The sequence below is a fragment of the Ylistrum balloti genome, unplaced genomic scaffold (genome assembly GCF_031769215.1).
Source record: "Ylistrum balloti isolate Yb309-2 unplaced genomic scaffold, AGI_CSIRO_Ybal_v1 Utg370328, whole genome shotgun sequence".
NCBI classification, from domain to species: Eukaryota; Metazoa; Mollusca; class Bivalvia; order Pectinida; family Pectinidae; genus Ylistrum; species Ylistrum balloti.
In genome coordinates, this window is record NW_026782239.1 from 486,237 (window position 1) to 551,949 (window position 65,713).

At 33.4% G+C, this 65,713-nt stretch overlaps 3 protein-coding genes across 3 annotated transcripts; 2 read left to right on the forward strand and 1 right to left on the reverse strand.

Annotated features, from left to right (window-relative positions):
- Window positions 1-2,229: 2,229 nt before the first annotated feature.
- Window positions 2,230-21,464, forward strand: LOC132553442 ((E3-independent) E2 ubiquitin-conjugating enzyme-like). Its single transcript, XM_060217686.1, has 19 exons — window positions 2,230-2,430; window positions 4,190-4,363; window positions 5,226-5,387; window positions 5,850-6,008; window positions 6,573-6,688; window positions 8,393-8,975; window positions 9,589-9,691; window positions 10,006-10,117; window positions 10,949-11,057; window positions 11,385-11,516; window positions 12,049-12,191; window positions 12,926-14,220; window positions 14,570-14,667; window positions 15,177-15,239; window positions 16,564-16,767; window positions 17,302-17,359; window positions 17,894-18,015; window positions 18,259-18,338; window positions 18,640-21,464. Exons 1-19 carry the CDS (start codon window positions 2,230-2,232, stop codon window positions 18,953-18,955), a joined length of 4,230 nt encoding a protein of 1,409 aa, XP_060073669.1. The 3' UTR covers window positions 18,956-21,464.
- A 343-nt stretch (window positions 21,465-21,807) lies between these two features.
- On the reverse strand, window positions 21,808-37,953 carry LOC132553439 (uncharacterized). The gene is made up of 18 exons (XM_060217682.1): window positions 37,838-37,953; window positions 37,231-37,397; window positions 36,338-36,477; window positions 36,014-36,079; window positions 35,277-35,440; window positions 34,705-34,809; window positions 33,944-34,132; window positions 33,015-33,116; window positions 32,578-32,718; window positions 31,706-31,796; window positions 30,224-30,287; window positions 29,693-29,773; window positions 27,779-27,885; window positions 27,038-27,239; window positions 26,542-26,617; window positions 25,912-26,059; window positions 24,384-24,466; window positions 21,808-22,969 (listed from the first exon to the last, which is right to left on the reverse strand). The coding sequence occupies exons 1-18, from the start codon at window positions 37,951-37,953 to the stop codon at window positions 22,849-22,851; spliced, it is 2,163 nt and encodes a 720-aa protein (XP_060073665.1). The 3' UTR covers window positions 21,808-22,848.
- A 214-nt stretch (window positions 37,954-38,167) lies between these two features.
- On the forward strand, window positions 38,168-58,947 carry LOC132553445 (guanine nucleotide-binding protein subunit alpha-12-like). Its single transcript, XM_060217690.1, has 3 exons — window positions 38,168-38,629; window positions 52,523-52,573; window positions 56,231-58,947. The coding sequence occupies exons 1-3, from the start codon at window positions 38,168-38,170 to the stop codon at window positions 56,798-56,800; spliced, it is 1,083 nt and encodes a 360-aa protein (XP_060073673.1). The 3' UTR covers window positions 56,801-58,947.
- Window positions 58,948-65,713: the final 6,766 nt, after the last annotated feature.

Genomic DNA, 65,713 nt, shown 5'->3' on the forward strand with positions numbered 1-65,713 from the left:
AGTTTGTCCTTTGCACAATTGGGAATACAAAATTCAGATAAAAAGTAGGATTCTATGCCACAAATCAAATGCTGTAAACACTTTTAATTAACTTAATTTGAAAACATCTTTCTTAATATCCCAAAAACCATTGACAAAACTTATAGATCTTCAGTGCCAATAATAGGAAATGAAAATCTTACGACTTATTCCCCTGTTTGCATTGATCAACATTAACCTTTTGGGCATATTTGGGCCTTACATATTTTGACTCTGTGAGCTTGTCATCAACACATAAGCCTATCTCACGAAGATTATACTTGTGCCTAAGTCTACTTATTTCTTTACTAAATTAATTGGGGCAAATTGTTCTTTCTGTTTCTGTCTGGAATGACTAGTGACAGTGTTCAATGCGAAGCGCCCATACATCTGTATGTCCATCCTGTTCTTGCGTTACAGTCAACGTAGATTAAAGACTGCTGATCATAAGGTTGAAAGCAACAGTAAACATTGGGATTTTGATGGAAGTTATGAATTACATCCCTAATGCCTTGAATGAAATATGTCTCTAAAATGATGAGCTACTTTATTGATTATCTTAGAGACAGGATTTGGATGTTCACCAATTAAAGCCAGCAGAAAATGCATCCAACATAAACAGATGATTGAAACAACACTCCAACAACATGCCCATCAATCTTGAATTCATTACAAAGCAAAAAAAAGTTTATTTGCTTAGTCATGGAAGACTGCACATAAAAACTAAACAGATAAGCTTAAGTTTAGGCCTAACATAAGCATTATGTGATGTGACAAAAGTATTTCACGTTTCGTGATGTTGCATTGTTGTGCGACACACATGGGTTTGCAAACTAGACGGATTGTGTTTATTTTTATATACTGGAATTCTGGAGTGATGACGCGTCTACACTGGACTATTCAACCACATTGGAGAAAAATCATATTCTCAGATAAGATGCAGGTGGTATCGGGCAAAAATTGATGTGTTTATTAATTAGAGAAAAGTCTCTGAACGTTGGCGACCAGTGTGTGTCGGTGAAGTTGACGGAAATACAAACTCTAGGAAGTACAGATATTCTGGAAGAAAACTTGTGGCATATGACTGCCAAACATTTTCCTGATGGAGATTTGTAACCAAGAATGAAAATACGCCCATTCATAACTCTTTGGAGCCCTTGCAATGGAAAAAGGACAACAAAATTAATAGTCTGGACTGGCCATCCCAGTCTCCAGAATGTGACTGAAAATGTGTGGAGGATAATAAAAATCCAACTAGAGAAAGATATACATGCAATCAAAAACCACGCCGACTTGATTGCTGCCGTCAAAAGAATGTTGGGTACATTTTCTGACAAACATTAATAACTTTTTCCGCTCCATACTACAAAGACTTCATGCTGTTATCAAGGAAAAAGGTTATGCTACCAAAATACTAAAGTCTAAGGTAAGTATAATTATATCTATTATCCTAAAATATTATTTTAATACGGTACTGCTAGAGACGACATATCCTTGTGACGTCGCAAAACGTGAAATACTTCTCTGTCACCTCACTGTTTGTGTGTTTTGCCAATGTAACCACAAGCCCCCCCCCCCCCCCCCCCCGACCACACCCACACTCTAAATTCAGCATTGCAAGAAAAATGTATGGTACAGAAATCGTGCATATTCATATATATCCTTACTCAAGATTAGTCATCATCATCGTCATCTGGCACAAATATGTCATTTTCCTCCATGAACGCGGCACCCTCTTTTCCTATCGTTGCTCCGACATACAAAAATGGCATGACAACCAACAACACTTTAAATACCCCAAAACGGTCGACATGAGGTTCTGGAAGGACTGCTCCAGTTTCACTGCATACTATATTTCTTTTTGGTATCATTTTAAGGGGTGTTGCACCCTTAGGTGTCAGCAGCGGACGACGAACAGTCGACAAGACCAATCGAGTAAACTTTGACGCCATCTTTCTTGTTGACACTGCGGTGCAATGGTAGTAACTAAAATGTCTTTCAAGGTAAAAGAAATCCGGAATATGACGATGAAAATACCTTTTGAATCTGATATTGAAGCTAGAATCTAATAATTCTTTTTGGATGAAAAGAGATTAATAAATTGTGAAAAATGAATTGTTTTTGTACCATTGATACCAAATAAGGTAAGATTTATTGGAACATAAACCGGATATTTATCGCCGCATCCGTCTCATAAGTTAGAAAGACAAAATGGCAGGAAAAGAGTTGGACCTGTTCGTTGAAGATGAAGTATGCAAGAAGAAAGATGACGGTGGCTATGAATTCGGCTTCGTGTTAGAAAATTCAGAATATTTTAGTAGCGAAGACGAGGAAGAAGATCGTCTACGCCATGGTACTGTCAAAGTGGTGTGGCATCCTGAGGGAAATGACGCGATAGAAACGGAAAGCAAGGTGATCAATGGTGCACTGCACATGCTCAACCTGGCCTGCTCATCATAACGGAGCCTTGTCATATTCGACTGTCCAAAAATGGTTTCCAATGCACATAGCTAATGTATACAATTTTCCATTTACAAGTTCACAATTTCACACCCATATTCATTGAAAGTGATATCACTACATCTGCTGCATGATTCAGTTTTTCTCATTTTCATATTTAGCCAGAAATAAATCAATTTACAAACCATATGTCATCACATAAATGTATCTGTCTATATCATAATATAGAAATTTTAACCAACCAAAAAGTAAAATGACTACCTCATTATTTAACATTTTCTCTTTTACATTATGATAAACTGTCATTTGTCATTATTCCTGAGTAACAGAAAAAAGAACAATTATTTCTGCAATTGTCTTAAAATTTTGTGACCTAGCAGTGATAACAACTAGAAATGGGATTCATCAACAACAAGACAGAATCTAACTCTATAGTTGCACGATGTTATCCTACAAAACCTGATAATTTGACACACCGAAGTTGCCCAAAGTATCTTATCAACTGTTTTCTTCATCATCCCTAATCTACCAGATATTCTTTCTTCATATTTTTTGTGCCCATACTATTCTCTACCTTGAGCTCTTCCCCATTAGCCATGCATGACCAGTCACATTTTCTATTTTTGCAGTTGTAAATCATGAGCACCTGTATATGTCTGTTGTAACATTCCACTTCTTGGTAGACATATTCACCAGTCAGTTCCACATTCCTACCCCTCACCCATAACCCAGAGTCCCATTGTCTTTTATCCCTTATTATTAGCCCACCATCATCAGATGGTGGGGTATTCAAATCGCCCGTCGTCCGTCCGTCCGTCTATCCGTAAACAATTCTTGTTACCGCTATTTCTGGAAAAGTACTGGATGGATCTTTCTCAAATTTCATATGCAGGTTCCCCTTGGTCCCTAGTTGTGCATTGTACCTTTTTTGGATTGATTCGAATTCAAGATGGCCAACAGGTGGCCATCTTGGATTTTGAGAGTAAAATCTTGTTACCGCTATTTCTGAGGAAGTACTGGATGGATCCTTCTGATATTTCATAGGTATTAGTTTCCCTTGGTCCCTAGTTGTGCATTGGACCTTTTGGACTGATTTGAAATCAAGGTGGCCCACAGGCAACCTTCTTGGATGTCGACAGTAATACAGCACAAGCATATTTTCTTTGACATTCTATCATATTGATTCAAGACCATGTCCATTATCCACCTGTAACTGACTGATATCTAATAATACTTTGGGATCTTTTTCAAATGATATTTGCTAATAGGTGCTTGATAAAAATATCTTGTGCCATCATTGAGTACATTCAATGAAGACCAGTTCATGAACATTTACAACACCTGTAACAAAAAAAAATAAACTAATCTTCAAGAACTGAAAACAGATCCTCAAATGATGGGCGCCAAGATCCCTCTGGGATCTCTTGTTTCCTTCCTACTCATTTTCTTTCCTTCCTTTTGATCCCTATTTATGAAACTCCCTTTCAACTCTATTCTGCTTTTTCACGTTACTTTCATGCACTATTTGTTTCTCCTCTCATACTTGTCCCTGTTATATTACATCACCATCTATATTTCCCCTGTAAAATCACTTGCTGATTCCTACATCGTTTCCTGATAAATCTTCCTGTTTCCCTACACTTAAATGATCGACTGAATCACCAACCAATTTCTCCATGATTGTAATGTTTTCTTTTTGTTGTCTTTGAAGGTGATTTTGGCAGACAGATCCTTGATGCCTGGAGATGTGATAAGAAAATTGATTGTCGGAGAAAATAGTCCTCGTGGATTTGTGCAAGACACTACTATGAAATGTCATCTTCACATAATTGGAACGAATAAATATCTTTACAATGTAGATACTAAAGATTTAAGGCCTTTACAGGTAAGTAACTTTGATAAACTATTGTTTATTTTCCATGTATCATTTGAATTTTTTAATGGTCAATAAATCTTAACAATCTTTTGTGTAAAAAACAAAAGGAACAGACAGCCAGACAACGCCTTCGGTAGATTGCACTGGACATTGGATCTCTTTTCCTTTGTATAATCTTTTGTGGAAGTTAACACATATTTATTTTATGTAATCATTGGCTGGAACCGAGAACTAAGATTTTGAGCCGTAATTTACGCTTTAGCTGTCCTTTTTCTCTTTGTAAAATTGTTCTGAAGACTGTTGGCCTAGCCAACCGAAACATGTCAACAAATAAAATCTAAGTAACAGAATCCCTGGTGTTAATGCTCCATCCTATATCTGCTTGTTATTATCATCTATGGAGTTCTGCTAGAATACTCCAGTATCCACCTAGGATTCCTCTACCGACACATCTAACAGCCAGTACCACCCACAGGATATTGGACTCCTCCACCTCTTTGTGTTTTTCTTCCACTTTGTGTTATATATAATTCGCACGGAATGGTTGATAAATGTCCTAAAAAAATATTTTTCTAATAGAAAAAATTCTTGTGAAAAAAATATATATACAAGATTTGTCAGAAATTTACTGTCTTGGTTTGATATTGAGAAGATCTTCAAATGTTTGTATCTATTTCATATAAATTGTATTGCTGTCTGTGCAAGAAGTGTGGTACAGTAATGGAATCTAACTTCATACTGTAATATGTAAAAGTGGCTATGAAAAAGAGCTGTGTTGTTGAACATTCATTGAATTTCTTGTATGGCATACTGATTTACAAATGCAAGACACTTCAATATCATGCAGACTGAGCTGGACTTTATTTTGTAGGGATTTGAGATTGATGCAGGGGAGGTAACTATGGATTCTTGGGTTGGACGTCCTGAAATGGTGAATCAACAGATCCAGGTTGTCTTTCCTGATGGAGCTAGATGTCTCATTATGGACACAGATCTTTGCATGTTGGAGTGCACAAGTAATGTTATGAATGATGTGAGTTTATTTTTACTTAGGAAGATAAATGTTTTGACTACAACTTTCATGTTTTTATAAACAATTTCTCAGTTACGTTTATTATTATTAGTTTTGTACATGTTAGCTTAACATTCGGGAGGACATGGAATTATTCCCAGCTTTCCTGTTTCTAGTAGCTATGTAATATATAGGTACAAGAGTTTTTGAAATATGATATCTCTCAAAAAATAACATTTAATGTACATGATTCAAAATGACATACATATTTATGCATTGGCCTACCATAATATTAAATGTATAGGCAGATTACAAATGGAATTTCTTTGAAAACACAGGTAATGATATAGAAAGGCCATGTTGAATTTATACAGTGTATATACAGAAATCTACATGTTAGATTGACAATCCTTTTCTAGAATTGAAGGATTTCCTTGACGTTGATACTTCTGTACACTATTGTCTGTTTCTTTTTCACTTTAGGAATCTGAGTTTAACTATGACAGCTGTTATTATCGTGGGCAAACTTTTTCTGGTTACATCAAAGATTTCAGAGATGCCAGATGGTTAAACCAAACAAAACGACACAATGCTAGACGTGCAAAGATATCAAAGCTGCCTGTATGTGTCCAGGTGGAAGATGTAAGTGTACTGGATACTGTGACAGTGTTGAAAGATTTTTTTTGTGTTACCTGAAACTAGGGATCACTATGTTGTTGTCAGCTGCTTCAATTTTCTAGTTGAAGGTTTCTGTGTGGTAACATCACTTCACATCACTAACTTGGACTTTTATAAACTACTTCTTAATGAAAATGTTTGTATAAGGCTTAATTGTTAAAGTTTGAGAAAGTCTGAATGTTAAAGGTCAAAATTGCTGTTACTATAAATAGATAAAAATTGTTTAAGTGTTATAACTTAAGCCCTCTTGGGTCATTCAAACTCAAACTTCGTGCTAATTTCCCAAAAGGAGACTGATTATTTGGATTTACATTGAAGCGAGAAAATTGATGGTCAAGGTATTGTTACTATAAAAAGCAAATTTGTGTCTGTGTCATGGAACTAAATGTTTCATTTCCTAAAAAATGGTTTCTACTGTCTTCTGAACTGAACAATTAATAGTTGATTCCTGTTTGTTCACATAGCAGCACACTAAATATGAACTCTGTGAACTGCTAACCTCATACTTGTATATTTGGTTTGTTCTAGGTAACTGTTCGCTCTGTTGAGGTTCAGTGGCTGTGTAGGGGCTTCACCAAGATGGATGACTCCATCGCAAACATGGAACATCCGCCTAATGATGTGAAGGCTAAAGATCTTGATAGGTGAAAGTCATGATAACATAGTTTTCATATTCATATATTCCAATGCTGTTTAAAAGTTGTCTATCAAAACAGCATCCTCAATACCTTTTCTCTCTGCACCCCAGGAACATTTCATTGCAAAATTGCAGACACAATCGAAGTAATTCTACTGGTCTAGAGCTGGTTTCAGGAGAAAAAACATGACTAATCACAGACTGATTTTTTCCATTGAAGATGGAAACTTTCAACTTCAAAACCAGTACAACATGCCAACATGCTACTTCAATATTTGTTTGATATACATTAAAGGATCAAACAAGTCTTCTAGTCTTATCCACAAGATGTCGCACATTATACCGTTTTTGCCATGAATTTTTTCAGGGGTGTAGAGAGTATTGAGGATGATAGATACTGATGCTGTACTTATCAGCAATATGTCCGTACCAGGTAATAATGTAAACCAACTTTCTTTCACAGCTGCTGACTTTTGCCATATCAGTATTGTATGAAGATTGCAGCAATTTATATAGGAAATTCTGACCCACCATCGTAAAATTTAAAGTGTGCGGTCTCTATTTAAACCCTGAAAGAAGCCTCAAATCTGGTAGCTACTTTAGCCACAACAGATGAGGTTGCTGTAGGATGTTCGACGGACCTAGGTCAATGGTGACCTGTTCGTAATTGAGAACAACTTTTGACAACATGTGATATTTAGAGGAATAGATAAGTTTAATTAACTTTCAGATTCATAATATTATGGTATCTTGTGCTTTTCTTCAGATTAAATGTGAAGGTCGATCACAGTCAGTTCAAAGCATGCATAATTTGGTATAAAGGTGACCTAGTCATAGAACTCCTACATGCCTTAGCTCTCCACCTAAGTATTTCATTTAAAAACTAATTCCTCAGAATCAAAAATCCAAGGGAAAAAAAATTGTTCTGAAAACAAAATTTGACAGTTATTGAATAAAGGAAAACATGTTAACTATAAGAATCAGTTCTCATAATCTGTGTTTTAATTGACGACTATATTTTGTGATTTTGTGTTGATTGCAAAATTCACAAAAGTAAATCTCACTGGAAAGAAAGTTGGTCTACAGAAAGCAATCCCTCATCTATTGCAGTTTTAGAAGATATTTCAGCAAATATCACACCTAGTATGATTACATCTCCATACATTGGATAAGAGATATCTACTTATTACATGCATGTTTAAATGGAAGTAGAATCTTAATGTCATGTAAAATTATAAAGTTTTTACGATGAGAATCAAGTGAAGTTTTCAAAATTTGATTTTCAGTAATGCTTTCTTGAGTCTGTTATGTGAAATAAATTTTCTCCTTGTTATGATCTAAATAGCAATCATTTTAAATCTCAGTCATTAATTGAAAGTTCACACAAATGCTAAATGTAAAACCTACAGAAATTGTTCAAATGAAAACAGAACTGAAGTTAATGAGGTATTCTGCCAAACTCTCTTGGTTTTATTACTTACCTGGTTTAATAATTAAATTTCTGTGTGTGTATGGAAATGCTCAAAAGTTGGAATACTCGGAGAAAATAAAAATTGCTGGGAAGTAGGCTGTATATAATTTTCCCTATCACAGGTGAAATTACTTAAAATTGAAAATGAAGCATACTCGGTGCTACCAGACTATCAGTTTAATAAACTTATCCTTTTTTAAAGAATAGATATCTTATTTGATATTTTTTTCTGGTTTTTAGACTACATATACTAGAAGGCTTTACGCACTGTGGAGTACAGATTGGTGATAAAAAGAAATATGTGATCAAAGCAAGTGATGTAATGACAGAGGTTCCTCCTAAAGGAAACTTAATACCAGACATTGTCACCAGAAACAATTTATTGACTTTTAAAGATGGCATTAGTCCAGTATTTACTCCAGTCAAGTCTTTGTCTATAAGTTCACCAGAATGTTCAAAATTTTCCAAAAATACATTGCTGATGAAGCTTATACACGATGAGAATGTTGATCCTGACAAAAGCACGGAACCTAGCTGTGATAAAGATGATACTGATAATATGTCGGATGAGTACGAGTCGATGGATGATGAGGAAGATGAGGTTGAAGAAACGGAAAAGAATGAAAAAAATTCTGAAGCTGGAAAGACAGAAAGTAGAGTGAAAGAAGTGGGAACAAAGAAGTCTAAAACAAAGAGAAAAGGAGAAAGATCCAAGTTGAAACCTCTAGCAAAATTTGAGGACATTAATCTTCCATGTGATCCTGGCTCACTAGTGGCTGTTGAAGTTTGTTATACATTTTCAACAGCAAACATAATGTGGCAGGTTTGTAATTTCAGCTGTTTAACAAGTGCCTTACTTGAAATAATTTTGATCTTCATGCACATTATCAAAAAAAAGATATGAAAATATTGTTTGATAAAAAACTAACTGATTCTGAGGAACATTGGAGCTGCATTTCATATTTATCATCTAGCACATGTAACTTAAATTTTCAAGTTCTGATTTTATCAAATACCTAAATGTCTTGAGCACAGAATAATTGCATAAACTATGAGAATGGCTTCATAGATAAGGGCTATGATGCACTTCACTAAATACAGGGTTATATCCTAGTGGTGGTGATTTTCTCTTTTGCCTTGGGATAAGCATGTATCATAATATAGTGAGGTATGGCCTTTTGTGCATAAATGGCAAGAAATTATGCTAGATGAATTAAAGGTCACAATACTTTCCCCTGTTATTTCAGTTGGTGGGTAAAAGACCAAAGTGTGCAGCAATATTTTGTTTTGTGGTGGGAAATGTAAAGTATTTTAGTCTAAATAAGTACACTTATTATTGAACAAAAATTTCAGCATGTAATTCAGCACCAAGATCAGCTTTATCATTATTTGTTTTTTTTTAATAATAAATGTTTGATAAAATTATATATTTTCAGAATGGAAAGGAAGAAACAGGGACTCCATCTCCTGACTTATATCCCATTCATCACCTTGACGAACTGGAATTTTTTCCTGGTGACTTTGTGGTCGATTCAAAAGGTAGGTTACATACTTATACTCAAACACACAACATGGTGGATTGAGCCCTGGAAAATTTGCAAAAAACATGTTTTAAGTTGACCAAGATGTTATGTATTTATAGTTAAAAAGAATGTTTGTCTTATATATGTGTTTTAAGAAGTTAATCTGAAGTACATGCAATACAAAATAGATAGCACATTTCCTGTTATTGTTTTTTTTAGAATACAATGTATATTTGTACTTACAGAATGAGATATAGGATGTACATACTAACATGTCCTGATAGAATGAATGTGTATTTGACACCATGTATCTGCTTTTGTGCCTACCAGAAAACAATAATGGGAAGTGTGGTAATTATGGTGTAGTGACCAGCTGTGACCATTTGGCCAGAACCTGTATGGTCAGATGGATGAAGACTGTTGACATAGCCAAAGGGGAAAGGTAAGTTCCAAGACTATTACTACCCCGTATGCAACTATCATCATGAAATATTTATTGTATTATTGATATGATTTTCATCCTCACATGAATGAGTACTGATGTGAATGGCCTATCTTTTTTATTGTAAATAATTTGGTGTTGCAGATGACAAATTTCATATGGGGCCATGTAACATTAACTATATCTGTTTGCTGTCCTTTGGTTTGTCAAGCCATAAGTAGACTTTGCATGTGACTTTGTTTCTCATTGTATGAGAATGTTAAAATTATCCTGTGTCTGTGGTCCATCATGTGAAATCTGTCTGGCTGGCTGGCTGGCTGGCTGGCTGGCTGTCTGTCTGTCTGGCTGGCTGGCTGGCCATCCTTTAATTCTTTACTTGCTAATTGCTATTTCTTGAAAAGAACTACATGGATCATTCTCAAATTTCCTATGAATATTCCCCATGGCCCATAGATGTACTCTTTTGATTTTGGGAGTGGTCAGGAAAGCAAATTGTGAGACAGGTGGCCATCTTGGATTTTGACTATGACAAATTGTTATTGAATTCTTGAGGACTGGATGAATCACATATAGGTTTCCTTCGGTTCCAAGTTTTGTTCTGCTGACAGCATCTACCATTGATGTAACAGTTAAAGATTATTATAGCTATTTCTGAAGAGTAATCAAAGAATGGTGGATGCCAAGATCTTCTATAGGATCGCTTGTTAGGTTTTTGTTAGGCAAAAATTTGTAGACACAATTTATTTGTTAAATTTGTTTGAACTGCAACATTGTCTGGTGTGTTTGTTAATGTGTATGGAATTTTTAACGTTATTTGTATGTTTTTTGTAGGCCAGACGAGACTGTTCCTACTACAGAGGTCAGTGTGTATGATATCAAGGACCACTCAGACTTCAAGTTCCGACCTGGCCACACAGTCATACGAGTAGCTGAGCCTTCAGTAAGTCTTCGGCTAGATTGTGAATTTCATTAGGCTGGCTATTGGCTAATCTTTACCTAGAATGTTCTTATTGAGTGATTTTAGAGTATGCCTAACTGTTATGTGCTGTGGCGCATAGACTTCAGTATATGTAATCCTGAATATCAGTACTGTTTACTTGTAAATTTGATGATAACTTTCTTTTAAAAACAAAGTTGCTTAAACATGTGCTGTCATTTTACACTTTGACAGCATTTAGATCTTATTTTAGAATTTGTGTTCTTTAATTCCAAATTTTGTGATTTCCCAAATAACATAGCTGTGAACAGATTTTTCTGTGTGTTACAGAATGTTTCAGATAATACTCCTGCTGTAGGACAGGTTCACAGACTCGACCCACATGGATCCCTACATATACGCTGGCCTAATGGGGAGATAACTCACTGTTACCCTCAGGAACTCTACATTGTAGGGGAAGAGGTGAGTTGATGTTTGGTATAAAAGGGGAGATAAATCACTGTTATTCTGAGGAACTATACAAAGTAGGTAATGAGGTGAATCAATATTTTGTATAACAGGTGGTCTGACTCCCTATTACTCTCAGGAAATCTGTATTGTAGGGATGAGGTGAAATGACATTTTGTGTAAAACCTTGTGTACTTTCTCACCCTCATTAATACAAATTTTGATGTAATAATGTTGTTCTTTGTAGTTACATGTTCTAGGGCAAAGTTTAATATAACTTTGAAATATCTAGTCTTAAATTACATTTTACTTTTTCAGATATCAATTCCAATTGCTTCCTGTCATGGTTAATGTGTAACCAAATACTTTTGGTGATAGAAAAATTCGGCTTTACAGTTATTGATGGTTAGACGAAAAAAATTTACCTAGCCAATGGTGGCATTAAAATAAGATATAGGACAATCGATGGCTGTTTAACAAAATTAAGTCAACAAAGGTAAGCAGTAGAAAAATATTTTACCTAATATGCTATTTGATATGTTTGTAGATGAGTGAGTTTGACAGTGACTCGGACTGGGAGACAACAGAGGAAGACGATGATGATGAGGAGGACAGTGATGCAAGCTGGGAGACAGAAAATGAAGAAGAAGTTGATGATGACACCAACAAGTCAACAACACCAGATGCAAAGTAGAGATTTTGCTTCACCTATATATATATATCCTTCATTTAGGGAAAGATACCAAGTCAATTTTTCTTTCTTTCTTTATCATCAAGGTGTGACCTTTTCCAATCTGTGTTCAAAAAATGAAAATTGTTTTGTTTTTTTTCTTACCAAAGTTAACAAGTAAAATTCATCACTCAATTATATATTGAATATTGCGCAAACATTCATCTCTGTAAACAAAATCAGGAGTTTATATTTGACACAGATGTGTTAAGCTAATGGATTCTTTTGGAGTTTTTTGGACCATGTTGATATTATTAAGGTCAGCTATTCAAGTTGCCCATTGTCTATAGTCTGTCATTTCTCCATCCCTAAACAGTTTTTGCTATCACTTTCTCTTGAAATGTACTGGATGGATCTCTCTCAAATTTCATAATCCGTTCTCCTCAGTCCCTAGTTGTGCCTGTTTGAGTTTGTTAGAAAATAAAAATGGACAGCAGGTGGCCATCTTGGATCTCAACAATGAAAGTTTTTGCAGAGGAATGTTCAAATTCAAATTAAGAGTATAAACAAAGGGAAGGAAAAGTTGGAGAAAGATTAGATTTTTAAAAAACGAATAAAAATCAAGCTATGTTGGGCTCCAAGATCCCTTTGGAATCTCATTTTTTCCAAATGTTTATGTTATAATTCAAAGTCTATTGGTGATTTCATATTATCATTTTTTCAATTAACTATTTGCCTTATTTTTAAATTTCAGAGAAGCAGAGTCATCATGGTTCCAAGTACAACAGAAAAGAGAAGAGTTGGTTTCTTTTATACACAGAGCTCAGACTGCACTTAGTAAACTTGAAGCAATTTTTGTAAATGTTCAAAGTGACTTTAGAATTCAGAACCCAGAACAATGTTTTCAAGACATTATAGCAATTTACCGCAAGTGCAGAGAATTAGATAGAATTATAAAATCCTCTTACTTTGATAGTCCAGACATTGTAGGGTTAATTGAAGATATCAGGGCAAAACTACGCAAGGAAAAGTGCAATAAGATCAACCGACATTTGATACAGGTGTTCGAAAATAGAAGAGGACAAAGTATAAAGGGTCAGAATGGTGAGGGAAGCATGTCACAGGTGTCGACAAGTGTTCAGACCGATATGAATGAAGAGTCAGGCATTTGTAGGAGTGTAGCATGTGTTCAGACTGATGATTCAGCAACTGGCATGGAAGTTCAATGTGAAGAAGTTATTCACGCTGATGTAGCTGCTACTAATGACTACGAGATGTTGTCAATGGAATGTAAAGAGAAAAATAACTGTCGGGTTACAGAGGAAACCTGTGATCTCAATGGGGACAGAGATGGTTGTTCTAAGGAGGAGTCTCAGCAACAAAGTTTGTGTAATGGTATAGTAAGTAATTCCAGGGAGAATTCTTCAGATAGGAGTACAACGGAGAAGGATACAGAGAAAGATACGGGTAGTAATTCAGAGGCGACCCCTCCGAATGACAAAAGCCAGCAGACTGATTTAGCTGCAGAGAGTGAAGCTAAAACAAGAGACAAAAATGTTGAATTGTGTTCTCAGATATGCAAACAACTACGCAAACAGATGACGAGAATGCAGGAGGAAGTAAATAAAAGGAGTAGTCAGGCAATCGCACAAGCCTCCTCGACCTCTATTTCACCTTCTTCTGAAGCATTGCCTATTTCTCAGGAAGGTGACAATGTCTCGCCAGAATCTGCAGAGGCTGGACTAACTCTAGCTACTACTGATTCATCACTCATTCTTAAGAATAGTGACCCATTGAAAACTGAGAATGGAAATAACATAGCGCAAGTGTCAGAGAGCATGAGCACAACGGAAGCCAAGTGTGAAGTTACTGACATGGAAGTGAAATCATCCGAGGCCAGTGAGAGTGTCACAGAAAAAGCAGTTCAGGATAGTGATACTAGTGGTTTGGTTTCTGCTGATTGCTCTGTTGAAGTTCCTTCCCCAATTGACTGTAACAGTCTGGATATTAGTACAGAGGCTATAGAGCCCATCAGCAAGGAAAGAGGAAGTAAGATTCACTTGAAGAATACACATTCTTGATGTTTACATAGTGAAATCTTGTTGTATTATATCCTTCAGTTGTAAAAGATTTTATAACAATTTTTTTCTTTGTATTAATGATATTGTTTAAAGGATTCTAAGTAGCATAACGTTTTATTAAAATCATCTTTGTGTGAATATTAGATAAAGAATAATTTGGCAAACAAAAATATTATACCAATAGTAGTTATCAGTTGTTTACTAGAAAGTTCAGTAATGTTGGTTACAAGTAAATATAGTTCATAAGATTTAAAATTAAAATTAGATTAAGATTGGACACCTTCCTAACAGTTGATGATGATTATATATATTCCCAGGTTTTATACTGGAGTCTGAAGTGCCTCCAAGTCATAATTTCCGGTCCAAAGAACCTGTAACAATTTCAAAAGTATTCATGACTGCAGTTAAGAAAGAGGTGGGTATAGCATTGGAGAAGAGGGGAGTGTGTTTATAATTCTAGCTACAAAAGTAGTGGTTAAAACTGAGGGAAGGTTTGTTATAATGTCTACTTATCTGTATCAAATTCTTCCAGAAAGTCTTGAAGATTGCCAGCTAGTGGTTGGTGCCATCATTGTAGTTCATACTCAGTAAATAAGTTTTTTACTGAAATGTCAAGAAAATTGATAAAATTTGTTGCTAGTATGTATATGTTCATAATATATTTCTTGTATTGGAACACATTCTACAGAAATTGACTTGTATCTAATTTTGTTCTTCTGATGTATTGGTTTGTCCTCTGACAACGGCAACTTAAATTCTTTGGTATTCAACCACTTCGATGAAAATTAAAAACTTTTCCTACAAAATTCAGTGCATTTCGAAAATTTTCTAGTGTTGACTCTCCATACATTAGACTAATATTGTGTTTGGGCTTCCTTGTTGAATTACAGAACACGTGTAATAATGCAGTTATATGTTTTATAGTTGAAGCTGCTACAGTCCAGTCTCCCACATGGCATCACTGTGAAAGGGTTTGAAGACAGAGTGGTAAGTTACTACGATAAAATGATTGATTGCCTGTTGTTATTAGGCTGAGTGATGACTGGAAATGTCTGTATTAGCTCACTTGGGCCAATGGGCTAAGTGAGCTTATGCCGTGATGCAGTGTCTTACATCCATCCTGCATCAACTTTTAATTTAAGCAATTTCTTCTCAATAATAGAGAAGCCCAGGGTACTGATATTGGGCCTATAACATGCTGGGATGAAGGACTACCAACTCTGTTCAAAGAACTGACCTTGATCAACTTTTAATGACACATGGGTCAAACGGTTGAAAAATCTTCAAACAACTTCTTGTCAGGAAGGGAAAGGTCAATGGTATTGATATTCGGTCTTAAGCATACTGGGAAAAGGAGTACTAAGTTTGATCAAATGAATGACCTTGAGACCCACATCCAAGGTTACAACGGTCAAATGTATGGAAATCTTCTAACAACTTCTTCTCAGGAACTCAAGGCCAAGAGTTCTGATATTAAACATGTGGCATGCTGAGATGAAGAGTTACCAGGTGGTTCAAATGAATGACCTTGACCCATTTGTAAGATCACAGACATCAGATGTGTTAAGAATTCTTCAAACAACTTCTTCTCAGTAAGGGAAAGCCAAAGGTAATGATATTGGGCTTTTAGCGTACTGGGGAAAAGATTGTTAAAATGAATGACCTTGATCCTCTTTCAAGGTCACAGGCGTAAGATTTGTTGAAATCTTTAAACAGCTTCTTCTTAATAACCAAAAGAAACAGGTTGCTAATATTGTGCCTGTATGATGCTGGGTTGGAGGGCTACCAAGTTTCTTAATATATTGACCAACTTTCAAGGTCACAGGGGTCAAATGTATTAAAAAAATTCAAACAACTTCTTGTCATGAAATAAAGGGCTTAGAGGCATTATATTTGGCTGGTATGTTCTTAGGATGAAGCCTGACAAAGTTTGGGGGGAAAAAATGACGTTGACTTATATTCAATTCACAAGGGTCAAATTTGTTAAAGCATTTAAATGACTCAATAAACTTTAAGGCATAGAGGCATATTTGTCTGTTTTATATATATATACCTAGTGAATGCTGCAGGCCCATTGTGTCTCTTGTCTATAGTTGTTAGGCTAACTGCTGACTGGAAATGTCTTTATATGTAATTGTTGTAATGCTGTCTTCTTGATTGAAAATTGAGGTTTACTACACTGACTTGGAATATAAAAAATAAAGGCAATTGTTTGGTATTTTTAAATACTTTTAAAAAGCAGAACTGTCAATTATATACCAATAAATCAGGTATGTAAGTCTCTTGTCATATTTTTATCAATACGTTTTAGGATTTATTCTCTGCAATGATAATGGGCCCAGCCAAAACGCCATACGAGGATGCTCCTTTCTTCTTTGACATTCACTTGCCAGCTGACTACCCCAACTGTCCACCCTTGTTTCACTACATAGCCTTCTGCTCAGACAGGTTAAACCCCAATCTGTATGAGGATGGCAATGTGTGTGTGAGTCTGTTGGGAACTTGGGAAGGCAAGGTCAGTAAAACACAAAATGTCTAGTGCTATTCATTTGTAGAAAGATATTGATAAGATGGTAAACCTATGTTATGATTTATCAAGAGAGAATGATGGTCAGAGATAGTAAAAATTGTTTTTTAATTTTGTTAACTTTCTTAAACCTATAAATTTATTTAAAAAATATAAGTTATGACTCTGTTATGTTAGATATTTCAAGGTAGTGTTTCAATAACTATCAGTGATTGGTTGTTTTTATATCAATTTCAACTGAGACAGCGTTTATTGAGATATATTTGTATCTTTAGTATCGCTATAATACAAAATGATAACAATGTGATGCATCTGTTTGCAATGTATTCATCTTATATTCAATGATACAATATAACATTGCTTCATCAGTTGAAGGAAGGATGGCAGATTTTGATATGTTAGAATGATGTCTCTATACATGTACGAGTATTTTTTGATAATAAAAGGATAAACCTATGTTATATACTTTATCTACATATTATATACATATTTGAAGTAATAATTAATCTATGTTTGAAACAGGACAAAGAAAATTGGACCTCCGGCTCAAATCTTCTCCAAGTACTAGTTTCCATTCAAGGTAAACCTTTTCTGGATACTGAGATATTTATTGCAGTTTTGTTTGAGAAATCTGATGAACTTTGTTTGTAAGAAACCAGTTTTGTTGGTGCTTTTTCTGCTTCATTTATATTCCTAGATAAAACACTATGAATATTAACGTGTATGACAGTCGTCATGATGCTAATCAGTATAATGTACGAATTGTTGAACACTGGGTATCGTAGAATGATCATCAGAAGCAATTGAATATCGGGAGTGAATTCTGAGAGTTTCTGATGCCTTTTCTATTCTAATGGGGAACATTTGGATTGTTTGCCAGAATTGCAGTATTTTAGAGTGGTATATTTTTTCTACCACCGTCTTTCTTTTCAGTGGTGTAGTGAGAATATTATCAAGTTATTACTAAAAAGTAGGTTGTGATCTTGTCTTAGTAGTGGTATTTCACATAGATTTTAGAAATTGAGGTCCTCAATCACTTATAGATGTTTTGATTGTAGATTGTAGATGTCAAATTAGATTGGTTGTAGATGTCAAATGTTCTCTGTATTTTTAGGCCTGATACTTGTGGCAGAACCCTATTTCAATGAAGCCGGATATGAAAGACAAAAAGACACTCAATTGGGGAGTGAAAACAGCAAAACCTATAATGAAATGGCCATACTGAAGTTGGTGCAGGTAGGAGTTAAAAAAGACATTTATGATAATTAAAACAACAAAAAACAAAAACAATAGAGGCTGATTTTGTAGTTTGTGAACTTGATTATCTTTTTGTGTTTCATTGTTGTTTGATTGAGTTACTTTCTGTGGTACTTATCGATTCAACTTTGACCTGGGGTGAACTATATAGAGAGATATAGAAGTTAAAACCAATTAAACCAGTTGTTAAACTTTATAAAGGGAAAGTGTTGTGTGTTTTAGAGTGTCACCAAGATGATACAGCGACCACCTTATAGCTTTACAATAGAAACACTGGAGCACATCAGAAAGTGTGGAAGGAGGTAGGAATGTGCTTTAGATGGTCATGTGGAAAATTAATCTGTACCCTGTTTTCATAACTCAGCAATTTGTACACCATTGTTGATACCAAGTAAATTTAAGGTTTTTTTAGTTGTGTATAAAAATTTATTTCATCAGTAACATGTGAAATAACCATAAATACCTTTTTAGTCTTTTCAAATGGTTGTAAAAATTCAAAGGGATTAAATTACTATCATTGACAATCTTCTATCATATTTTTACCTGACTTATGAACAGCTTTTTCTTCTTTGAAATAATGTCTTATCGTACCTATTTTGACAGATTTGTACGTAGAATTGAACACTGGATTTTACTAACAGAGCAGAAAACCAACTCCAGAAGTGAAAACTGTGCAAAATCTGAAAATACAAATGACATGGAAGGTGCCGAGATTCACAACACAGCAAAAGACGATAGCAGAAAACCCGAGGTGGGTGAGGACAAGCTGTGTGCCCCAGACTTTCCAAAACCTGAGGTGGGTGAGGACAAGCTGTGTGCACCAGACTTTCCATTCCTGCCTGCTTCTAGAGGATTCTGCATCACAATGAATAAAAACCTCGCCCAGTTAAAGGAACAACTTACAACACTAGAATCCTGATGTTGAAGCAGATGTAATATCTCATTCCCTTGTCAAATAGTTAGGGCTACTGTTTCTATGGTTCAAATATATTTAAAACTTTGTTAATTTTGTTACCTGTGTAAAAATCTGGCTTCAGCCAGTGTTTGGGATGATGTAATGGCATTTTTCTGTCCTAATTTATCTGATGTCCATGTGATTCAGCCATCACAAACTAACTTTTTGTTTTTGTCTTTTGAAGAATAGTGGTTGCATGATGGAGAATCTCTTCTGTGTTTAATCTTCTGTAGCTCCGTCTGAGATAGTTGGACGATATTCTAGTCTAAGGGCGCTCCACATGCAGTTAGTATATTTAGAAACAGTTATTATATTTGAGTTTGTCATAAAGTTTTTAAGTGAAAAGAAAACTTTCTGTAGGAAGTTTTACTTAAAAACATGTTCTTGGAGTTCAGTGATTCAGTGATACTTCAAATAGTGTTCTGACCCATTTAGTTAACGACTTGGCAATCCACCAAAAACATAAGCTACTTTTTATTGTACAAGGTTGTTGATTTGTTTTCCATTATTTATAATCAAAAGTGCTCTGTAAGTTTGACAGATATGAATCTGATTGTAACAATCTATTGTTACAGTTATAGAAATGATACTTTTTATTACATATACTTTACAATTATCATGCATAAGTTCCTGCACATATAAACATTTCTATGGCGATTTTGTTTATCCCACTCAGAGATGATTAATGCATGTTCAACAGATTGCCTAGAATTTAACGGCTTTGTTCAATTACAGACATTCTGTCAAAAGATTTTTTGTGGTATTTGTGACAAGTTAAGATTTTATGCTGTCAGTTACCTACATTTACTGTAAAGCTCTTTTTATCAGAGTGTTTACATTTTCATGCATTATTGAATTTCATTAATAATTTGGTGACCGTAGTAAGTGCTAAGCAAAAACTTTGGAAAACCAAAACAATGTAAAAACATTCAGAATTTCTCTGTTGAAAATTCATTAACAAAAAGAAACCCTATTTTCGAAAATCGGCGGTGCAATGTGTTTACCATTGTCTTAAGTTGGTCCGGTTAATTTTTAGGTATTTTGTGTTTAAATTCAAGTACACTGTACACTGAATATACACCACAATCAGTTAAAATGTCCACTTTAATATTTCAGAATTCAGTTTATCTATTTTTTCACTTTATTGATAATACTTTGATAGTTCACAAATAGTGTTAAGAGGTTATTGAAAGATAAAAATCCTCAGCTGCAATGTTTTTACAATATTGTGTGTTATTTCTGAAATTTTGATAAATTCACAGTATTTTTTCGTTGAGGAAAATAATTCGAAGATACAGTATGTTTTTTCAGTGTTGTTACACACTCACTGTTATTTCAATGCAGGTGAAATGTTTTAGAAAGCAATGCTGATTGACACATGAATTTCATGTCTTTTGGAACCATTTGAAATTTTTCATGAGCCTGTATGATACACAAACAAGTTTTTTTAATCTTTTTTCCCCATTTTGGATGGCATTGTATGATATATATTGTAAGGTTCACTCAAATCACTCTTCAAAATTTCTGCAAAAAATTTATCCATAGAGCAGATTGTCTTAATACTTGATGTCCAGTACCTCCCCACTCGTGGTTTGGAAAGAGTAATAGCATGCATGATATTGATCAGGGTGCATGCAGAAATGTTGTTTCGTATTACTGATGTGTGCTCCTTGTGATAAACAATTAGAATGGATGTTTGCTTTTGTAGTGTTTTTAATAGTCCAGAGGTTTTCCGCATTTATTTTCGTATGTATGGTATACATCGGACAGGAATTGCTTCTATGAAAAACTTAATTTAATTGTCATATTCCAAAAAATAAAACCATGCTGTGATGTGTAAACACTTGATTTCATCTGTGATTAGATCTGAGGTAGAGAAATATATTGCCATGCATATGTAACTCAGTGGATGTCTTTCCTTGCAGATTATGTATATGGAAATTGTGTTGTCTATATATTATACTATATAGGCCTAGCTATATTATAGGGCCCGGTATTCTGTATACTGGATGAGTGCCGAAATTATTTCTAGCTCTGTCATTTTATTTACTGTGATCAAAGCAGACCTCAGTGTGTTATGTTGAACATTCCAGGTGATTGAAATGTTTCTCATCCATGGCTATATTTCAGCCCACAGGAACTAGAGACTAAAATACAATGGTTGTAACAATGGTATCATAAAGTTGGTAATTCTTACCATCATAGTATTTTAGTGTGTCCAGGTTCTGTGGTTAAATCAGTGCTATTTCATATCCTTGGCTAGTGAAATCCACAGGGGCCAGATGCAATGATTATAGGAACAGTATTACGTTGTAGTGTTATCTATCAAAATTAATTGTATCCAGCCCCTGTGATAATTTAGTATTATACTAGACATGGGACATGGCTATTTGATATTTTTCCATTGTAACATTGTAGGCACAGATCTTGACTTAAAGTGAAGAGTGGTGATTAAAGCTATGTTGCACGCTCATTTGACTTGAAACTTGTTTGTATGATTTTGTAATTATCCCACCATCACCAACCATTATCAGATGGTAGGCCAGTTAGATTGAGAGTAAAAGTTGATGAATCTTTCTCAGAAATATCACTAGGAAGGTTCCTCTTGCCCTAAGTTGTGGCCTTTTAATTTTGGGACTGATCAGAAAACAAAATGGCTGACAGACGGCCATCTTGGGCTCTGACTACGAAACTTGGTTATTGTCACTTTTGCAAGACAAAAACGAGCATTACCTTGTACTATCATTATCATTGACAATATCTTCTATGCAGAGAAACAAGAAAGATAAAGAAACAAGAAAGATAAAACAAACTAATTGTAGACAACTTATATTTATTTCATGTGTTGAAAAAATTATTAAATAACACAAGGGGAGTCCTTTCTAGAAGTATATGTATATAAAAAGATCTAACAGACACAAGGTATAGCACACATAACCGTTTAAAGTATTGAGATATTATAACACTTCCAAATGGAAACCAAATTTCATTTAGAAGTGATGTACTCAACTTTATGTTCCAAAATGATATTTCCTGATGATCATGTTCATTACTATCAAAACAACATATGATTGTAAAAACTCAAAACTACATTCATACACAGCTACACATTCTGTCTAGGGATAAGCTTATTCTGAACAATAAGCACAAATCTTCACAGATTTTACAATCAAATCATTTATTTAAAAAAGCATTTTGTCATTCCTTGCCTTCACGAAAAGTACTTTTGGTGACAGTGAATGATATATATCTTTTGATCCCAAACTGTTTGATTTTTTATCCAGAGAAGTTTCTATCAAATTGTTTTTTTGCATCAATTAAAGCTTCAGTATCCGTTCAATAAGCCTGTATTTGATGATAGATATAGTAGTGTGATAAGTATCCACATAAATAAAGCATTCTATTGTATTTTCATATTTATAAGTAATCTATGGAACATCTTGTGTGATTGAGGTGAAATTGAACAGTTATGTGCCCAAAATTAATAACAAAATAGAGATATATATGATGTCGCTTTTGTCAAAATTACACAGTCATATATTACACATACACACAGTCTTTAGACAGAGTTTAATCAGATGTCCTTGTCACCCTTTCCTATTAATTCATACCAACAAAACAGCGAACAACCGTTGATAGCCATAGTCCATTTTGACTATTAATGAGGTTACTTCATTCATGTGATCAGAAAACCAGTCCTCTCGAATTTCCTATTGAAATGATCTCCGACCAATCCTCTATTTAATCACTAATCAATTGACCACTGACCAATGACCAGTCCACTGAACAAAAGTCATCTCATTGTTTATCAGAAATATAAACGTTATCTCCCAACACTTATCATATATCACAGTTTTTCAGTTGATCGCCTTGTAATAAGACTTGAGGGGTTCTACGGAAGGATCCCGGCCTCGGAATCGTCGGAACAGTTCCTTAGCTTTCACCGTAGCAAGTGGTTGGAAAAAGGAGTCTCGTAACCTGCGAGGAAACAAAGTAGAAAAATCTGTTTAAAATAAGAAATAACAGCTTAACAAGTATTAGTGTTTGCTATAGAGAAATACTTCATATATACTTCATACTACCCCCATTCTAAAGTAATTTGAGCCTACAAGTGATGTAATTGTTGCAATATCAACAAAACTCAACAAAAACTGCGAACTGCACAGTTTTTGTTTAAAATGTACCCTCACATTCTCTGCCAATCAAAACACTCCTTTCAACCACTGATGACGTAGAAGCTCCACCCACTTCCAGTCAGGTTGTTGATAGATTCAGGTCAGGATGTAGGTTGAGGCATATGAAAAGGCTTGAAATGTTTCTCTGAGTGGATTACCTGTCTAAATTGTTGTTTATATTAATTCCGTGTGTACCTACCCACAAATATTTGTGTCTATCTCAGAATGGTTAAGGTATTCACAAAAGTAGATCCATAAAATAACCGACACCATGAAGAGGTATCAAAAAGTGTTTGTGAAAGGAGACTCCTCAAAATCTGTACATTTCTTTCAAATGTGGATTAGGATGTATGTATTATTCTTTATAGAATTATCCAGTAAAGGTAGGATTGAGAATTCCGCCTACTGTAATGGTTATCGTCTTTATCGACATTCTGACATACTGAAAAACTCACTTGAATCAAAGATGGGGAATATGTCACAAAAAATGTCGTTATCATACTCTCCACTTCATATTTCAATGACACATTTAAGTGTGTCGTTTAAATGAATTTCTCCACATTACCTGGTATTTAATGTTAATCTAAAATAGAATCGGTGTTAATATTACAACTACTGGTATATGGACATGTACACCATTGCAGTTTAAAGTGGGCACATCCCATAAATTTTAACCAATTTCAACAACAAACAACTATGCTTCTTAAACTCAATTCTTAACAGAGACAGTTAGCACCTGAATTATAGGTAAATGCCACTTCTATTTTTCTTAAAATCTGTTGGCTTTGACCTAGAAACACCTTTCCACCTAAATATGCTTCTATGCCTTTTGGTTAATCACAATAAGTCATTTAAAGGTTTTAACAAATTGGACTCCTGTGACATTGAATAAGGGTAATGGTCATTTCTTTTCACAAACTATATTGGGCTTGATATTGAGAACCTATTACCCAGCTATCATGTTTCTGCACCTTTTGGTTTGACAGAAGAAGTCATTTAAAGGCGAGTTAAATATTAAGTTGACAGAATGACTACACTGTATCACAACAGGCTGGGACAGATTGGGACATGATAGGACAGGCTGAGACTAGATAGTGCTGAACAGGACAGGACAACATGGGTGGGACCGAGGATGAGACACTATGGGACAGGTAACAGGTAACACTTATGCCCTGGTTATAATGAAGTGACAAAGAGATTGCAAATATATATCTCACCTGTATCCTACTTCTTGAAGTGCTTTCTCATCAGTTAAACTGCCTGCATCTCTGAAAACTTCTAACATATCTAAAGCCACCATCTGTAAAGAAGCAAAATCATGATTGTGCACTTTCAATATTTCTTTGATAAATATCTTTAATGATCAAAGTACTGTTAATGCATTGAATATGGAATGTAAAAATTAAGAAGCCATTAAAATTTGATCGTTTTGTTTAATATTTACTATGGTCTTTGACAGAATCTTTTATCTTATTCTGTAAAATATCTCCAACAAGACACTTTAAAGCCCCTTCTGTCAAGTAAAAGATTTCAAATGTATGAAAAGTTTCCACATAGGATAATCTTAATGTTTCTTTCTTATGAACTTATCTAAAAAAAAAACTAATTGTTGCAGAATGCACAATGCTTTAAATATGTTGCAACACACAACTTTCCAATTCAGCTACTTTATTTTGTCCGCTGTTTCACTAAAACATTTGATGCAATCTTCTTATCACACATGTAAAATTGGCTGTTTGTGATAAAGATGCATATTCAAAACAATCAAGACCTGAATGCATCAAAACCTATTTCAAATATCAAAACTGTTTTGATTTCGACATGAAACATTCTTGTACAAATATTTCCATGGCTGTATGTATCTTAACCCCTTGGATGCCTAGTTTACACTATGATAAAATAATCAATTTTTGTGGGAGATTTGTTTTAATTGAATGCATGGGCACTATTTTAATATACAAATTTGTATGTCCATGAACTTAATTCGAAATTAAGTTTTTTAGTTTAAACATATTTTATTGCCAAAATAAATTTGAACAGGGGAATTGGGCACAAGTTATTACAACTTATTGGAGTCATCTCCCATCGTACATTTTCAAATACATGCTTATACAGATATAGGCTTCAACATAAATTATACTTATTAAGCATTCATACACAGACATAAAAATATCACTGTGTAAGAATCTTTAAAACCTTTGGCTGGATTTAATGAAATTTTGCACATGTGTTAAGACAAAATAGTTTAGGTCCTCAGAAAGATCAATACTACCAAACAAAACAAGCTCTAAATTCAAATCTACTTCTAATTCAGCCAGATTATGAAACAAAGTGCGTCTTTCATTTCTGAAAGTTTGACACTCAAAGAAGAAGTGAAATTAAGTTTAAGTAGATTTATTGAGCTATAATTATCCACAGAATCAAGTGTCCGCTAAAAAGCAATTTGTTTGTAAAACCTTGAAAACTGAGCCAAACAATAATACATGATTTAATAGTAACAGTAGTCAGGCAGCTGAAAAAACACAAATCTCCAATCCGATCATATAATGCTGAATTTAGCTGTCCAATAAACTCAGGAGGGCATTACCTTACTTCTGCCTCATAGGAGGTGGGCTTATTTCTGGACAATGAAATAGTATTTCAAGGAAAGATATTTTTCAAAAATCCTTTCCATCAAAGGTATATAGTAAAATTGTGGATTATATTGATAACAGATCAAACAAAATCTTAAAGAATTAGACTTACCTCTGTCCAGATGACATGGTAGGAGCTAGCAGCCAGTCCATGTTGAAACTGGTTTAGGTCAGAACATGGGTGGTTGTCATCAATATCCAGGGGAATGGGCATGTATAATGGCCAAATTTTCTCGAGTGTGCTGTACCAGTTATCATGGCTGCAACGTGGTCAAATTCCTTATCAATCATGTTATACAATAATTCCATCTAGACTTGATGGTATTCTTATTTCAAAATAGCAAATTCATCAATTTTTTTAAACTTTAATGGTTTTTATAGATTGCGAAACTTAAGAAGTAACTTAATCAACTACAGGATTATGATAGTAAATCACTAATGTTTCATGAGGCATTCATTTTCAGGTTAATATGTAGAGAGTAAATCGTGAATTAAAATCCTGCATGATTATTTGTACGTATTTAACTCTGGATGGCATTCATATTGATTTGAATACTGATAGAAGTTTTACTGTATTTTACAAATAAAACAACTATCCCTGGAATCTAAAGGTTTGCGTTTTCTTAAATTGAAAGCGACATTTTTGACATATATTTCATATTTCTCCTGTTGGTTTCCAGAAAACTTAACATCTTGAAAACGATGAAACACTTGATCAGGCTGCTGAATAAGAATTACTTACGATAAATTGATTTCCATGTCATAAGCAATTTTAAAAAGTTTATAACAGAGGTCCCAGCCAGCCATATGTTTATTCTCTGAAAAAAGAATGCAGAATAGCTTTTATTATTTATATCTATACTTTTACCTCTGACATGATATTTAAATCTGTCTAGTGAAATAAAGATCCTTGCTATTCAATGTCAAAGTGTCTACACAAGCAATAGGCCCACAGGACCTGTATCACATTTATTGAAACTGTTCGCTAATGAAACTTCTAATTTGACAATTCAGCGAGCACAACACCCCTTATATTTACATATTCCTTTAAGGCATGACTGTTTTTGACATTTCAAAGGTGCTGCCATCCCTCCTGAACCTGAATAAGTTAAGTAGGTGATATTACATTTATTCAAAGAGAATAGGACAAGACTGTTTTTCCTTTAAGATATTTGTCATTTAATTTCTAAGAATTTAGCAACATCTTGAAAAACATTTATCAGATGATTTTGAAGTACCTTGTAACATTGCTTGGATGACTGGCATAGGCAGTTTTTCCCCTGTCTTTATATGCCTACTGATCTTCTGTAAGTACTCGGGATCCATTGTAAACTGTAGCAAGAGGTGACCGAGCAATGTATCTATATCTTCCTCTGTGCCATTTGTTGACAGCATATGGAACGAAGTCTTAGACAAACATTGTTGTAAAAAAAATCCAAACTGAAAACGAATCAAACAATAATATTTCATTAAAACAATTTTCAAGACATTAAAAAAAAATACTACTTCATAATAAATACTTTTGAGCTGCATTCCCTCCTGAACCTGAATGAATAAAACAGGTGGTGTTATATTTATTCAAAGTGAATAGGACAAGACTATTTGTTTCATTTTTCCTTTACAATACATTGGAACCCACTTAATGTCACATCTATTAATGTCACTTTTTGGTTTATATCACATATTCTTGTAACACTAATTTTTTTCCCGATATATTTTATGTAATTTCACATCTGATAATGTCACTTATTTTCATGTTGGCAATGCTTAATATCATTTCATTTTGTCGACTACCGGCATTACGAAAAAAAAACCACAGGCATATCACAGGTAAGTGAGGACAAAAAATACAGAAAACTGTATTTATCATTCAATTTAAAAGAATTCTTCTGCAAAATCTGTCATATACATGTATATCAAATGATATTGAAAATATTCCCTATTACTTATATGCATACAAAAATGGAAATTAAATTTACCTCAAGATAAAATGAGCCAAGTTGGTGCCATGTGAGAGTAGGATTGTTGCGATCCAAGTCCATTGACTGGTAGGTGTAGGGGGTTAGTACAGGATTTTTACACCTTGCTGTAGTAAAAAAAACAAATACAATCAATGAATGTCGATCAGATCACCAGCAGTGATTGCAAAATGCTGAATCATTGTATATGATAAATGGGAGATGTGTGTGATGTATAATACTGAAGGATTTATATCAATAGAAGCCTTTCAAAAACTTACCCTAAAACTTTGATGTTTTTGGGTTGGGATGCCAGTTCAAACACTGGAGGAACAACATTAGTATCAGATTTATCTAAGCACTCATCAGGTGAAAATGTTGCCTTAGGCTGCTTTCACGTAACACGGTTGAAACAGTTAAGGTAGTCCATAAACACACATGTACCATATGTTGGACCTGATATATGTAAAGCTCAAAATGCAAAAAGTTTTGAAATTTTCTGTCAAGCATAAATTAATAAACTAAAATCAAGATACCATCCATTCCACTCACATTTAATAGCACAATGCTTTCCTAAGTATGTGAGTGTACTGACACTATATTTCTCTGGAATTCTGAAAACTAATGATATTCAGCAAGTTAATGTTAGACAGGTACCCCCTTAACCTACATGTGCCAAATATTCCACAGTCCTGCCTCGATCCAGATCTGTACCTAGTCGTTTTCTTGAATGTTAAAATGGTCCAACCGTTTCGTCTGCTTACGTGAATGTGACCTAATTGTCCTTCGGCTATTACACCAACATCATCGAGACATTTTGACAGAAAGATATCTGGTGTGGAGCCCCCACAAAACCCAATTGTCAAAAATTTCTATTTATCCAACATTTGGTGTAACTTAAGCTGGTACATAATAATAAAAGTTTACAGATGAAAGACGCTACACAAAAGGTGATCTCATCAAGTCACCATGAAATTTTGTTTCAGGTGACATAAAAACAAACTCCTTGCTATCTGTTCATTGTGAAGGGAAAATTGTAGTGTTTTTCACAAAACAATAAATACAGATATTATTTATGTAATAGCTATAACAATTTTGAATCGTTGTTTCTGCTATTAAACTTTCTGTGCTGTATTGATCGTTATACAATGACAGGTGCTTAAACTTTCTGAAAAGTTTCTTTTTCTCTAATGATTGAGACTGATATGTCATCAAATTAAAAAAATGTCAGCAGAACTTTTCTAAAATCTAATTTGCTAATGAATTCCTTGATACAAAGGACTAAAGGAAAAGAAAAAATACATTTTCATTCAAATATGTCACTACAGTTTACTGTTGTAATGTGGTCATTCTGTCCCCTAAATCTAATCTAAAAAAAAAAACATTTTCATTCAAATATGTCACTACAGTTTACTGTTGTAATGTGGTCATTCTGTCCCCTAAATCTAATCTAAAAAAAACCATTTTCATTCAAATATGTCACTACAGTTCACTGTTGTAATGTGGTCATTCTGTCCCCTAAATCTAATCTAAAAAAAACCATTTTCATTCAAATATGTCACTACAGTTCACTGTTGTAATGTGGTCATTCTGTCCCCTAAATCTAATCTAAAAAAAACCATTTTCATTCAAATATGTCACTACAGTTCACTGTTGTAATGTGGTCATTCTGTCCCCTAAATCTAATCTAAAAAAAACCATTTTCATTCAAATATGTCACTACAGTTTACTGTTGTAATGTGGTCATTCTGTCCCCTAAATCTAATCTAAAAAAAAAACATTTTCATTCAAATATGTCACTACAGTTTACTGTTGTAATGTGGTCATTCTGTCCCCTAAATCTAAAAAGGTTGTATTTGAAGCCAGTTTATATTGGCTATGAAAGATTGCTCACATTCAAAAGAACAAATGTAGAATGGTATTTTGAGTACTCACCTCTTCCTGAAAGCATCCATGTACCCTGTAATTTTTCTGGTTGAGGGAATGGATCAAGAATATAATGACCAAGAACTTTACCTGAAATGAAGTCAAAATACACTCTAGTAGATTTAGTTTTCGACATTTGTTGATATCTAATGTTAAAGCTATATTTGACAAAGCCGACACATACCAATTGATCCACCTTACGTTTAGAATTAGTTAAAGCAAATTTGTAGAGTTATATCTAGCCACCAAATCAAGCGTTCACGAATTATTATTTTTGAAAAACTGAGAAAATTGAGTCCAGAAAAAATATTCAATTTTATAGCATACTCCCGTTGATTTCACTTTTTTACTTTTTTTTTTTTAACTTTTTAACTTTCATAAGTTAGCATTGAAATTTATATGAAAGTATACGTTTTTCGTACATTATCAAAAAGGTAATTTTTAATTCAAAATATCCTTAATTTTGTGAGAAAACAAAAAATACACAATTTTACCTTTAACTGTGAACAAAATCAATTTAAAATACAATAAATTTCTTACCTTCTTCATCAAATGCATCGAAACCCAAAGCATCCTCAGAAAATGTATAATGTCTATCTGAATACTGCAAAAACAAAAAAAAAAGAAATTCTTACTTAAAACTTTTTTCCAAATATCTCATTATTCATTTTGCTATCATCCAATGATAATTAATAGAATCTTCCACACCCTTTAGGCTGAGATAGGGGATCACAGTCCGAGGGGGAGATTATTAAGCTATCAAAAACGAGGCTCATTAATATCGCAACCTAAATGGGCTGAATGGATATTTTTCTCTTACCCTGTTTTCCTTGCCTGAGTGCATGATGAAGCCTATCGTGTGTAAACAAAAACAAGTGGACGGCATATGAACAGTGACGTTTCACCTTACTCATAATATAATTCTAGTGTACATGCCAATAAAACGCCAAATAAAATTATGCTCTTGATATTATATATATATATTTTTGATAATAAGTTGTGATGATAACATAGGATTTTTAGTTTTGAGGATAACACAAGATTTCAGTAGATGACAAACCAGTGTATGTGTGTAACGTCCTAAAAGTAGCTCCACTTCTTGGTGTTGTCAGTGAGGTCATTTCTATTGTTTTCAGAACTTGCAAAGAACTTGTGTAACTTGTCTAAACCCTCAGGTGAGACAAGAAAATGTCACTACAGGAAAAAGCATGGGATAACTCTCACTTTAATCTTAACGTCATGTGATGTCACATTAAAGTGCTCCTGTATTCTCCATGACGTCTCGAGACATCCTCGTAAAGATGCCTTGTGTTACTTGTCCGTTAGGCAAAGTTGTTTGAAAGAATCAACAGACAAAATTTTTATCTAACAAAAAAATATTATCAAACACAGAATAATGATAATTAACTTCGTGTGTTGAAATAACAAAATATTTGGAAACTGACCAGTTAATCTGGGATTATTCTTAATATGTTCACAACAAAATTGCAGACCAAGATTCTGCTTCTGATTTCAGAGGCAACAATGATAAATTATGCATATTGAGTACAGTCTATATTTGAAATAAAATAGGAATATGTTTCAGTTATGAAAGATACATTACAGTCATACTTCATGTCATTCATTAATTGATTGCATTGTTTTTTTCAAGTTTATTCAATTAAAAAATGTTTTATCACATTTTATGTGATTGATTGCAGCAAATGAATTTCAACATACCAATATCAAAAGCACCGTCATAAATAATCCTTTATCAAAGTAAGCATTCAAAGTCATGTGCTTAGAAAAGTGTCATGTTCCAAGAATAACCCTGAAGCCACTTCCAGAAGTGACCGCGAAATTTGAATCAAGTATGTAAAGAGTCAAATATCCATGTACTAACAGTATACAACCCAATCAATTTCATACCAAATAACTTTTGTCTATATGGCACCTCAATTCTTCAACCTTTGTTACAACAAAACACATTCTGTCTGAAAGATATTGGTGTTGATCACAAGGTTACGTTTGTAAATAACATACCACAAACTTGATTCCAAACATGTGGGTGGCCAGATGCATTGCACTTTCAACAACATCTTTGTACATGAAATAACTCGAGACATTTTCTTCCCTACAAAACAAAATGTTACAATAATTATCCTTGGATCAATGTTTCAATGTTATCACAGAAGTATGGAAAATGGCAGTAACCACCGTAAACTATTTATCAACCAAGAAATTTGGGGGTCAGTGTACTAATTTAGGCTAAAATTCATGAGGAGGCCTTACACTACACAGTAATAACTATGGGTGGATACATACAGTAAGTAGATCTGTATTCTGGAGAAAGTTTAGGAAAACTCTAGTAAAAATTGGTCTTATTAAAGTTGGCCTGTAAATGTATTAGGGTTGTGACAAGTAGCCTCTGGTCAAAATATTGATATTAAACGATGTTTCAAACCTTGGCAACTTTTGACTTTGAAGTTGCCAATTAGCAGACAAAAATGTAGCCTTACAGACTGACATATAGACGCTTAACATCCAATACTGTCATTGTTCCAAACAAATGAAAAGAATCTCAAATACTCATGTTTTATTAATGTTAATATTTTGTTCCAATTACACCTCTGATGCGTCTATCTCAATAAGATTTAACTAACATGTGCTTCATGCTGATCAGAAGCTTGAAACCTAAGGGGTACATGACCTCTAATTGAAAGTAACGAGATGGACTTCTGACAGGACAATGATTGCTGGTATTTCTATTTAAACTTCAACAGACGTATTTGAATTCGTTAAAACATCAGCTGAATACTACATTAATTAGATTTTTAAAACTAATTTTGCTTAAAATCAAATCTTTGGACAAATCAAATTGGCCCCAGTTGTCAAAAAGTCACAGGTATACTTACTTGTGCAAGGACTCCTTCTGCTTTCGGCGGTAGTAAGGAACATCACAGAGCTTTAATTCATCCTCATAGCCATCTTCTTCAGCAAATTCCTGGAGAGAATCAAATTCTTCTTCGGCTTGTGGAAGGTAGGCATTCCTCAATCTGAAACCGACCACAAAGTTTATACTTTCTACTTTTCAGACAGTCTCTCTTACTTTTCTTCAATACTGTAATAATATTTGCTGTCTTGCCATGCTTCGATTGTGATTAAGTTAATAATCTGGAAATTTAACAATTAAAATAACAGACAATGGCAAAAAGAAGATTAATTTCCTTTTTTGAAAAGGCGTTAGAATGAAATTCTCACAGAAATCGCCTCAATATCAAATATATATATAAAGATGTTTATAAATGGGTTCTATAACAACACTGTACATAACCTAGGGTTATGTACATACTCTTCCACCATATTCAATACTGTGTCCACAGAACCAGCCATTTTATGCTGCATCATATACTGAGCGTAACTTGCATATCCAAAATCTTCTGCAACTTGTTTTCTGCAAATTATTAAAAAGAAAGTGAGACGGGAAATTATTTTCATAATTATATGATCATTGGGGTTATCTGGTAATTAATTTGATCGAGATAAGACAACTTTTATCTGGTTTTTTGAGTCGGATCAGAACATTGCACATGATGATAAAACTCTTTCTTTTTTTTCAGATACTGTGGAATCATTAATTTTCGTGGGGTTTCATTTTCTTAATTTCATGGGTACTCTCTGTTGACGAATAAATATGTTCACAAACAGGTAAAATTAGTATAATAAGCAGATTTACTGAGCTACAAAATCAAGTATCCACGAAAAATAAACCATACCATCAGGGTGGGGAAAAATTAGACATCAACATCACATGTTGATTTTCATAATAGTTATTAAGCAGTAACTAGGGGAGTTTAAGCTTATGTAATAAACAAAGATAGAACTGCAGATAAGATGAATTGCTTTTAAATATAAACCAGTCAGAAGCTGAAGTCAAGAATGGCAAATGAAAATGATAAGACCAGACATGAAATTATTTCTAGTTAACTGTGACCATTACTGGAACAAGTTAACTTGTATGTTAACATGCTAGAGAGTCATTAGCATGAAATATTAAATTTCTGTTGGCAAGGGACACAGATTTGAGTCTTGACATATTAGTATGAAACATTTAACCAGAGGGAAGATATGCAAACTTTCCATATCTGAGCTAATATTGATCACTCTTAGGTGCTTGAAATGTGTTGAAAAAAAAAGAAGAAAATGTTTTATAGAAGCTAATTGTGTGTATACAAACCTAAATCTGACAGTTTTATAGAAGCTAATTGTGTGTATACAAACCTAAATCTGACAATTTCATCTATGAGTCTGTGTGTATCCAGGTACTGTGTAACATAGTCTGTTGAGGACACGTTATTGTACGCATACCAGATGTTGTGTCTCTCCTCAGCGTCAGGACAGTACTCAAGAAATAACTTATACACAGAATCATTCAATGTGAATTTCCAGGGACCTGATCCGGGATTTCTCCTGAAACAAAAGTTTGATATGTTCAGCAAATATACAGAGCAGGTATCAATGCACAATGTGAAGACCAGGAAATATGTCTCTTGATCAAACCTTGCTTGGAAATGGCATAAAAGTAACAGAAGATCTCTGCTACCAACACATTAGGGGAAAGTGATCATAATATGTGTTTGCATGATCTTCAATACCATCTATTTCCTAATCTTTGAAGGGTTTTGTTTAAATAAATAAATAAGACCATGAATACATAAGAATACTGGGTACATCTTTTTTCAACCTTTTGTTCAACTGGCAAAAACTTTTAACCATCAAAATAACAACTTTAACTTTAATCTTGTCAGAACAATTACAAACAAGATGTCAGACACCCTCATCAGTGACCAATAAGGAGTTGGCAACTTTAAGCATTATTGGCTCTGTTTAGAGGGGTTTAAGATTCCCACTGAAGCCAATAAAGACAGTTTAAAGTGTAGTCTGAGTGAAAATAGAAATAAATACGAAATTAATATTTACGATCCCAAATTAAAAAAATGGTAGTAAAAATTGTGAGATTTGTGATGCTATGAAATACTTACGTGTTCACTGATGTGTAGTACAGTAGAACCATTGGCAGGTGTTTAATGATATCTGGGTCTGTGATAGTGTGGACAAATAACCTCTTACAGGCAGTGGCTCGTTTTCTGGAAACATGAAAAAAATAACATCATACAGTAACCTACATTTATGAACCCTGAATTAAACTCCTCCATAATCCAAACTCAAATACCATAATACCAGTTGTGTCTTCTGCTTCATAGATGACTTCTGCAATGTAAACCTTGTTCAATCCAAGTAAAATGAAGGTAATGTTCTCAACTGAGAACAAGGTATACAACAACGGAACCAACAGGCAAACTAATGAGCATCAAATACGTCCAGCTTCATGTTGCACAAAGAAATAGAATATTTCTCAATGAGATAACTCTGGTGACCATAAAACTTCCCCATAATTTTCATCAACCTGCATCTTTTGAAACCCTGTGTTACGACTTTGTGGGGACAGCCTAGTGCATAAAGATGTACTCCAAATATGTTATTTTTTCATGAAAAAAGTGATTGCTTACCACAAAGGTAAAAACAGAAATTTGTATAGTTTTCAAATACTTACCCAAAGTCTGTAGATAGTTCATGAAGTTTTCGCATAGCAATATCCCAGTCTTCTCGTGATTTGGCATTTAGGTCCAGCCCTGACTTTTGACAATATCGCAACATGAGCTCTAGGAGAGAGATCTCCTCATCTGTCATGGAATCTTTACTTTTTGTATACAGATCCTAAAATACATATATGATATCCATCAATCTCTGATTGTACAACCTTTATCCAGCTAAAAATGCATGATTTTTAAATGATTTATCAAAAGAGTGATTTATCAATCTTGAAAAGATTACTGGGTACACATGCATTTCCGATAGCTGAAGATTATAAGAGATGCTTTATTTCATGATATCTTACAAGGTCACACATGAAAGACTGATCCAAATAGTTTACATAGACATATATATCATATAAAAAAGTTCAGATTACTCGCTCGAAACTGTGCCAACCTGAAAATGGAGACAACTTACACAAGATTTATTTCATTATTAAAACTTATTAGTTACCTAACTGATAAGCATTATCTTTAGAAATTTGGAAACATAAAAAATCATAAAAATAGGAAATTTGAAACACATTTGCTAAAATATAGTTAAAAGATAAACAATAATATATCTAGATAATTCATTCATGCTTTTCAGGTAATTTTAGGTCCCAAAGAAATCCTTCCTTATTCTCATTTTCAGTACCCTGACTTATAGTCAAGATACCACATAGAGGATTGTTATATATACGTATCATTTTATTACCTTCAAAATTGTGCAGCATTCATCTGTATAGATATCAGCTAGGGCTCTTTCTACCTGCGGGTCAATCTGGAAAATAAAAAAGGAGGACAAAAATTGAAGTTTTGCCAAAATCTTAATGATACCATTACCACTAATACAAGTTTTCCATATAAGAGTGTAATTGAATTAAAATAATTTCATAAAAACACAATTATGCAAAATATATATATCAGTTTTTAAATAAAATCTCTACAACAAAGTCATCTACCCTGTCAATCAAAATATGTAACTATGGGTATGATGTTATTTTCGATCCTGCTTGCCGAAAAATAATAATGCGCTTACCCTAGCCTTGGCATCTATGAAGGGCTGTGAGTTCCTAAACCAGGTGAGTATCGTGACAGTACTGGCTGCTGTTCTCAGAGGTGCATGAAGAGCATCGACAGGAGCCACTACACTTTCAAATGTTCTTGGTTTGTTTGGATCTAAGAAATCATATAATGCAATACTTCTGATTTGTCTTGGTCATAGAATTGAAAAATGAATTATATTTAGCTTGTATCGACCTAAGAAATTCAAGAATTCAAATCTTTTTTTTTTTACCATGAAATTTTGAACTGAGGTATTTACTACATATGCAAAAAGATATCTGAGTAAAGGCATAACTAAAGTTTTATCAAAACAAAGCCTGCTTTAAAGTTTCCATTAGAAGACAAATATACCAATTTACATTTGAATAAGAATTACACCATTGGATTGGTCTTCATTTTTTATTTTCTTTCAGATTCAATCAATTCAACTCTCTGACTTCTTACACAATAAGTCTGGTTTGGAATTTATTCCCTCGTCAAGGTACTAAGGTATGATTTTAACATTGTGCATATTCCTTGAAAGCAACATTCATAATATGTATATCTCATAGGTCCTGTACACTTATCTATACCTAAATGTGCTATTTATTCTCTTTGCAATTGATTTTTGCTTTAATTTCTGTGTTTGAAAAGTTGCATTTGAATGTGAGAAATTAAATTGTTACACCTCTATTACTTTGCCTCCATAAAAGTTTTGTGCATACAAATTGTCTCACTTTACATAGAATTATAATATCCATTACTCTGCAAATTACAAATCACAATTAACAATTCACAAGATGCAGCAATTTTGGGCCACTACATTATACATATCTGACAGAGATGTCACTTTAAATATGGTAATACCTGTTTCTGATTCTTTCTTACCATCTATAAATGAAGAAAAATGTGCATCTACTATTCTTTCAAAATCAAGGCTTAATTTTGCACATCCTCGCACCATTTGTTTTGGTGATATTCTTGAAAGATGTGGATCATCCTCAATTCTCAACAATGGATTATTGTCTGGCGTGTCATTTGGTGTTACAGGGAGTCTGAAAAACGGATCAAACGTTCAGTTTAAGTCATTAATATTTTCAACCTTTTTTTAAATATCTATAGTCCTAAACGATAGACAATAATAACGTTTGGAACTAGATGACAGTACTTTTCCGCTTTAGATATATCAACGACCTTACATATAAATTTTACCGGCATGGCTGGTGTAGTCGGTAATGTTTCCATCCCTAAATCTACACGTCATACAAACACTAGTGTCATGTTACGGGGTTGCGCTTGAATTGTACTTTTGCATCTTAGTATCAAGCCATTAAAATGAATAACAGGTATATTTCTTTATTCTATTTGAAATGCTGGGGTGCAATGCACATTGTCAATGTTTTAAGTTCGCCATCGAAAATTTACGTAAGAGATAATCATTATAATTTTGGAAGTTTGAAATTTTGCACACGATGTGAGTACACCAAACACATACGCCACATAATATCTCAAACGTCGTATTGGTGCAGAGAAAGGCAGACGGCAAGTTGTTCGAAGACATTTCATGGATTTCCCAAGGAGCAGCGATCCGCGGATCACGGAGGCCGCCATCTTGCTTGTTAGGGTCATTTGGTGTCGTAAAAATGTATTTACCTAATCTGTTTTATAGTAGCTATGTAGATATGGGATTTAATAAACCTATCGTATTCTTATCAATCGTAATAGGAATATCTGAAAATACTTCAGTAAGCATATGAAAGTTTATAACGACATCAAAACCGGAAGTTTTTGTCTCTGACGTCATGGGCGGGGTAAGAGGAGCAAAATGGCTGACATTGTAATGTCATGTTGTATGTCTGACCAAGAAAGAGAGCAAAAGAGTCGAAGCAGGAGCATAGACAAGACTCTAGCCAAGGAGAAAATCCAGTTTCGAAGGACAATTAAGATTCTGTTACTTGGAGCTGGAGAAAGTGGTAAAAGTACTTTTTTGAAACAAATGAGAATAATCCATGGACAAGATTTTGATGATGAAGCCCTTCGAGAGTATAAAGTTGTTATTTTTGCAAACATCGTCAAAGGTATGCGTGTGCTTATTGATGCTAGAGACAAGTTAGGAATACCATGGGGAAATGAAGCAAATGCGAAACATGCAAGCTTTGTGTTTAGTTATGACACCAACAACAAATTAGATGATACATCTTTCTGGGACTATGTTGAGCCCATGAAGATCCTGTGGGGAGATTCTGGTATATTAGCTGCCTTTGACAGGAGACGAGAGTTTCAACTGGTAAGTTTATTGACGTAAATTGATATGTAATATATTGATGATAATCTCATAATTGTTATATATCACAACAATAGACAAGAAGTCGAATGACAAAATTGTAAATCACTTGCATAAATTTATGTCAAGTCAACTTCATAATCCAGTGTAGCAAAATTTACAGTGAATACATTCTAATTATCACACAACTTTATAATGGCACCACTCAGATACTGTCACACACGAAAATGAAGCATTCCATGTATCTTTGTTCTTACCAAAATTGAAATTATTAATTATTAAGTGACATTAAACATTGCATTAAAAAAAAATAAATGTTCATACAGTGTAAGTGTGGAGGTCTAGAGCATTTTCATGCTGATTGTAATTGGCTTTCCTTCAAAAAATGAGGTGAAGTGTACATGTAGTATTAGCTCATCTTCTGAATTTTGATACTTGGAAATCACTGTAAATTGATCACTTTCCTCTGACCCTGTTCCTGTCATTCTGTTATATTTTGTAGAAGTCCTTCTCATGATCAGTGTCAACTAATTGTCTCAGGTCAACTTTATATTGGTCATAACCTGCTCAAATACTCTAAAATATTAAAATCACCTATGATATATATTTACTTTTGATCAGTATATAAAATGTTTAAAATGAATTATTTGGTCAAATATAGTAGAATAATGTTCGAACATAACATAGGAAAACATCACTTAAATACATACAGATTTGATAACTATATACACAAGTGTATTTGAATTGAGGTCACCTTTGATTAAGAAGGACTATGACCAGATATATATGATGGCTAAAGGTTGATGACACTATTTTTTTTACTGTCATTATAAAAGTTTCCCATATATATGAAAGACACCACTTGAAAATTTTTAAGAAAGATGAAATAGATAATAGACAGAATACTAGATGGCTTAATTGGTTAGCTGACCTATTTTATGATGTACCTATTGATAATAATGGCGAATGTTGAAGGTGTAGTTGCCATTACCACACATGTATATACCAAATCATTTTAGAAAAGTTCCATGTTTTGGTATACAATGTAGAATTATACTGCATATGTAGTGCATTCTTGTCTCCATTGATAACCCTCACCAGAAGTTCATTGGTCAGAACATGAGATCTTGTTAATCTAAAATGTTATTGTGAAATTGAAATACATTTAGTTTTTGAATATATTGAATTGGTGTATCTTTGTAAAAAAGTTATTTTGAGTTTTGATGATAAATATCAGATCTAATGATGGGAAAACGATCTTTTTGAAATTATTCATAAATATTTATTTTATACTTTGTATTTTGATTCGCTTAATACGTCTATGCAGTATGTAAGACTTTTTTACATGCATGCAAGTTATTTGTGTAAAATCATTTATCAACAGTAATACATTGGGAGCATTAATATTGTACTCTGATTTTATGTTAGGAAATTTTCATGATTACGATAAAATATGTTTTATATATATATATATGTATGAAGCATTCAGGAAAGAAGAAATGTATTACCATATTTTCGAGGTTATAAGCAGTACCAGTATATAAGCCTCATAGCCAATTTTAATGATTTGTTTTATTTGATCCACATATTAACCGCAATGAAATATAAGTTGCATCCAATTTTAATGATTTGTTTTATTTGATCCACATATTAACCGCAATGAAATATAAGTTGCATCCTTTCTAACGATGTGGTAACTATTATATTGACTAAAGTTTGTTGATATAACAGAAAACGGAAAGTAATGTAACAAGATCCTCGGTAAAGCGTTTAATGTAAATTTGCAAATTAATTATACACAGATAATCCTTTGTTTTATCAATGTGTTTCAAAAGCATAAAATAGCAATTATCAAACTTGTTTGACTTGCGAGCCTCCAAATATTGTCAATGCGAAGTTATAGGGCCTGACATTACGTGCGGTTTACTTAACAATATCTTCATTGTGTCTGTACTGTTTAATACTAGCGAAAAGCTCTTGCATGCTGACAAAATTCTTATAGTCTCATATTATTTCTTGTAAGTTACATGAAACCATTCTTATTGTAAACAAGCATGGCGGTCATTCTAGAATTAGACATATATCTTATTGATCCCAGGATGCAACAGACTGTAAACTTCCCCTATGGCTTCCAAAGTACTACGAAATTTCAGAAGATATTATTATGGTTCATGTTAAAAGGTATGATTAATTAAATCCATGAGAACGTTATCTTTATTTCAATCTTAAAATCATCCTGTATACGATTGCAAATGACAGTTCTAGATAATCTGTTTCAGTGATAGACAGGTACTTGTAAAACACTGTATCATCTCGTACTAGTATACTAGTACAGTTAATTTTTTTTTCATACTGCCTTTTTTTTACCTCCACATATAAATCACACACCCGATCACCAAGAAACAAAGCTATTGCTTATTATCTGGAAAATACGGTAGATATATGTTACATTTCTTAGCATATAGATGTCTGGGTCAAGCTCCAGGATTCTTGGTAATAATCATGATGTCATTTGTTTGTTGTTATTTCCTTCAAGCAAAATATACATTAAGAAAGTAAAAAAATACAATTGTAATATTTCAATTTAAAAGCATTGCTTTTAGACAGACGTTTCTCGAAAAAACAAAAAATCTGATACCATTATTGTAGTAATCATCAGCAAAATCACTAGAACTATTGAAATATTTATACAGTTTTTCACGTTGTTACCTCGTAAAAGAGGTTGAGGTGTCCATCAATATCGTTTACAAGGCCTAGCTTGCATATATTGTAACGTATATTCTACAAGCTAAGGTTTTTGAACTTGATATGGTTTAGCTTGCATCAATATCAACTCTTTATGCTAAGTTAGAATGCCTCCACATCATTCATAGATGGAATATTTTTCCTTTTTTGTCAGTCTGTATTTTTTCCAGACATCCGATATAGGTATATGGTACTGTGCAAACATATCAATTTTAGACTTTACATAGCTCCCTATAGCTAGCTATGTCCAGGATGTCAAGCTTCATGTGTGTGGGAAATACCATGCAGGTAAATGAGGATAATTTGAGGTACAAATTTAATTTACGAATAAAAGATGTATAAGGATAATAATAAATGCTATACATTTGTATTCTGTTTTATTTTTGTTAGAAGAATGGGTGGGGGTAAGGGAGGGGGGGGGGGCATTTGTTGCATTAAATATTTGTGTGTGCTGTGTAACATCTGAAAAGCAGAACATCAGAAAAGATCTAGAAAGTGATAAAGTGTTTTGCTGAGAGTGGCCAAATCTTCTACCATAGATCTCGCTCCTGACTGTAAAACTGCACTGTGGAGTGATCACTGGTGTTGATGAAAAGCAGGCAGGAGTTGGGCCTACATAGTTATCAGTGTAGAAGATCTTATGTATCTGCTAAAAGCATGTCTACCACATGTTTTAGCATTACGTTGATCTGTTCTCTTATGTTTTTGTTGACGGTATGTGCTGATTATATTGTTACAAGCTTTTCCAAAAGTTGCTGATTGCACTGAGATATATATATGTGAAATCTTTGATAGATTAAGAAAAAAATCAAATTTGGAAAAAAAAAAGTCTTGAGGAGATTAAAACTGTCTTAGCACTTGATATTTTGTGTTGTTGATGTTGACATTCATGTTTACAGAAAAACAAAATAACACACAGAAAGTATATCATGTTGAACATAATGACATAATAGTGTAATTTATAGCTGATTACAATAAGCAAATGCTTTAAGTTATAAATTTCCTTTTTGTGTCTCTGATATGGTTTCATATGTGTGTTGTAGCCGTCTTTGTGATTGTGTTTAAAACAAACCGAGAACTGCTGTCACAACAGTGCTTCATCTGGCTAATGTAAAAATCAAGAAATATTATCAAGTTTTTTTTTTTTTTATCTCTTGTGATAAAACAATTGCCTACCCATGATCAATGTCATAATTGAAAGTTTTAAGCAATAGGTATATCAGTCGAATGCAGTAATCTTAGATTTTTGTTTCGGCTAGTCCAGATAAGTTTGAGTCCCACCAAAAAAGCATGAGTCAAGGATGCAAATATCTTTAGTCTCAAAAATAACTGTTAGGCCCTTGTTGTCTGGTATGATATAAATTTGCTCAAAACTTTTGGTTCTGCAGAAATGCCAACAAATAAAAACGCTTTGGCCCTAGAGAAAAGCAAATTACCAATTACCTTCTTTTGTATCCGAGATTGTGCTAGCCAACCTATATGCTTAACTATTAGGGGATAATTAATGAATAACAGTGTAGTGATTCAGATAAAGAATAACTAGTTACTTGTTTGTAATGGAAACGTACACATGATATATTCATAGCAAGTAATCAAGGTTTGTTTTTTTATAAGCTTAGACTGACATGCACCTCAATTTTTGCTAATGGTCAAATTCATCTAAGTTTGAAAATTTCTTAAATTTAATGAAATGTAAAAAAAAGAAAAAATCAACTGGACACAGGTATCTGTAGTTTTGATTTAAATTGCAATTGCAAATGTTAATTAAGTATGATAACAAATTCTGGCCAGTTGTATTTGATTGTTTGTTGATTGCATTGTTTATTGAATATGTTTAGATAATGTTACATTCAGTTTTTAATCGTGAAACATCCTCTATGTGACACCCAGCTAAGTTATTTCAAAATGGAACAGTATATCTATCATACTTCAGGAAGAAGAAGGTGATTTGGTAAGGTGAGGCAATAACCTTCATTCTGCAGCAATTGTCCAAAATCATTGCTGCAGTTGAGTTCCTTAATAGATCTATATTCATATACATGTGTTTTGTGTTTTATTTTTGTATTATTGTATAAACATGAAATAGAAAGAAAATGAAAAACAGACATGAAATTTTATTTCCGTTTTATCAGTCCAACTTTATGTCAGGTATGAAAATTGGTTGTAAATTTTAAATAATTATGTTTTCAATTACATGTATATTGTCTTCAGATTTCATGTGTACATACACCACAGCCATTGTTCCTATAAAGTTAAGTCCATGGTTTTCATGGATGTGTATACAGTGTCATGACTTACAAAGCTGACATTGATAAATTAAATAAGACATCTCTGCTTAGTCTTCACCTGGTTAGTGTATATTTATCTATAGTATACAGCTAGGTCATCACTTAGTCTTTACCTGGTCAGTGTACATGCAGGTGGAAGCAAAAAGTCTTCACCTGGTCAGTGTACATTTATCTATAGTATACAGCTAGGTCATCACTTAGTCTTTACCTGGTCAGTGTACATGCAGGTGGAAGCAAAAACTTTGTTTTATCTATACAGCTAGGTCGTCACTTAGTCTTCACCTGGTCAGAGTATATTTATCTATGGTATACAGCTAGGTCATCACTTAGTCTTTACCTGGTCAGTGTACATTTATCTATAGTATAAAGCTAGGTCATCACTTAGTCTGGTCAGTGTACATGCTGCAAAAACTTTGTTAGTGTACATTTATCTATACCTGGTCAGTGTACATTTATCTATATACAGCTAGGTCATCACTTAGTCTTTACCTGGTCAGTGTACATGTACATTTATCTATATACAGCTAGGTACAGCTAGGTCGTCACTTAGTCTTCACCTGGTTAGTGTACATGCAGGTGGAAGCAAAAACTTTGTTTTATCTATACAGCTAGGTCGTCACTTAGTCTTCACCTGGTCAGAGTATATTTATCTATGGTATACAGCTAGGTCGTCACTTAGTCTTCACCTGGTCAGTGTACATTTATCTATAGTATACAGCTAGGTCATCACTTAGTCTTTACCTGGTCAGTGTACATTTATCTATAATATACAGCTAGGTCGTCACTTAGTCTTCACCTGGTCAGTGTACATTTATCTATAGTATACAGCTAGGTCATCACTTAGTCTTTACCTGGTTAGTGTACATTTATCTATAGTATACAGCTAGGTCATCACTTAGTCTTTACCTGGTTAGTGTACATTTATCTATAGTATACAGCTAGGTCATCACTTAGTCTTTACCTGGTTGCAGTGTACATTTATCTATAGTATACAGCTACCTGGTCAGAGTACATTTACTACAGCTAGGTCGTCTTTACCTGGTCAGTGTACATTTATCTATGGTATACAGCTAGGTCGTCACTTAGTCTTTACCTGGTCAGTGTACATTTATCTATACAGCTAGGTATACAGTGCACATGCAGGTGGAAGCAAAAACTTTGTTATATCTATCACGTCACTTAGTCTTTACCTGGTCAGAGTACATTTATCTATAGTATACAGCTAGGTCGTCACTTAGTCTTTACCTGGTCAGTGTACATTTATCTATAGTATACAGCTAGGTCATCACTTAGTCTTTACCTGGTCAGTGTACATTTATCTATAGTATAAAGCTAGGTCATCACTTAGTCTTTACCTAGTCAGTGTACATTTATCTATAGTATACAGCTAGGTCATCACTTAGTCTTTACCTGGTCAGTGTACATTTATCTATAGTATACAGCTAGGTCATCACTTAGTCTTTACCTGGTCAGTGTACATTTATCTATAGTATACAGCTAGGTCATCACTTAGTCTTTACCTGGTCAGTGTACATTTATCTATAGTATACAGCTAGGTCGTCACTTAGTCTTTACCTGGTCAGTGTACATTTATCTATAATATACAGCTAGGTCGTCACTTAGTCTTTACCTGGTCAGTGTACATTTATCTATAATATACAGCTAGGTCGTCACTTAGTCTTTACCTGGTCAGTGTACATTTATCTATAGTATACAGCTAGGTTGTCACTTAGTCTTTACCTGGTCAGTGTACATTTATCTATAGTATACAGCTAGGTCATCACTTAGTCTTTACCTGGTCAGTGTACATTTAGTCTTTACCTGGTTAGTGTACATTTATCTATAGTATACAGCTAGGTTGTCACTTAGTCTTTACCTGGTCAGTGTACATTTATCTATAGTATACAGCTAGGTCATCACTTAGTCTTCACCTGGTTAGTGTACATTTATCTATAGTATACAGCTAGGTCATCACTTAGTCTTTACCTGGTCAGTGTACATTTATCTATAGTATACAGCTAGGTCATCACTTAGTCTTTACCTGGTCAGTGTACATTTATCTATAGTATACAGCTAGGTTGTCACTTAGTCTTTACCTGGTCAGTGTACATATAGTAAGGGATCCAGAATGCATCTATAGCATACAATGAGGTCATCACTTAGTCTTCCTCACGATAAATGGCTTGTGATTTGTACAATGTCTCCAGAATAGAAATGACTTTGAATTTTTATTTAGTAAACATTAAATTCTTTAACAATGTCACCAACTCACCTGATTTTTTCAGGTCAACCTAATATAAGTTATATCATGACCTGCTGAAATTATAAAAAGTTCTAGAATCATGTGATGTAAGACAACAGTGACTTTTGGGATGTAGATATTTTGAGTCCCAGAATCATGCTTTTCCTGTTGACTCACTCAAATTTTGAGAACATACCATATTTCTTAATAGTATTGGGACTTATCCAAATTTTGAAATTGGTGTTCAGGACTTGACATCCTACAAAATTTGTAGCATAAAATAATTCAGTAGTTGGGGTTTTGGGGGTGGGTTGGGGGTTGCTGTTGTTGTTATAGGAGCTATACATAAATATTTATAGGTTTAACATGTATATCAAATCAGCTATTACATTTCCTGATTTTGATACATGATATGCACAGTTACATGTATTATATTTACAATTGTATAGATATCTTGTAAGAAATGATGTAACAACAGTATCATATTCAGCGTGTGGGTGCTGGATCTCAAGACACCAAAACCCATTGGGTATAACTTATAACAATATTTGTCAAATCTGGCAAGATTTGGGCAATCTACCACTTTTCAAGACAACACACAGTTATAAACATTTACAAAAAACATATTTATATTTACAAAACATGAAACAGATCAACAGCCGTATATTCTAATCAAATTCAAAATATGTCTCGCTTTATTAAGTAGCTGTATCATTTGGATTTAAGTTGTTTCCAAGTCATATTTATAGGGATTTATCATTTAACACTGAACAATACCCAAAAGTCGAAAAGTTTTTTGAAGAAAACATCCTGTTGCACCTCCAGTAGTACTTCAATACTTTGATTACATAATTCTGTACATTGATGTTGAAAATGTAGAAGTTTGAAATGAAAGGCTGATATTGGAGGTCTGCAAAACTAAAATTTTCTACAAACGAATTAAAGGTCAAAAGGGTGTTTTCAGATATAGTCCTAGTTTGGATTGAAAGTATGGCTACTGTAGTTTTTAACTGCAAGTAACTTTTTGCTTATCTCTTTTTATTTATCTTAATATATAAAGATTAAACGTTTTCTTATAATGATCTGAAATAATGTTGTCATGGACCAAAAAAAAAGTAGTGCGTGGGAATTTATAAGCATTTAATTTCATGAACTTTTTGAAACTAATTTTTTCTTTTTAAATAGTATAGTATCACAAATGATCAAATGTTTGTCACTTTCCTGAATTCGTCATCAATGAAGGATCAGTCATAGATAATAGTTGTGGAATAAAATGTAACTTTAATTTGGTGAGAACAAGACAGAAACATATATATGTGCGTATGTTTCATAATTATAGAAACCTTACATAATGCGTTTTTATATACCAAATTAAAAATATGATAATAGGCATGATGAACATAAAGTAATTAATGTAGATGGAATGTTTCTTTAGTTTTAGTATAGAGTAAGATGAAGGGAATCAAAATTCTCTTGTTAAAAAAAAAGTGCTTGACAAATGAATATATATATTTACATTTATATGTAGGTTTAGTTATTTTAAAATTCACGTAAAATTCAGATAACGAAGAGGATTATGGTAAGTTTTAAGCTTCTTTTCTTGCAAATGTTTGAGGTTGAAGTGTTTAACTATCGGTTAATATTGGGGGCTTATGGTGTGTATTCTCCTTGAAGATTATACATATACTGTGCTGTCATACATTTTGTACATATATGTTATTGCTCTAATCATGCTTTGTAAGTTCTTAACTGTAAATATTTACACATCTGGCCTAAATATGTATATATGAAACCATAAATAACGTTCCCAAATTGTGTGTTTAATGGAGATTTGTATGTTGGGTTCTGTGAAAAATGGTTTCAAGTGGTTTCAGCAGCTGGTCTTGATCATCTCAACCAAACACCCAAATCTGTTACTGGAATATAGATATAGAGGTAGCTAGATCCTGTTCAAGATGGTGTCAAGTTTGTAAATAGAATAGACTGAAAGAACCACACTGATATACAGTGTACATGTATACATTCAGTCAAACTAGTCTATAATGGTCGCTGAAGATAGCAGAGATAAGTGGTCTTTGTTGGCAGGAAATCATCAGGAAGTTACAGTGGTCTTTATAGACAGGTTTTGGGTATCTGTTATACACAGGTAAATGATTGTAATAATTGTATACACTCTGTATGATATTTAATTCTTGACTTAGTCATAATTGTTTATATAATCTGAGAATATTATTTTCTGGAATTCAGATAAGACAGGATGTCAGCTTACAACGACAATATTGTGATACAGGGAATGTCGGGTTACCCAGGAATCTTGTCAGAAGGTCTGATTATTTAAGGTTTATATTGGAAATAATGTCAGATTACTGAGGGTTTGTATTAGATCAGCAGGTTAACTAAGGGTTCATATTGGAAATAATGTCAGATTACTGAGGGTTTGTATTAGATCAGCAGGTTAACTAAGGGTTCATATTGGAAATAATGTCAGATTACTGAGGGTTCATATTAAAATGTCAGATTACAGGGAGTTCATAATAGATTGGCATGTTTACTTAGGACTTATATTGAACATAGTTTCAGATTACTGAGGGTGTGTATTAGATCAGCAGGTTAACTAAGGGTTCATATTGGACAGAATGTTGGATTACAGAGGGTGTGTATTAGATCAGCAGGTTAACTAAGGGTTCATATTGGAAATAATGTCAGATTACTGAGGGTTTGTATTAGATCAGCAGGTTAACTAAGGGTTCATATTGGACAGAATGTCAGATTACAGAGGGTGTGTATTAGATCAGCAGGTTAACTAAGGGTTCATATTGGAAATAATGTCAGATTACTGAGGGTTTGTATTAGATCTGCAGGTTAACTAAGGGTTCATATTGGACAGAATGTCAGATTACAGAGGGTGTGTATTAGATCAGCAGGTTAACTAAGGGTTCATATTGGAAATAATGTCAGATTACTGAGGGTTTGTATTAGATCTGCAGGTTAACTAAGGGTTCATATTGGAAATAATGTCAGATTACTGAGGGTGTGTATTAGATCAGCAGGTTAACTAAGGGTTCATATTGGACAGAATGTCAGATTACAGAGGGTTTGTATTAGGAATAATGTCACGTACACTTGTTAATAAATGATAGACATTAAAGTTGACTGTGTACTTATTTCATTACTGCTATGATATTTTACTAAGATATTCAAGACAAAATATATCTACTCTAAATACACAAGATTTAAATCTTCATGCTGTTGACTTGTAGACATGTTTGCACTGTTTATAATTACTGTTGCAGTTGAACTTTCTCCATTTTTCCATTGAATTTCCATGTAAAATACAAGAAGTCCACATTTCTATAAAGTCTCCAAAGGCAAAAAGTTCGAAGTCCAAATTTCTGTTATCTCTTTAAAATTTCCATGGAAGTTCAGAATGATATCCATTTTTAGTCCACAAATATTCAATGGAAAAAGAAAATTTTGCCGCAAATATTTTTCTCCACACAATGTCTGTGGGGTTTAAGATGGAGATTTTCTGGAAAATTCTTGGAGATCCATATCTCCATGGAGAAAATTCAGCTGGTGATAACAATTTATCTAGGACAAATTTATATACTGACGTGTGTGAAATAACAAAAAAAGGAACTCATTTCCTTAATTATAACCTTGATATTAAGATATGTAATTAATTTGTTTTATCCTATTCTGTACATTGACATACTGAAATATATATCCTTACATGTAGTATTGGATGATATCACAGATTTCTTGTTTCTATACATGCAGATGATGAACTGATTATCTCTGTTTAGATAGATTTTGAGGTCACCTGAGACAAAGTCTCATGGAGAGCTATGTATATATTGCAGTTGCCTATTGTCTGGTGTCGGTAACTTTTTAACATTTTTGACTTCTTCTGGAAAGTCTCGAACCGATTTCAATGAAATTAAATGTTCCCGAGCCAAAGATAATCAAAAAGAGTAAATTATAAGACTCCCCCAGGGGCATTGTGGGCAGGGCCAAAAGTGGTCAAATAAACTCAACTTTAAAAAATCTTCTTCTCAGTACCCAGATAAAGTAGATTCAAATACTCTACATGAATGGAAGTGTCTTAGAAGATGCTACACCAAAATTGTGATTTTCAAGGCCCAAAAGTCTTTCATTTACACCCTGGGGAGCAGGTAAAATTATCTACACCTTATATAGGAAAAGTAGATCTTTTAACATAATTTGTTTAATTTCCATTTTAAATATTTCAAACGTTCTAATATAAGTGAAGAATGACGGCTTGATGGTATGTACATATTTATTCTGGCTGACCCCAAGGAGCAGATGGACCCTCGAAAAAAGTTCAAATTTCAAAAATCTTCTTCTCACAGCCAGATATGGTAAAATCAAATACATTTCATGAATGAAAAGACCTTAAAGCTCTTGACAAAAATTGTGAATTTCATAGCCCGGAGACTGGGGTCTCACATTTCCCCTTGGGTAGGGGGTAAAATTTACTCTAGTTTATATAAGAAAACTAGATTTTAGAGCTTAATTTGTTTAATTTCTAGTGGAAATAACTTGGTAAGAATTATTAGTCTAGGATGGTTTAATTATATATTGACCCTGGCTGACCTCCAGGGACTTTAAACTATCATCAGTGTCAAATTTCTTTTATGTGACACTTGAAAGATACTTACCAGTTGTATATTCAATATCGCTTACCTCATGATCAGGTGACCGTCAAGGCCTCTAGGCCTCATGTTTGTTTATTTTTTTTTATACTTTTTCTCATGCAAAATGGCAGAAAAAATAAAGTGTTTTTATCTCAAGATAAAAGTCTGTTCTTCACTAAAGATTTGGAATCAGAAAAAATGAAATGGTTTATAATGAATCAACAGTTCTACTTCAAAAGCTTTCATACCATTTACTCATCAAATACTTTGAGAAATTTCTTTTATGTACATTGTAAAATATATTTTTACAATAATGCATGTAGTAATGAAATAGACATCTTGAGGGATATCTGGGCCAAATGGGCCTTCTGTACTTATTGATAGACTTAAAGAAAAAATTTTATTGAAAATATTTCCTAAAATATGTGTAAGTGACATATAGATTTTGTTGAGTTTTTCATTGTTGTACCCAGATTTCAGATTGAATTTGAATTTATTTAGCCAAAATATTTCACTTTAATTAAGCGAAAGTAAAAATTCAGTTTTGATTTTACTGGATTGAACAAACCATTCACTGTTTTTGGTTTTTTTTTTCATACAAAAATTCAGTCCTTTGTTTCTCTATTCAGGCTGTTAACTAGTACTAGTTGTAGCTAGCATGCTGTGACAGAATATGCTAGTCTTGGTTATTGGCTTTGTAGAATTCACAGAATATCAGAGAATCATGCACTGATGATAAATTTCATATTTTCAAAGCTGGTCATGTTTTTAATTGAGGAAAAGCTTATTCAGTAATAATGTGTATGTAAATGCTTTGTATGGCCTTGTTGCTATTCATTTTCTGATAATTAGATATGTAAATTAGTTTTATAATTACAATACACAATAGATAATTACAGAACATCCATGGATATATCTGAAAATTTCACTTGTAGGTAAAATGTGTCAAAGGATATTTGCATATGGTGACATGATATGATAATCATTATTGTTAGCCATTGTTTATTATAAGAGGTCTGTTATTTTCAGCATGTATCATTATTCTAGATAGTTAAGTTAAAACAGGGTAATATGGGGGTTGGCACACAATTATGTTAAACTCCAAGCACCATGTACTAGCTACTGAAATGTATGTCCCCCCCACCCCCCACTGCACATGTAACAATGGCATGTCCTGATGAACACAATGTGTATGAGAAAGATGACAGAATGAAATATTAATTAGTTTAATTAATTCAAATAAAGTCAATGCACTTCAATGTATTTATAAATTTCACTGCACAGTTTTTATTTTAACATAGAACTTATACTGTATGCATAATAGTTTATTGGCTAAACAACAGATTCACATTTGTATATTTACATATGATGTGTATATATATTACAAAGCTGGCTAATATATAATGAATATTGCAAGTATAAGAGACAACATGTGATATTTATATGGGTCACACTGTGTAATGAAACAATAACCTTGTCTGTGTCAAATCCAGTCTGTTTGCGGTGAATTCATTTTAAACGGCACCTTTTATGTTTATGTTGTGTCACGGTGTGTCATCTAAACAGTTCGTGTACAAACCAAATTTGAAATGTATTTTGATAAATGAGAAATATGATTATGACTACATCATACACAAAGGCATTTTGTGGCACTGTTGTATTGAAATTAAAGACAAATTGTCCCAACAAAAGGCCTTTTAAATGCTAATTGATATATAAATTAGATTTCATATTTGAAGCAATCTTGAAATGCATAATTATTTGAAAATGTGTATGTTATTATTCACGTTAGAAGCACATTTTTAAAGTTCTGTATCACATAGAGCACAAAAAAATTGTCAACAGTCACATGAATGTTTTAGAAGATTTTTTTTTTATCAAGATGAATCAGTTACACTGATTTTTTGTGAGAAAGTGTCACAATTTTGTATTTAAAATGACGTGTTTGCTTGTTTTCCCACAGGGTGAGTCACTGAAGTACTTCCTCGACAGTCTCCATAGGATTGCACAGAAAGTAAGCATCACCACTCACTATCACAATACAGATTTTATCTGTTTACAAAAAATCCAGTTCAACGAGTTTTTAAGTCATTGTAAAGTTCTATTATTTTAAAGACAATTATCAAGCTTAGAACATATGTAATATGTCTTATAAGTTACTTATATTCTTTTCAAAAAGATGTTTACTGTAATTTGACAAACCTGCTGAAGGAATACACTGTATTGTTTAAAAACCTTTAGGGGTTTGAACAAGTTGATGTAATGCATCGTTGATCCTGACCGGCATTTGAATAGAATTTTTAGAGTCTACCTTTGAAAACTCACAACATAAAAAATAAAACAATAGCAAAAATTCTATACATTATACTGGTAGAGATATTCAAAATTTTGTGTACATCACGATAACTGGTTGGGCACGAGTCCAGTATTCAGTTTGCTAATTGTTGAGAAAAGTCTTTTCAAGCATTGATGAAATTTTCAGATAAAAAAAAAAGAAAAAAATGAATTGGGGAATACTTAGATGCATGTACTGTGTAGGTTTTCAAAACATGTTGAACTGAACTTTGATTTAAATGCAATTTCACATGAACCATATTTTACGCCATGATTAAAGCTATCCTCTGACAATTTGTGCTGCTACAAGCCCAGGGCAAGTCATGGAATTAACTTATTTCAATTAAATATCATTAATAAGTAATTCTACTTCTTGACTGTATAGAAATGGGCTTATTACTATGTTTATCCTTTAATAAGCCCAGGGATGGCAGCTAAAAAACAATGACTCAAAGTAAGGGTCAGACTTGTTGCAGGGCCAATTGTATTAACGTTCTTTGTGAACTTGAGACAATATCGGGTTAATTATCAGCCTTGGGCTAATAAGGTTGTTTATACAGTATATCTATCAGTAAGACTCGACATCAGTTCACACTAAATAGCTTAAGTGACTATCACACTTGTGGCTCATTGTAGTCATTTCAACAGGAAATGAAAAGTTGTTATAGGAACGTGTGGTGGCTTGTGAATGAAAAATCGTGAAATTGTCTATACAATGATATCATCTAATAGAGGCAATGAATTTCCGATTTAATATTTATTGTTTTACTTTGTCAGGTTTTTCCGCTAAAAAGTAGGAGTTTAAATGAACTGAATTAAGATAGTAAAACGAACTCAAAAATATAGAGTGTCGAAGTCCTAGGAAAATTAACATCATGCTATTGGTGAAAATTTAAACAATCATGAGGCAAATGACATAACTCAAGTGGAAAACTTGTGTACATGTTGGAGATTGGACCCTCTTATGATTGTATGTCCATTACTAATATCATCAAGTGTTTGTGCTGATTGGATGTGGGACCATCTTGTGTCCATCACGCCACAGATGTGTAAGTGTTAATTGAATTAAGTGGTAACAAATTATATCTCACCATATTTCCTGGTAAATTGTTATGTTCTTTAGGCTGATATTTCCATTGAATATTCCGTGATCTCACATTCGCCACTCAACTTACTAGATTTCGAGGAAAATCTGTTACCTATCCACTTTGTGCCTTGTGGCCATGACAGAGCTTTTCCATCTCGTTTCGTCTGCTGCCACTGTTTATACTTTGGTCCAGGATCTCCAGCATGCTTCATCTTTTTCCTCCTCTATCATTCTCCTCCATGTTGTCTTTGGTTGTCCTCTTTCCCATTTTTCTTCTGGGGGCCCTAGTTAATTTGACATTGCAGTTGTTACTCTTGTCCTGTCTCATAATATGCTGAATCATTTACCATTTGCAGTTTTTTTTTTATCTCTTCACTTACTGGTTTCATCCTTGTTTTTTCCAATAGACCTCCCTGATGTGATCTTGTCACTGTATTGTGTAGAGGCGCTTGTTGTGGAAAACATCAACTTTTCTTCCCCTTAATTAATTATCTTCATCTCGTACCCATATAATAAAGCTGGTGATACTAATGTTTTTTATAGCCTAACTTTGGTTTCCTTTGAAATGTTATTTGAGTCCCAAACATGTTTCAGTTATATAAAAGCACCCCTAGCTTCTGATAGTCTGTTCTTAATATCTTTCCTACCACTACCTTCTTTGCTGACCGTTGCACCTTGGTATGTAAATTGTTCCACTTTCTCTATTTCTTGTCCTCTTTACCTGATGGTGTCCAGATTTCTTGCGTTTATCCTCATCACTCTAGTTTCATAGATCTCAAGTCCTACCCATACTGGCTTCTTCATCTAGTCTTCTTATTTTGTCTTCTTTCTGTTAAAATTTAAACGTTAAGGAGAATAGTGAAATATTTGCAAAATTTAGATCATCCATGTTTTATGTTATCTGCCATCTTATGCCACTCTCACTATTTCCAACTGCTTTTCTCATCACCGAATCCATAGCAACTAAAAAACAAATCCAGACATATTATAATTACATCCTTGTTCCACTCCTGTCATGATGTTGAACTACTCGTTTACCTCTCCTTGGTCCACATCTACAGCACACTGAAAACCTTTATACAGGACAATCATTCTGGTATGAAAAATTGACTGCTAATTGGTGAAATTTGTATATGATGATCAATATAATTTTGATAAAATACTCTATATGCTAAATAGAGAGATTGTCTATAAACACAGACATACTTCAGTATTTAGCTAGATAATTGGTGTAGATAGAAAGCCAGAAATGTAGGGAAATAGGGACAAAATTAAGGTCTCCAAAAAAACAAAACAAAAAAAACCCCCAAAAAATGAGTGCAAGATATGTCATGAACTTTTACTTGAAAGATGATGTCATTGGTCAAGGTCAAGGTCAGCAGGCTAATAATCACTTAAGAATTTATTTTTTGTATTTCTAAGGAATGGTAAAATATTTGTGGATGATTGAAGGTGAAGTAATTAATATATATATCAAAATGTGTTGACTGATACTTAAAGTTCATCCTGGATTACCGACACATATATTTAAATCTTGATGACAGGATTTAATGAAAATGATAAAAGCTTATTTGAAGAATTCTGTTTACTTAACGATGGAGCAGCTTTTTTGTATGTCGAGAGGAAATATTCATAACTATATATGTTACAAGGACAACTGCATTTATACACTTTCTTTGTCTCCAAACGAAACCCACACAGTATATTTTATCTTTAAATAATTCATGGATTTATCACTTGCATCTGTAGTCGTGATTCCTTGATTGCTGTCTTAATGAAAGTTTAATGGTTATGACAGTATTTATTTTTTCATTGCAAGGTTTGAGACTTTTTAGATGTTTAAAGGTTAAAACGTATTCACATCACTGTAATGCAAAGAAATGCTAAAATGCTTGGAGGCATTTCCTCGAGTTCTCCCATTAGAAGTTTAAATGTCTTGTACGCCCACCAGTCTGAGAGGTTTTAGGTGGTAGAGCATTCTCAATGCTTGGATAATTCATTTAAATGTCTTTATTGATCAGCGTAAATGTCAAATACACCTAGCAAGGGAGACAACTGCATCTTCCTTGCCAAGTATGTCTATATATAAGTGTGCAACATACTTGATCATGCCTATAGATGTTTAAATAAATATGATTTCCATTCAACTTGCATTTTCTTGGGTTGAAGGTTTGATTCCATATTTGTGTTCATTTCACTACCCACACTTCTTTCCAGTTACTCTAAAAATAAAACATTTATTTGTTGCAGACCTACATTCCAACCAAGCAGGATATTCTCCATGCCAGGAAGGCAACAAAAGGCATCATAGAGCACACCATTGACATCAGTGGCGTGCCGTTCTTGTTTGTCGATGTGGGAGGTCAAAGGTCGCAAAGACAAAAGTGGTACCAGTGTTTCGAGGGTATAACGTCCATTCTATTTCTGGCATCCTCCAGCGAGTATGACCAGGTGTTGCTCGAGGACAGAAAAACCAACCGTTTACAGGAATCCTGCAGTATATTCGAGACAATTATAAACAACAGAAATTTCAAAAATGTAGCAATTATCTTGTTTTTGAATAAATTTGATCTGCTCCAAGAGAAAGTGACACTTGTAAGTATCAAAGACTACTTTCCGGAGTTTGATGGAAACCCAAATAACCTGGAGGATGTGCAGAACTTCATGTTGAATATGTTTGATTCACGGCGCCGTGAGCGTGTGAAGCCACTCTTTCACCATTTCACCACAGCAATAGACACAGAGAATATCAAGTTTGTTTTTCAGGCAGTTAAAGACACCATTCTTCAGGACAATCTCAAGTCTCTGATGCTGCAGTGAGGTATATTCATCAGTCTGACCCAGGGGATGGTTAGTAATTAAGGTACAATCTTGATGATGCTCCAGCCCTTCTGCCATCTGTAGGGTTCAGGTAGAGAGGCCCCTGGAACTAGCTTGAACAGCCCCTTGGATGTGCCGGGCAAAAGTTAGCTATTTGCTAAACGCTTTGGATATTATAATGTGGCTATTTTTCTACACCCAGTGTTGGATATATCGAGCCAGCCTCTCTCCCACCGCCAGACCAACGGGCCAGATGTACCCAATGAAACAGTGACTGTTTAAACTGCTGACTTGAAAGGGCCTGAAAAAGGTTTCTTATCCCACCTCATTGTATGTACTGACTTTAGTCTGCTATCGCACATGTCAAGGTGCTGTGTTCTGCTACTACCAAATCGGAAGTATTGACCTTAGATAGGGCTTTGATGCAGTTTGTTTCTTATAGAAGTTACGAAATAAATGACGGAAATGTTGCCGCATACGGTGATTATGAACATTTTACTCGTGTATAAAGACCTGCCGTGATTGATCGTATCTTGTGTAACCTGTTATAAATAATGCCTTATAAGGCTGGACTGTCTGCTGCGATCTTTGAAAGCTGCGTAATTATCATAAACCCTTTTCTACTTCGGTGTATTTTTTTTCAGTTAGTTTATAAATTGGCTATAGCTGACAGTAAATACAGCGATACCTGCTCAAGATTGAACTCTAGCGGTGGATCATGATTTCGTAATAAAATAGTGTTGACATATGTTAGTTTGAAGATTTTTGCATGTATGGTGAAGGATGGTAACAATAAGCATATTAGTATTGATACATTTCATACACTACATAATATACATGTATATCTATTTGGGATTGGTGTTTTGTACACATCAGACACTTATTAGCCGATATACATACCCTTTTGAAATGGTTTTTCTCAATGAAGGTAAATATTTTTTAACTCACAGTATATATTATTATCTTGATACAGAAGGCTGAAAGCCTGTAAGCTTTGTGAAAGCAACATGACATTAGGTCCATTGTCTGTTGCATCTTATTGTTAATTTTTTTTTTTAGATTCGCAATTTACAATCAAATTAAGAAACGATCACCCTATTGGCTAGGCTATTTTGACTTTTTAAGTTCATCAGATCATTGTTATTTATGAAATTGAAACTTGCTGTTTCTCTTAAATAATATGTCACATATTCTACCAAGTTCTGCCATGTACATGACTGGTACCCATGTCATAATATTGTAAGACATGTAATACTGTTGTAGATTTTCATAACTAAATGATGTCACAATTGTCTGAACAATTAAATAATGTCTGGCTCGGCTCAAAATGTTTTGTACAGGGAAACTAATGATTTTATTGTTGTTTTTTTTTTCTATTTTCTGTAGAACATAAGTTATGTGATAAATAGGATATTATATTTGTGTGTACGTCATATTGCATTTATCAAACTCGTCCAATGGTTTCATATGGAATTACCTAACGGTATGTGTTATGTTCAGTTCAAATTATTGCACTCGTATAAATATATATTCAGTATGACTTAACTCCTCAAGTAAGACCCTTTCATAAATCTTAATTGTAATGCTTTGTAAGAAATCCAAGATGGCCACCGAAGTCTGAAATTGTCAAACTTTGTCTAACATTAATTTCCTTGCTAGGATTTAGATAGCAAGTAAATACATTTGAGGTTGAGTGGCCCTGTTAGCCTCATGTCACTGGTTTGGGGTTTTAAGGACAGGGTGGATGGGAAAGAGGTTAGGGGTAGGGATAAATCATTTCTAATTCTTATAATTACAAATGCATAAAATGGTTATGATCCAAAGATTTATTTATCAAATTATGATTGGCTAGCACAAGTGATGATGTGCATAATGATTGGATGAGATCTGTGATGATGTGATTGAATGAAAGGTAATTACTTATGCTAAAACCTTTATATAAGCATGATTATGCTTTGACTGACCTCCTGACAAAGTATATATATTGCTCAGTGTGTGATCGCGTCGACCCAAAATGGTTGTGATATACATATAAGGGTACTGGGAGTACACTTACTGCTAGTACACCACCAGTGTCACAGCCTGTATAGCTACAGTTGTATTGTTTATGTGTGACTGTTAATGTACTCCATTTGTTCCCGTGTGAATGCATGGTTAGTGATTTATTATATAAATATATTCAAATTTGATTTATCAATTACAAAATTATGAAATTTCAGTTTTATTTGTCATTTGTTTCCAAGAGACATTCATGATATGCTGCTGTATTGAGGAAATTGTATGCAACATACATCTGTGTGGTTAAGTTATAAAAAGATTTTTAAGAATACGTTTGTGTGTTTATTATAAAAGAGATTGAATTGCATATAGCTACAACATATATTATGAATATAATTGTAGAGTTATGCATGTATTCATGATATCTATAAAAATATCATATTGTACATATATATATTTCAGAATATGTATTTAAGGATGTTGATCTGGCTATCAATACATGTAGTTTTTTGTTTCAAGAAAATTAACATTTACACAACATATACTCACTAGATATATGGTCTGTAACTGAAAATTAATCGATAATAGTTTGTTATATAGGATATTTATAGAGGTACTTGATACAGAGTAAGCTCCATGCCTATCACATAGGTCCCTTATATGTCATGATATCAGATCAAATACCAGAGTGATATTGTAACTCTTCTTTCAGAAATAGAGTTTTTTTACATACAAAAATAATCTGTAACATAAGTTGTTGTGATATAAATCTTAAACTTGACGACTCATCTTATTTAATTAGATTATGTATTTCAATTTGGCAAGATAAAAAGAATTTAACAAAATGGAAAATAAGATACTGCAGACCACTATTATCCCTGGTATGAAATCCATTACAGATTAGCACAACATTTATAAAGATATTTATGGTATGTACCCCTTTTTTAGTCCATCATCATCAGATGGTGGGCTATTCCAATCGCCCTGCGTCCGTGGTCCATCGTCCATCCGTGAACAATTTTCTTATCGCCTTTTCTTGAGAAGTACTGGATGGATCTTTCTCAAATTGCATATTTAGGTTCCTCTTGGGCCCTAGTTGTGCTTATTTGATTTAGGGCTTGACCCAAAAAAAAAAAATGACTAACGGACAGCCATCTTAGATTTTGATAGTTTGAGATTGTTATTTCTTGTGAACTACAGCATAGATCTTTCTCAAATTTCATTTGTATGTTTTATTTTGGTGCCTAGTTGTGCCTGTTTGAGTTTGGGATTGATCAGAAAAGCAAACTGGTCACCAGGTAGCCATATTTGATTTTGCCTTGTAATAATTGTTATCCCTATTGAATGGATATGTCTAAAAAATTCCTATATATGTTCCCTTTTGGTCTATCTATGTGTTTGTTTGATTTTGGGACTGATCAGAAGAGACAAAATGGCTTTCAGATGGCCATTTTGGATTTGGCTGGTAAAGATTGTCTTCACTATTTCTGAAAAGGAATTTTCAAATGTCCTATCATTAAGGTTAAAAACATAGAAGAGCAGAGAAAAGAAGGGAAAAGATCCAACTTTCAGAGAGCAGATACAGAGCAAACAATGGTGGGCACCAAGGTCCCTCTGGGATCTGTTGTTGGCATAATACATCCCCCTATGTTTGAAAGAGCAGAAAAAACAAATTTCTTCCGAGTGCTGGACCAGAGTTGTAATCAGACATTTTGTTTGATAATTAACAACTCTACCAACCTGGCCAATAAAGTATGCTTTATAAACTGAGTGACACAGACTGTATAGTATATTTAACACAAAAATTTAGGACGCACCACAATGACCGGCTACATTTACAAGTGCATTATTTAGACATTGATCCTTCACTTCCTGCGTGAATAGGACGATAATTCTGATGTGCTAACTGAATTGTAGCTAGAAGTTTGTTTTTGAATATCTCTCCTCAGCTGTCTTGTTGATCCTGCTTATCCTGGAATTATGATCACATGTCTTTTACCAGAATCACTTCTCACGTAACAACTGTTAAAGTCTGTCAGATGAAATGTTTTGTTTTCAAAATATGCTTAAAACAGTACTGTGAGTGGAAAAAATCAGATACATGCAAAAACAATTTTTTTTTATCAATAACATCAAAAGTGAAATCCAGTAAGGGACTTGACCTTAATAAAAGAGATATCAAATTATGTCTTTCATATCAAATATTGTAATATACAAATGCAGTGACCAGACTGACACACAAACACAGAACCCCCAAACTGAGTCTGGTTCTGAACTAAAAAAACCAAAACAAAACAGAAAGTATATTGAGAGACCATACCCGTATAAATGCTTGAACATTTGAATGACCCTTTTTATGTACATGTATGTTGATAGTGTATGGCATTGTCAGATCTGCTGTCATATTTGTTGATTACCTGTACATAATACACACTACCCTTTTGTTTTGTAACACACTCATAAAGAGAAACTTGATTGCTTGTTTAGTAAACTACAAATACTTACTCAGGTGATGTGTTTATCTGTAGCTGTAAGATGTTGAAAAAAAGTCACCACATAGCTCACCTATTGGAAGAATAGAGGTACACAATCGTAAACCTATGCTGATATTGGCATTCCCATGTTAGAGTTTATCAATCAGACCTATTCAAGGGTTTCAATAATTTTGCATTGAGATCCCGTAGGGGTCAAACTTTTCAAGATAGAACCTACAGTGAAAAAAAAATCACTTTTAAAATTAATTTTTTATTTGATTAATTTAGAAACATAATTCAAATAGGTGAGCTATGCTGTCAACAGCCATTTTATGACAAAGTTATATTGGTAGAAAACATTGTACATTGTATATTGAAGGTACGCACAATTAACAGATAGTTATAGACAATGATATCCTGTATTGTATGATAGTTAGTGACCATACAGCTGTAATTGGTGATGAACTTTAAATTTGCATTCAGATTTTACCATTTATACTGTGTAGGACAATTTAGGAAATTACTAGGAAATACCTATAGGCTGTCATGTTTGAACCATGTGATGCTCATTTCATTCTCTAGCATATTATATGTAATAGCTGCTGCGACAAAAGGCTTCACACAGCATTGATCATTTTTTTTTGCTTCCAGATCAGCACTAGTGTTAATGCATATTTTATATGATTAAACTTGAACCAAAAAAAAAAGTATTACAAAAAAAAAATATGTATATATATAAAAGAAAATAAAAGCTAATTTTTGATATTTTCAATTATTGGAAAAATCAACTTGGTAAATGCTTACCTGCTAAAAGGTATAATACATTGTATTGTTTTCGCCTCCAACTGAGAAGTTAATGATTTGTAACTGTAAGATATACATACAATTTCATAAAATTGATATTTGGGGCTTTTTACATTTAGATTTATTTCCAGTTTTGAAATTTATATAAATATATGTCTTCGTTAATGAAACCAACTGCTGATGGAACTGCATGCTTCAGTTTTGGCATTGCAGGTTCTATTATTTTCCTATGGTAACTTATCTATTTAAATTTCTTAGCATATTCTGTCTGGGGTTGGTATATCTTGGATTGTATAACTATTAAATGAAATTGAGCAAAACTTTCTTAATCTTAAGTATACAGCTATAATATAAACTAGATATAATCAGATGTATTTTTTTTTTTTTTTTTTGCGGTGTCAGGTTTTCTTATAGCCACTATTACTTGCCACAGTCACAGTATAACAATTCATACTGAAATAGGGAACTGCAGTCATGTTATTTTTTGACATATTGTACATGTTTGAATATCTCCTCTACTCCGTTATCTCAAGCTTTTTAACATTTAGGGAAATTTTCAAGTAGTCATCATTATTTTTTTTATCATTTTAAATTGAAAAAGAGTTAATATGTTATTCATTAATCCATTTTTTTTTTGTGCAATTTACAGAGTAAGATGTCTTGTACTAGATTTCAAGTTCATCATATAGAAAGTTATTTTAGAAGATGTGCAATTTTCAATTTTTTACATGAATTTTTTATGTAAATTCCCTTTTTTTGAAAGGGTTAAGTAAAAAAAAAGTTTGATATGATATATATAGAATCTGATTCTAATTTGAATTCTGGTGAGTTAAAAAAATTTTTTTTTCTTTCCATCACTATGTCTATGAGTATTTGCTTCATAGACACAAATTAACAAATTAACTTGTAAAGTAATCTGCAATCCTTGCTATATTATAGAGTGCTAGAGGTAAATGTAGATTTTTATATCACAGATAATGATATACAAGTATCTGACAGAGGATGCATGCTTCAGTGTATTTGGAGATTCAATCCATTCATTTGGTGATGGTTTGGGTACTAGTTCATTATCACACATTTCAATATTATCTAGAATTTCACAGGCAGACAATTTTTCATTAACTCTGAATTATATAATTCATGATGTCACCCATTGAAGTTTTTTGGCATTTTGCCAGTCAGTCAAATGAAATCAATATGGACAAGACCATTATTAAAAACACAGAGACCTGGCTTTGGTTTCAAACAGAAAGCCTAATGATCTGTATGTGTGTAGTATACCTTTTTGTCTGTATCATACAGAGGTTTTGAGTCTGTGTTAAGTTCCTATTCCTATAGCTAATAACCAAATACATCAGACAGTTATTTTCAAATGTTTATTTCATCGGCAATATTGGGTACTAGGGTATTGATAAATATACTCCTCTGTTTGTAATACAGAGTTATCTGCTCTTGTGAACATTTAAGGACAAAGTCATAAATTTGTGAGACAAAAATGCAATTTTGTCACATAAACTTTTGATATATAAATCAATACCTGCTTACAAGGGCTGAAACTCTGCATTATGAAAAGTTGGAATTATACTGCTGTCACCTGCCAAGTCAATAAATAGTTTTGTCTATATATATATATATATATACAATTATCTAAATTTATTTATTTATCTATTTTGAAACAAATGATATCATTTTAAATTTTGATTATGAATTTTTATCCAGATTTAACAGTACATGAGTTTTATATTTAGTAATTGGTCTTTGGGTGATTGAGTTCAAATGTACACCTTATCAATTCTGATCTGGGTTTTGTATCCTCTCCATCTCTTCACATTAAGGTACTTTATATCAATTAAAGTCACAGGTCAACCAACCAGTCTCCAACTATTTCATTCATATTTTTATGAAACATCATTCTCCCAAGAAAATTTAAAATTTTAAAAGAATATTAGGTGAATATTAAGAGGTATTAAAAAAGTTAAAAATTTGAGTTTTGTTTCATGATTTTATGTTTTTTTTTTGTTTTTTTTTTAATTTTTGTTTTTTCATTAATTTAGAAAACAAATCTTCTATTTCCTATTAAGAAAAAACCCAACTGTTTGGCAGACTGATTACTTTTTATTAACTTCATTTTTGTGTGAAGATAATGTGCCTTTTATATAGTATTGAGATTTATATGTGCATTGCTAAGCATCCCAATATTTCCATACAATATCATTGTGGTAGACACGCTTCAATTTGTTTCTTGACGACCTGAGCCAGTGGCACAGAAACCTGTTATTTCCTCAAACCTCCTCAATTGCAATATAACTTCTGTATTAAAAGATTTCTTTATTTTGTAAGGAAAATTATCTTTCCATTCTGTGCTATATCAGAATAATATTTTTAAAAAAAATCACAACTTGGGTTAGACTAACGAGGTCAATGGCACCTCGTCAAATGTATGACTTTTATAAGTCTTGAGAAGCCACATTCTACCTAAATTAAATTGATCATGATGGCATTCATAGCTGTATATTTGCCAAAAGTTTTAACAAAGGCCGTTGTCTAAAAAGATGATGATGTTGATATGCTAGACATATGTAGCAGTGTTTGATTTTAATCCTATACTTATAATGTATATGTAGACATGTATGAGTACTTCTATATCTACAGGTATGCATGCTATTATTATGTACAAGGGTAATTGTTGTGTGGTAGATGGTACATTATATCAGATACCTTTTTGCTTTACATACTTAAATGCATTTGATCCTTTTTAAAACAAATTCGTGTCTTTTTGGGAATTATACTGTCATGTTAAGATTACATATTAAAAAACACAAGAGGTTCTTTAATGAAATGTTTCAAATTCACCTAAAGAATTTAACCTTTAACCTATAAGGGAGAGTAAGGAAAGACAACTCCAGTTAGAGTAATGAGTTGGTGTCTTATAATGAGTTGTGTCCCTTTAATGTTATGACGGAGAATTATTCTTTTTCTTAGTTATATGTACTAATCATTAAACACATGAAATGATAATTAATCAACTGGAATTTGTAAGTACAATTAAAAAACTAAATGTGACAGACCAGATAGTAGTTAGTACTTATTCTAGAAATCAGTTAGATCAACCTGTGTGTCCTGCCTAAAGATACGGCACAAATCAAAATATTTGCCATTTACATTGGTTGGTTACAGTTTTCTGTATTAGATCTAGATTATTCAGACTTTAATGCTCAGTTCACTTTTACCTAAGGCAAATTTAGCATATTTGCAGCTGTTATGGTAACTTAAAATAGGTAGAAATCAGATGACTTCCCATGGGATGTCCTGGCCAGGTGGTCCCCTGATCTACATTAGACAAGTGTTATGTTACCTCCAATTAGAGTACTCTACTGTTTGAACCTGTGTTGAGTTACATGGCACAGTGAACTCTTTGACCAACATTTTACTTATAGGTCAAAAGGTTGTACATGTTTGACAACTATTGGTTCATACAATCCAATGAGCTATGTTTAACCAACACTGGCCTGGTAAAATAATTTTTGCAATATATATGTTGAATTACCTTTATAAAATACAGTGTACGGATGTTTCTGGTCAAAGAATCTATTTTTAGAACACCTGAAACAAAACTAGTGTGGTTTGGCTTGTTGAG

Excerpts from the sequence above, each read along its gene's own strand:
- LOC132553442 (XM_060217686.1), top strand. The coding sequence starts at position 2,230 with ATGGCAGGAAAAGAGTTGGACCTGTTCGTTGAAGATGAAGTATGCAAG. Across the intron at positions 5,388-5,849 it reads CAAGTAATGTTATGAATGAT|GAATCTGAGTTTAACTATGA; the intron begins GTGAGTTTATTT and ends TTTTCACTTTAG. Across the intron at positions 15,240-16,563 it reads AAGGGTTTGAAGACAGAGTG|GATTTATTCTCTGCAATGAT; the intron begins GTAAGTTACTAC and ends AATACGTTTTAG.
- LOC132553439 (XM_060217682.1), bottom strand. The coding sequence starts at position 37,953 with ATGGCGGCCTCCGTGATCCGCGGATCGCTGCTCCTTGGGAAATCCATG. Across the intron at positions 30,288-31,705 it reads TGTTTGGAATCAAGTTTGTG|TATTCAGATAGACATTATAC; the intron begins GTATGTTATTTA and ends TTGTTTTTGCAG. Across the intron at positions 24,467-25,911 it reads ACCATGTCATCTGGACAGAG|ATGGTGGCTTTAGATATGTT; the intron begins GTAAGTCTAATT and ends GCTTCTTTACAG.
- LOC132553445 (XM_060217690.1), top strand. The coding sequence starts at position 38,168 with ATGGCTGACATTGTAATGTCATGTTGTATGTCTGACCAAGAAAGAGAG. Across the intron at positions 38,630-52,522 it reads GGAGACGAGAGTTTCAACTG|GGTGAGTCACTGAAGTACTT; the intron begins GTAAGTTTATTG and ends GTTTTCCCACAG. Across the intron at positions 52,574-56,230 it reads TCCATAGGATTGCACAGAAA|ACCTACATTCCAACCAAGCA; the intron begins GTAAGCATCACC and ends TATTTGTTGCAG.